This window comes from Delphinapterus leucas, chromosome 7 (genome assembly GCF_059928025.1).
Source record: "Delphinapterus leucas isolate spDelLeu-1000000601 "Yukka" chromosome 7, BTC_Dleu_Yukka2, whole genome shotgun sequence".
Classification (NCBI taxonomy): Eukaryota; Metazoa; Chordata; class Mammalia; order Artiodactyla; family Monodontidae; genus Delphinapterus; species Delphinapterus leucas.
Window position 1 is genome coordinate 90,233,804 of NC_143135.1, and position 69,398 is coordinate 90,303,201.

Genomic DNA, 69,398 nt, shown 5'->3' on the forward strand with positions numbered 1-69,398 from the left:
AGTAGCTAGAATAACCTTAAGCGCCACTGCTCTGTTTCAGATCCTCCAGTGGCTTCCTATTGCAACCAGAATAAAATCCAGACGCCCTGCCATCAACAGAGGCCAGATCTGAGCTAGCCCCTGGCTCCCTTCCTGACCTCATCACGCCTCTGCTGTGCTCTACATTTAAAGCTCTCCAAGCCCGGAAGCCCTCTTCTTCTCCCTCAGACACACTAAGCTTGTTCTCTGTCTCAGGGCTGTTACACTAGATGCTTCTTCTGCTTGGAATGTCATTGCCCCAGATCCCCTGTGAGCTGCCCTCGTGTCATCCCTAATCCAGATGTCAGTGCATCACTCAGATCAGCTTCTCAGTTACTCATTCCCTCCCTGCTCTGGCTAGTGCATCTCCCTTATATTCACCCCACCCATCTCTTCTTCAGTGCCCTTCTCGGTACCTAAACTCATCTCATTTACATACTGGTTTGGGGAGTTATTTCTCCTGCCTCCACTCTTATACGTCACTTTATCCCTGGCATTCCAAACAGCACCAGACTCCGGAATAGGCCCTTGCTAAATATTAGTGACCAAGTGGCTGCCTCTGTCTCCATTTCTTCTTTCCCTGGCCTGTGTGAAGCAGGGTCATAAAAGTCATGAAAAGAACCTCCATAGCTCTACTCACTTCGTCTCTATAAACTCAGTTAACTTCTGTTCATTTAGAGCTGAAATGCACTTTGACCTGACTTTGACAAATTTGTGGCAGAGAGATGTTTAACCTAGTGGCTCTCAGCTCTGTCTGCCCGTCTTTTTTAAAAACACAGATAAGCGAGTCCACCGTAGGTGGTGCTGCCAGAGTACAGACACCGCAGGGGCAGCCCTGGCGCATGCAGCTCCCTGGTGGTTCCAGCACCTGCGCTTTGGGAACCTGCCTGGGACCCACTTGTTTAGCCTGTTAAGGAGAACTCATTGATGTTTGTAAACACAGACCTTTGAAAACCAAGCGTTTATGTGCAATTGGACCCGCTATCACAGATGAATCCCGTTTACTCATTAATGACAATTAATTAATGGGCTTAGAAGCAGGTTATCAGTTTGGTCTAAATTAACTGTACGTACTTGAAAGTGAAGCTAAACTTCTTGGAAAATATTCTTGACAGTCTTTTCTCTGATTCTGACTTATCTACCCCAGTCACTCCGATTTTAAGTTTTTCTAGATGAAAGACAGATGCATTTGTTAATGTATTCCTTAATTTTCACAAATATTTACTAAGCGCCCTTGTTGCTGGACGAGGGGCTACAGAGATGAGTAAGATATGGTCTTTTGACCCTGAGAAGCACAAAAAGGGACATAAACATATAAGCCTATAAGTTATAATAGATGGTGTCAGTTAACAACATTTGAGTACCAGCTGTGGGCCCGGCCATCGCCCAGGTTACGAAGATAAATAACATGCACTCAGTTCTCATCAGTGGGCTCACAGGCTAACGGAGATAATCAGTGCTGAAGTTTTTAATAACCCATTCTAATGACTTCATAATAGCAATACGCACAGTGTTTTATAAGAAAAGATTCGATTTCTGGTCCTGTGTGACAGAAGTTAGAGAAGTGTTCGAAGATGATATGCTTTTCCCAAGTGGGAGTTTCCCAGATGCAGGAGATGTGGACAAGCCTTTTCAGGGCAGGCCACACAGGCATCGAGGCCGGAAGAGCCAACGTTGCGGTGAATGTGAACTTGTGAACGAGGACTGTGTCTGCTCCACTCACAGGCATACCCCCAGGGCCTAGAACATCACCTGGCATATAATAGACACCCGTGTTTGAATAAATGAGGGAATCATAATTAGTTTTATATGAATGAAGCATAATGTATGTGGCAGGGAGATGAACCTGGCAACATGTAATCCCTTGTCTTTAGGGACTTCTTTTAGATATCAGCTCCATAAAGTAATAATAATAATGATACCCAACACAAAGTGAGCACGTAGAATGTGCCTAGCACATTGTATGTGAAGTACTATCCATAAATGACCTCTTTTAACCTCATCACGGTCCTATGAAGTAGATTTAATTTTTATCCCCATATTGCAAGTGAGGAAATTGAGCGCAGAGAGATTAGGTGTCCTACCCAAGGAGCCGGGACTCAAACCCAAGCTTTCACATCCATTCCCTGGGCTAGCAATGGTGGTCACTCCTCCACGAAACCCAGTTTAACACATATTACGTCTGAATTCCATATGGAATGACTAGTGGATTCTGCCTTTACCTCCATGGGTTACGTGGTTTCTCTACGGAAGTACACTCAGTTCTAACTTGGCTGGTCAAGAAGAGATCTTGGCTTCTGTTCCAGGCCTCTCTGGTGGCGATGGCTGCCCCAGGAAGGAGGAATGTGTAGTGTCAAGAGCCATGTGGGGCTGTGCTAAGGTGAAGAGGGTGGGTGAGTCCAGGGAAGGAGGCAGGGAAAGTAGGATGCAGGAACTGTGGGACGGCAGGATTTGTATTTCCACCCTCCTCCCTCTCCACAGATTCCCTCCTGCATCACACACACACTCTATCATGCACACACTCACACACTCTCTCTCTCACACACACACACATTCTCTCTCTCACACACTCTCATACACACACTCTCTCTCTCTCTCTCTCTCACACACACACACACACACACACACACATTCTCTCTCTCTCTCTCTCTCTCTCTCTCTCTCTCTCTCACTCCACTACCACAGTTCTTTCCCAAGACTGCAGCTGGGAGAATGTTCATTAGGCAGCCCAGTAGAGCAAACAAGGAGATGTGGGCCGACTCCTGCAGAGACAGGTAAAAGGATCATAGGCGCCCCATCCTCCAGGCCCCATCCACCTCTAATCTGGGCCCCATCTTCCTCTGTAACATCCTGAGGAGAGTTCACATGGTCTCCTTGGAGCAACCTGGTACCCCATGTATACCCTCCTTTCTCTCTTCATTTCACATTCCTGACCTCCTTTCTCTCCTCCTCCTTCTTGCCTCCCCATGGATTTTGGAGATTGGTACTAAGGCCTGGGAGCCGGGTGGGGAAGGGCTAGCTAGTTGGGACTTCATCTTTCATCAGCCCCTTTTTCCCTCTCCTTTGCCTTCTGCCTTGCCATCGGGAACCAGCATTTGGGGAGAAATGGGGTAGGTTCCCCAGAAGCAGCAGAGTTCAGAGGAGGAAAGAAGCCTGTAGCTTAGATAGTAAAGAAGTTCTCAGAACTGTGGCTTCAAGAAGGGCTCGCAATTAGTGTGTAAGGGACATATCTAAATTAGGGACTATCGTAATTATCCTAAGTAATACCAATTTTTCCTAAGAAAGGGACGTGTTCTAGCATGCAGTGCCCTAGTTATCAGCCAGAAGCTCTTTTTACTAAGCGCATCCTCCCTTCCTTTAAACTTGGCAGTGAATTTCCATTGCTCGCCTCCCCTGGGTCCTGCTGAAGAAGTATTTTTGTCTCCACAGATTCTTATTATGCTCGTACGAATGCTCTTGAGGCCTCATGGTACTGTGGTCTGAGGCAAGTTCACCAGTGGGCAGAAGCTTTGCTTAGCTGACCCCTTAGGACCAAAGCAGCCCTTGTGAGTTACAGCAAAGGACAAACAGACTCCGGAACGAAGGGGTACCCTGTCATGCCCAACACCTCAGTGCAGGGAAGCAGGGGCCCTGGAGCCCTCCTTGGCCTTGCAGGACCCTGGATTGGAGTTAGAGTACACAAGTCTGGCCCTCAGTGGCCGGGTGCAGAGCCATGGATGTGCTGGATGGAGAGAGCAAGCATGCTTAGAAAACTCACAAAGACAGCTGTGCTCACAGGAGGGTCCGTGGGGAGAGGTGCAATGGAACATTCTAAGGCATTAAGTCCCATGGCGGCAGGTAGAGAACAAAACAGGGATCCAAAGTCACAAGGGCCGAGAACGGAGGTTCTTTAAGATGGTGCACATACCATCCACAGATGAAACCTGGAGAGATTCTTCTAGATGCTGGTGTTCAGAAGGAAGGAAGCTTTCTTTAGCAGGATGACCCCACATCTGTCCCTGTCTGCTCAGTGAAGCCCATCGTCCCAGAGTCATTATTCAGAGCATGCCTTTAACTCTCCAGAATGCCCCAGTCTGGACAATAAATGGTATTGCTATCCTATTTCCAAGGCAGCATTCTAAGCCTTCAGTTAGCTCCAACAATAGCATTGCTTCTGAAGTGCAGAAAGGAATAAGTTACCAGCGAGAAGCTTGCCTTCCTTCCAACAGCCTCTGTAGCCCATACAAAATTAGCCATTGTTGATCATGTTTTTAACAAGAATATATTTTGCCTTGTTCAAAGACTTACACAGTGTAGCCTTTATAACCATCTGGGAAATGGAGTCACCAAGACCAGATATTATTAATAGATGTTAACTGGCCCTTGTCTGTCTTCTGCTAACCTTTTGCTGCCAGGACAAAGCACTGTGGAGTGGGACAAGGTCAGCAAACACTGTCTGGATCACAATGTCCATGTAGGTTCCAAGAGGCCAGAAAGTCAGCCTTCCTGTGGCTGCCTCCAGACCCCAGACCAACTGTCAGTTCAGTGAATTCATTTGTTTGGCTGATTTTTTAACTTTTCAATCTGTGATTTTAACAGTAGAGAAATGCAACTTTTATTTTGCCTCTCTAAAACCTTCTGTTCAACACACTTAACACTTACTCCGTCCAATATGAGTTATAACCTCCTTGAAAGTTCTATTCATCAAGACAGACACAGAACCTTCCTGTGGGAAAACCTCACTCATGTGGGCTCCATCAGTTCAAATTTGTAATCATTTGACCACATTGGATTGAGATGTGCCTGGGTGCTAGCCATCAAAAAGGATTTGCTATTCTAGGTACCTCGTGTAAGTGGAATCACATAGAGTCAGAAAGTACGTTGGTAGATGCCAGGGGCTGGGGGGTAGGGGGTATGGAGGGGGAATAGGGAGTTAGTGTTTAATGACAGAGTCTCAGTTTAGAAAAGTGAAAAATCTGGGAGATGGATAACTGAGAGTTGTACAACAATGTGAATGTACTTAGTGCCACTGAACTGTATAGTTAAAATAGTATGCTTTATATTATGTGACTTTTACCACAATAAAATACATTTAAAAAAAAAAAATTTGCGGAGATTTCCCTGGTGGTCCAGTGGTCAATAATCCGCCTTCCAGTGCAGGGTACGCGGGTGCGATCCATGGTTGGGGAACTAAGATCCTACATGCCGCGGGGAAACTAAGCCGCGCACCACAACTACTGAGCCCGCCAGCGCTCTGGAGCCTGAGCACCACCAACTAGAGAAGCCCACGCACCTCAGCGAAGACCCAGCACAGCCCCCCAAAATTAATTAATTAATTATTTATTTTTTAAGAAAGGATTTGCTATCAGCAGGCCATTAGTACAGATTAACTGTAGGAGAATATTTGCGCTAAATGAGTCAACTTATATAGAAGCAAATATTTGCTACAGAAAAGGCACAGCTCCATCATTGGTCTCTGTTTATTAAAACACAATTGAGGCCTCAACTTGGAGGATATATAATAGGCAGTAGTTTTAATAGTCTTCTTGGAGTTACTGTATGAATTTGAATATAAGGAAATGTAATTCTTTCAAAAGTTATCCATAATTCTGATTTATTTATTGTTTGTTTGTTTATCTAGCCTGGCCTTCTTCTCTATTAGTGAAATAAGTTATATTTGTGCAGTGTTATCTTTTCTCTTCGATGGATTTCAGAGTATAGTGATTTCAGAGGATAATTGTTTTAAATTGGGAAAATTCAATTTTCTCTAATGTTTTTACATTTAAACTCAGCTTTCGAATGCTTGTGCTTTCTTGCATTACCCCAAACATTTGGGAAATGAGCTCATCTCAACTCATCTTATTCCCAAGCCCCAGCCCACTCCCCAGCCCCCAGTGAGTCACCCACCACGTTTCCTTGAGTTAATGCTAACACAACCCTCCTAGGTATTAAGAATCTCAGAGTCATTTGGACTTCTAATTTCTTCTTTGGATTCTTCCCATCTCTACTTGCCCTCTGTTCGCTTCCACTTCCTGTAAAGCCCTCCTTCAGCATCTCTCTTGAAGCTGCCTTTTCTCCTCCATTCCCCCCACCCACCCCCGAGAGGACGTTCAGGATTGTATTACGTCACATCTGGGGCAATGCCAGGGCTTCCAGGTTGGTTTTCCCACCTTCAGGTTTTCTCCATCTTCAATTTTGCCTAGATTAACCTTCCTTTAATACAAATGAGCATTTCATTCCTCTGACTAAACACTGTCTGTGGGTCTCCACCAGGCAGGGGATAAAATTCAAGCCAGAGTTGTAACCGGGCCATCAAGATGCTCTCTGCCTGGGTCCAGCACTGTCTCCCACTGCTTTGAGGCACAGACACGCAGACCCTGACGCTCTGCTCTCTTCCCCACCCTCTCTCCACACATTCTTGCTTCTTTGCTTTCATTCACGTGCCTTTCTACACTTGGAATGACTCCGTGTCCACCCAAAGTTCCACGTACTGAAAATCTCACAACCCAGCCCCAAAGACGGCCCCAAAACTCTCTCCTCATGAAGACTCAGCCAGAGGAGAGCTCTTCCTCTGCTCAGGCCTCCTGCACCGCCACCCTCCACACTCTCCCCATACGGGACGTTGTTATTACTGTCACTTTGGTGTCGTCATATGCCTGCTCCATTGTAAGCTTCTGGGGGGGTTCAGCTCGTTAACTCATACAACACCTAGAATAGGGCCTTATGGTTAATAAGTTGATAACCTTTGTTGAATGGTGCCTTTATAATTCAAACCTGGAAAGCTAAAAATATGTCAAACTCATGGAAGTGTTCTGTCTTTTCAGCAAAACCCAAAATCACCTACGTAGAGAACCAGACTGCCATGGAACTAGAGGAACAGGTCACACTTACCTGTGAAGCCTCAGGAGACCCCATTCCCTCAATCACCTGGAGAACATCCACCCGAAACATCAGCAGCGAAGAAAAGGTATAATGTCGCCCAAGAGTTTCAGGGCCATGGAATGCAGACTCTACGTGGATTGAGTCTGCCCCGTGCCCAGTCCTCTTTGGTGAACCAGAAAATGGGATGTGGTCACTGGAGGCTGCAGCCAGGTCCTATGGCCCCCCTCCTCCAGCCTGCCCTGGCTGTGGCCTTCTCAGCATCCCCTTGAGATGGAAGGGGCACAATTCCTTGCATGGATTTGCAGGGGTGTGATGGTAGTGGGTATGGTTAGGTTAGACGTTGCAAGGAGGAAGGGGATAGTGATTTTCAAACCAAGGTTATGGAGCTGGGAGGAACAAGGGAAGTGAAGGTCCCAGTGCACTGGGTGATATTAGCATCATCTCAGGAGCACCCAGGGAAACGTGTCCCGGAACTAATAGGGATCATGATGAGCCCATTAATTCTTCTCCTTGTGATGTGTATGTTCATGCTGTACATGCACTGTATGCACAGAAGCTTGGTTGCCTTTGTGTCTGCCTGTATTCTCGGCCACACTTGCATATCATTTTGTTCTAAAGGCAAAAATAATTAGCAGTTTCTACGTGATGATGACTACACCGGGTTCTACAATATATTCTCTGAGATGAAGAACATTATAGCAACCTTCCTGGCAAGTTTAAATGACGGGGAAGATTTAGCTTTCAGGCACATGGATTTATAGGCCACTGGAAAGCTGTCTTTATTATTAACAGTCTATAAAAATTGAGGTAACCCCACATCAGGCAGCCTTTTGCTACTGAGTGGGCCAAAAGACAGGGGGAGGAAGAAGCTTGGTTTTAAAGCAACCTAAACCTCCTTATGGCACTTCTCCAATATCGTCTCATATATCCTGTAGTAATGGGCTTCATTTTAATTGGCCAGAGCTTTGTCACCTATTCAAGGAGTAATGGCCTTAGCCTTAAAGAACGTTTATAATGGATTGCCGATTGACTAGAATGTCACAAAAGATAGATCTTCACTCTTCTGCCTGCCTAAAGGAAATCCCTAGAGAGGGTAGACTTAAAGCTAAAAAGGGATAGCGTGAAATTTCAGAGCCAAATTTGGGATTTGCATTTGAAGAACTGATTTCTCTCCTACTAATAGAAAACAAAACTAAATCAAGAGGAACAGAAATTGCTGTTCCAAAAAAACCCATTAATTTTTGCAAGTTTTACCTCCAGAGTTCAATTCAACTTAACAAAAACTCAGCCGAGGAACTGCTAAGTATTTTTGAAACTTGCATATGCTGTTTGATATTGTGAAAATCAACTGAATTAAGTAATGTAGAGTTTACTTGGATACTTTATCAACATTGGAATTAAACCCTCAGCTCAGATTTTAGCTCCCATCGTGTGTGTTACGTGGATTGAATGTACATTTCAAGGCTTAAACCACAGGGCTGCCACTTGGCAGATTTTTCTACATCAGGCTTGAGAGTAGATTTGTCCAGAATGACCCAGTGTATATCTTTGATCTAGAGGGAAGGACAGAAATAACATCTACCCCAGATGAATGATGGTTTTAAATTCTATATCTTTCCTAGGAGTAGCTCAACGGTCAAGCTAGACCAGAAGAGTTATTAAGATTTGTGCCTACCTCAGGTCCTTTAATATCTGGCTTGTATCTGTGAATTCATTTTTATAGAATGAGAACAAAAAACCAGGCATTAATACACACTCATACTTCCTAAATATTAAAACCAAAGGTGTCTAGCAGAGACCATCTCAAGCCAAGTAGGCTTTGCATAGTTCAATTATCAGTATAGATCATTAGTCTCAATCTGAGATAATTATTTAAGCCCAGCCACATAGGTTGTGTTGCACTTTCTTTTACTGTGGACCGCCTTCAAGTGACATTACTGCAACAGGAATGAATCAGTGTTAGAACAAGCATTCCAGATTGGCCAGTGATGTGACCCCAGATCAGCATATTTGCCTAAACGAAATGCTGTATAGAAAAATTGCTATTTCTACTCATTACATATTGACATCAAAGAGGCATGATAGTCATATTATACTGGGGGGTGGCTAAAAATTAAGGAAACAGAGATGGCCTATTCGTGAGCCAGGTGGTCTCCAGATAGTAAATTTCACTTTTACTTTGACAGCTGGTCCTCGTTTTCTCCTCCAGCTGAAGTTGCATTATACATATTGATAATTAGGTATCAAGATTATTAGAGTCACAGAATTATAGGAGGGCAAGAAAACGGTTTTCTTTTGAAAGTCAAGATGACGCGCTGAGCAGTAAGAATAGCCAATTGTTTCTCCTGAGAAAGGAAAGAAGCCTCCTGAGAAAGTAGATCACATAACCTGCCAGAATCATAGAAGGTTGGAAGGAAGGGTCCTTTGGAGGTTATCTAGTCTCACTGCCAAAAAGTCACTCAGCCCCTGCTTGAAGGGTGACAATGTCAGTTCTTTGCAGTCAGGTGGCCAACACTGATGGTCAAGAGGCCCTGCTTCGTTGCCCCTGCCACTTCTCAGCCTTCCAGCCCCTACAACTCAGTCCTTTGTGTGAGAGCCATTAACTAGCTCTCCAGTTTTCCTTTAGTCAGCCTTCTGCCCTGTAACACATCCAGTTATTTTCACTGCTGCTCTTATCTTACGGTTTCCACACCCTTCACCTTTCTAGTCGCCCTGTACTAGAGAGCTTCACTTCCCTAGTGTCCCCTATAACTTTGTGGTGCCCAGTATAGCTAATGCAGACTTCCTGGCTCATTGCTCCCTTGATCTGGACACTGAAATGCTGTCAACATCACGTTAACCCTTTAGCAGTTTCCTCGTTCTGTTGTCTCCTGTTGAACTGCATTTAAGCCGCATATCCCCTGTCCTGTCCTGCCCTTATGCAATTGATTGCTTAACCAATAATGTAGAATTTTATATTTATTTCTATTAAAAATTGTTTTGTTTGTTGCAACCCAGTATTTCTCAGTGGGGGTCACAAATGACAGTTTGGGAAGACTCTTTCTTCACTGGGACTGTCCTGTGCATTGCAAGATATTTAACATCCCTAGTCCCTTCCCTTTAAATGTTAGTAACCAACTCTAATCATTGTCATTACCAAAAGCGTCACATACAGAAACACTCCTTGGCTTGAGAACGACTATTTTAGTCCATCTTTCTGACCAGTCAGGATTGGCTTTCATCAGAACTGTCCTTAGAGTTCTTTGGGTCCAGGGCCTTTCAACCAGTGTAGGTCCCCCCTGTTTTATCTATGTTTGTTCAAAGTAATGGGGCATAGCAGTCGATGGTGACCCCAGTTCTAAGCATAAGACCCAAGGGCAGGCAATTCAGCCTTCCCCATGCAACTGCCATCTAGCATCTCTATTAGCTGTTGCTTCCAACCTGGTATGAACGCTTATTTGAAATATCTTTGTCCAAGTCACTGATAAAAATGTTGACTGGAACATGGTCAAGTACAGAGCCCTTAGAATGCCACCGGCGCTTCCCTGGGGTGAGTGGCTCAGAAGGTGGAGCACATAATGCCTTGGTGCTCTCATGATTCTGATGACTTTCATGGAAGGCTCAATGCTCCCTTTAATAAAGTTGGTGACACCAAAAGCTGATTAAAGCAGCTTGGTCTTTTGCTTCACTGCTTAGTTGAATCTAGTGTTAATCCTTTTTAGGAGGAGAGGGGAGAAAAGGCTTTCATTCATAGGCTTGTGGTGACTTTCTAATGGAATACGGGTGTTCTTCATGTAAAAAAGAAGGGAAGAAAAGCAAAAACCAGTACACTGAGCCCAAAAGTCACACTCTGTCTTTAACCATGTCTCTAGATTTAGTCTAGTCACTCATTTAAGATTGATTATAATCAATCCGTTCGGCTTCAGCTAGTTGAGTTGGGTTCACTCAACAAATGATAATAGCTAGCTAAGTTTGGGTCACTAAGATCATTAGAGGAGATCATCTGTCTGAAAGTTAATCCATTTCTCAGTGGTCACTAGTCTGTTGACAAAAAAAATTTGAATATCGTAATGGGTCAGTTTGATCGATGTGTATGGAGGTCATTGTGGTAACTGCTGATACAAAGCAAGTTTGTGCATCCACATCATTTTATTACCCATCCTATCGAGGCTCATGTTTTAAATTGCCACAGTGAGTGGCGCCAAATTCCAGGTACCATTTACATATCGAGTGAGAGCCCTGGATGGTAATTTATATACTCTCTCCCTGGCAGAACAAGTCCAGTGGGTGCTCATTTGAACATACCAGTGCCTTTGAAGAGTCTGGGAAAGAAAGGCTTGTGAAGCCTTAATGTCTAAGGAGAAGGAGAGGAGCAAAGAGTTGAGATCAGAAGGGATAGAAATAAGTGAAAGGCGTTTCATGAACCTTGAATTCTGAGTAAACAGAGTATCCTACAAAACAGAGAAACCTTTTGAAATTCTGAATTCCCTAGAAACCGAAGTTTCTTTTCACCAGAGAGAATTCCTCATTCAGTGTAAAACAGGTGCTCACTCTTAAACGTTGGGAAAGGTGCCTGCATTGAGCAGTTTGGAGTCTAGTTTATCCAGGATGTGGGCAGAAGTATAACAGGGAATACTTAGGATAAGTGTCTATCACTTCACTTCACTTTAATTTGTATACATACTCCTACAGACTTGTGTGTAAGATCATAAAACATGCAAATATTAAAAGAAACTGGAACTAAAAGTTTTGGGAGCACTGCTGATCATATACTAGTTTAGGTTTTAAGTATGTATATTTGCATATCAGCTTGTCTTAAAGTGGGCTACATGCCTTCACCAAATGATCAGGGTCGAGATATATCCTATTATCCTACCAGGCACACAGGTCAGGCTACTATAAGCATTGTGTTACTAGCACCTACTTATTCTAAAAGCCACAAAACCACAGTAAGTTAGGAGAGACACAGGAAGAATCGTATCTGAAAAACAAACAACTCCATATGGTAGGGCCCCTGAAAGTTGTCTTGATTCATGTAGCCCTGGCATGTGACGGACAAGCTTCTAAGTGATGTGGAAACGGCAACCACATTTGACGTGTTGGCCCGCTGTTACTTTGGTGTATGCGTGTTCCTCTGTTCTCACTTTCTTCTTCATGCCAACATCATGTGACATAATTCAACATCTCCATCCTCATGTCTCACAAAAGCTCCTTGCATTTAGTGGACTCTTACTGAATGTTTGCTAACTCATTTGCATTCCCGGGATTGCATTACTGTGTCTCTGGCGTCGTTTCTATCCTTCTTCCATCTGAACATGAGGGATAATCAGGCAGTCATGCCATCTAATAAAAAGAATAATGCATGTATGATAGTTTTGACTCCCAGCGTGAAATCAGAAAAACTTTGAGCATAGTAGATTCCCCAGTGCTGGATAAATAAAAATCTTGATGTGGGTAGGAAAATACCTAAACCCCCTTTGTGAATGCCATCTTTGATGAAGACGGTGAACGCTTAATCCTGCATGTCATCTGGGCGTCCCTCTGCCTTTAAAAACCAACTGGAACGTACCATAGCACTCAGAGTTCAGTATCCTCAAAGCTTCCTGTCTTAAGGGCATACTTCTCATTCCTAATGTACCCTTCTGCTCCTTTCTTTGTTCCTTTTTTTAAATTAACATTTGATTTTTAATAGAATGCATGCAAAGAGTTACAAGATGCATGAGCACAAAATAGTATATTGGTGATAAGCTGTCCAATAAAATCCAAAGGAGGAAACCTACTCTAGAAGTATCTCTAGATTGTGTGGTTAGAACTAGCAGTGTCACCTAATATTACGAGGAATGTTCAAGATGTTTTGGAACAGGAGCAGTCTAATATATCTGCTGGTATCCATATGTACGTCTTCCAAAGATTAGGAAAGCCTTTACCTTTGAATTCTACATCTTAATGTGCGTAAGTGGGGGAAGAAAGCTGAACATAAGCTAAATCCGAAATTAAATTGGGTAGTAAACACACCGTTGAAAGTGGGCCTTGGAAAAAGTTCTGAATTAAAAAGAAGCTGCATGTGCACGGAATGCAGTGTGATACGTCAGTTCTCTAAAGCAACATGTTGTAAAATTTTACTGCTTTCTTGTTGTGTTTTATATCTTGTTCTCTACAGGCTTCGTGGACTCGACCAGAGAAGCAAGAGGTATAGCTTACCTGACCACTAGCCAGTCTGTAGTTTTGAAAGCATTACAGTTCAACTCACCATTGCAGTTTAATAACCAGACATGCTGAAACTAATCAGTAATCTAGTTAGATTAAAGAATAGGTCGATAGTGGTAGACATCACTTAGCAATAGTGTCACTTTAGGATGAGCAAACAAGCTGTGTTGGGAGTGGATGAACAAATCCTTATTATTTCCTAAAACTGGATCTTATTCTCTTGCTGGTGCTGATAAAATCACATCCAGGTAATTATACTTAGAGAAATAAATGGCCCCAACTCCCAGGCCAGGCATTTTGAAATGGTACAATTTTTTTGACTCTTACCTGGTTGATGTGGCTTTGGATCATAAAGTCGCAGAGTTAATGATCTAAAAACCCACTCAAGCCCTTACCTTTCCAGTTCAACTCATCTTGTTGCTCACTTATCTTATCATGACTGGTCTTTTGGTAAATTACCGCATCACATCTCATCTCGGAGCAATGCAAATGACATCTCTCATTGGTTTTCCCAAATTGCTAAACATATCTATGTTACTTTTATAGAGCATTAAGTTTATGAGATTAGAATGATTTGTCACAAATGGTTCTTTTTTTTTTTTTTTTTTTAAGTCAGTAGCATATTTAGCCTTTGAAATTTCTCTGACTGCTTGCTTCAGTTTGGGTAATGTGGGACTTAGTTTGAAAACTGAAGCTAAATATAAATCTTTAGACTGGAATCGCTGTATCCCCAAGACCCTACTGATGATCGTGCCCGTCATTCTTGACCAGATTTGTGTAATTAAGTGACAGATAAATAAAAAACAGTATGTTTTAGATGAAGTTCAGGAATCTCATCTATAAATACTTTTTTTAAAAGTAGCCTTTTCTTCATATGGAACTTTGATATTGTGTAATACTATAAATGTAGAATATGGCAATCCTGTAGACTGTATTTTAATTGGGTAAACCCATCCTCCGGTCTTTCGGAAATGATAATTATTCAGAACACGTAACGCACGTGTTCCTGTCATAGCTATAAATATTTAATGCCGTTTAATATTTAAAAGTTGTCTGCCTGTCCCCAGGCACTGTTGCTGGTTTCTGCACCCTGCCGTCGTCAAATCTAATTCATTATAAGCTCTCTTTGTATCATTCCTTCCTCCACGTCGTAGGGACTGTAGTTAGGTGCATACCCTCGCTAAAACACTTGCCTCCTGTAAACACTCCCCCGGAGCGCTGTCACAGACTGGGTGTTTTTATTGCCCAAAAGTCATGCTCTCGTTGGGATTGGGGAAGCGAGAAAAGAAGGGTTAACTACCAGCCACTCCTGAGCCACTACCCCTCTCGTTCTGCTTGGCCTTGTGCATCTTCCCCGTCACTCAGATTTAGACGGGGCTAGAAGAGGAGCTGAGATTTATCAGGGAGCATTAAGGAGATGTTGAGAGAATTGTTATTATTAGTGGAAGTAATTGATTTACTCCCAGGAAAACAGACACCTCACTCCATTTTGCAGACGTGTCCTTATCTTAAGTTATCTCGCTCTGGACATAATTGACTTTCAAGTGAGTTCTGCCCCCTGGGGCTCAGAAGTTCCGTTCCCTCCTATTTGTCTCAGTCAGGGATGAAGACCATGAATCCAGATGAGCTCAAAAGAAGGCTTGGGTCATGGCTGATTTCATTCTGTAAGCTCTGGAAAGCCTTAGGTCTTTTCCCTGCAAGAAGAGAGACAAAAATGTTTTGACGAGAAGAGCAATTATAACTGCCCTTCGTACGTTTTTGCAAAACCGGGTCTTCTTGCCACAGTGATCTTTTCATTCGTGCCCAGAGTTTATCTGCTTCCTCCTCGAGTCTGGACCATCAGCATGACGTGTGGTCTGGATGGCTTGGAGGTGGCACTCTCTGACTCTGTTCTGGTGCCAGAGTAAATCGTTTCAGAGGGAGATAGTCCAATCACACTGGAGTCTGTCTGCATCCCCTCGGAGGGAGAACTGGGCGCCTGGCAAATTATTCCATCATCAATCCTGTTTTGAGCCACCGCAAAATAAAATTCTCTATGGAAGGCTGCCTACTGCTCTGCTGACATCATTAAATGAGAACATTTTCCAGAGAGAAATTTAGACAAGGAGACCAGAGAGAAGGGGGGGAGAAAGTAAGGCTGTCAATGCAACCATTGCCTGAGCTTCTCTTTGACCATTTTCTAGATTATCCTGAGTAAAAACTGCTCATGCCCCCCTTTGTGGTTACTTGTTAATGTCCTTCTCTTACCTACAGGACTTTCTTTGCATCTTTTGCTGTTGTATCCTTCCTTATGGAAATGTTCTCTTGACTTCCGAAAGATTCTGATCAGTTTTCCGTGTTTGTGGTGTGGCAGCCCCAGGACAAATCCTGGGTGTGTGACAAAAAATTACAGTTCAGTCGCTGGCTGGCATCGCTGTTGGCTGAACCTGTGATCTCGCTGAGATAACCAGAAAAGCCGGGGTGAACCATGAATCCCCTCTGCCTTCATTCTGCTGTCTTGGGAGTATAGGAATGACAAGCAGGTCAGGTCAGCCCTCAGAGATACTTGCAGCGTTGACCTCACACTCCTGTTGCCACGAGTTTAGGGGATGTTTCAAGATTTTGTTTGGCGCATGACTGTAGACTTTGGAGACAAGTGCTCCACGGCTGCCTGTGTCAGCTCCCGTTCATCCCCTGGGGTGCAGCTTCTCAGCCCATCAGCTTCCCAGCTTTCCAGGCCTCGTGGAGGCCGAGAGCCGAGGCATCTGGGCATTCCTGTCAGAGAGGGGTGGCCCTCGCTGCAGTAGGAGTGATGGTTTTGCTCGGCTCTTCTGCCTCTTTGCTGGCAGCTGTGTTTCAGCTTCTGGATATGAATGTGATGGGACTCAAATGACTGAAACAGATTAGCTCTACCAGTGATGGGACTTTTTGCGGTAGATCTGAGGCTTCTGTCAAGGCCAATGGTGTCTTGCTTTTGAGCTCCCCAAACTGGCTGCCATACAATATTTCAATGCTGGGTTTTGGGCTTCCGAACCAGCAGCTAAAAAGAACCTGGAGGCAGGTGTTCTTTAGTTCTTTAAAGACCCAGCCTCATGGGATGACGGGCGATATGCAGAGCACCCACCTGTCTATCTCTATGGAATATCGCTCACTGGACTTAAAGAGTATGGCCCAGCCTACGAGGAGCTAGACTCCTTCTTCAGATTGTCAGCTTTCTTGAGGGTCTGAACTCAGACCACATGCCTAGACTCTTCCTAGGCCAGCAACCAGTTTACTTAAGAGTGTCAAGGGGGGAAACCCCTTGGAAATATTTCAGTGCCCATTGCCCAGGGCTCATATGCTTATTCCCTGTTCGACCAACTCTTGTAATTCCAGAGACGCAGGAAGACAGTTCTAGTGTCAAGGGCCAGAATATGGTGACTATAGTGTCCAGGATCCCAAATCTGCCTGGGATTCTCTGTGTCACTGTTCCGGGAGAGGGGACCCGGTTCCCCTCACTTCCAGCTCAACAGCTCCTGAGCTCCAGATTGTTGGACTTTGTTCGACGAAATTATTTTACTTTTAAGCATCCAGGAAAGTAAGGCGTCTGCAGAAATATGGATTTCTTGTATAATTTCTTTTATTCAGATTTCCCATTATGTGTGCATGCACCAAGGAACAGGCAGATGGACGGGGGGCTAGAAGGAAAGGACGGGAGTGCAGGTTTTCCCGAATCTCATGAGGCAGGACTGTTGCAGCTGCAACGCCTGCTGGCCAGACTTTGGCTTCCGTTTTAGATGTGCCAACCAAATCGTCTTGGGGGCCTGGGTTGTCCTTCACAAGCCAACCTTGGCACATAGGCTAGGCTGCTTGAGTAAACTGAGTCCCACTTTCTGTCTGGGATGCACCCAAGTTCCCATAGTGCTCTCCGGAGCCTCCTCGCAAGTCGGTACCTAAAGCGAGACTCAGACATTGGCCCAGAGAGCAGAGGGCTGTGAGGCTGGTCGCAGACAGTGATGGCCCGGTCTCCTGGCCCCGCCCAGCCCCGGGCCTGACGCTGTCCCTCCCCTCCTGGCAGACCCTGGACGGGCACATGGTGGTGCGCAGCCATGCCCGCGTGTCGTCCCTGACCCTGAAGAGCATCCAGTACACAGACGCTGGGGAGTATATCTGCACCGCCAGCAACACCATCGGCCAGGACTCCCAGTCCGTGTACCTCGAAGTGCAATGTGAGGAAAACGGTGGGAAGACGGGGCAGGGAGGGCCGTGCAGCTGCCAGGACCAGGCCCATGGTGGTTGGCCCCTGGCCATTTCAAAGCTGTGTCCCCAAGGCACCCCTTCACTCCATCCCCCGGCTTCTTACCAGTCTGCGTGTCTCCCTGTGCAGCTCATGGGAGGTGACCCCGATCTCTGCTGTCCCCCGGCACCAGCTCGGCCTCAAGGCGTGACCAGCTTCCCGCGGGGTGCCAGGAGACGGAGTGGGGGGAGGGGTCACGATCGTGGCAGTCTTCCTGAGAGCTGTTGTCCTTCTTTGCAGATGCCCCCAAGCTTCAGGGCCCTGTGGCTGTGTACACTTGGGAGGGCAACCAGGTGAACATCACCTGCGAGGTGTTTGCCTACCCCGGTGCCACAATCTCGTGGTTCCGAGACGGCCAGCTGCTGCCAAGCTCCAACTACAGCAACATCAAGATCTACAACACCCCGTCCGCCAGCTACCTGGAGGTGAGACATGGGGGCGGCGGGCAGGGTGGAGGAGGCACCGTTGGAGGATGGGCAGGCTGCTGGATACAGCTAATATCTTCTCACCTGCTTCCGTGGCACGTCCTGATCAGGGGAGCCACTGGCTGAGGAAGAAAGTGAGCCTCGGCCCTCGTTTTCTCCCCGGAGCTAGACTGGGGCCTGGGAGGCAGAGTGCGCCTCTCCCATGATCCCCTTTTCTGTTCTCTCTGGGTTAAGGCTCGGCTGTAGCTTTACTGATTCTATTCTCTACTAATTTTAGTTCAATAAATAAGGATCTGAGGTGGGGGCCATTCCGTGGGACACTCGTAACTCAAGAGCTCCTTCTTTCTAAAGGTGACCCCGGACTCTGAAAATGATTTTGGAAACTATAACTGTACCGCAGTGAACCGCATCGGACAGGAGTCTTTGGAATTCATCCTTGTCCAAGCAGGTGAGCACCCCTTATGGCTGCACCACCCTCAGCCTTGCCGGCCCTTTTTGTGACCTTCTGTGATGACAGGAGTGTGGGAAGAAGAGGGGGTGAGAGTCAGGAGGCTGGGAGCTCTGGGGGCTTTGAGGATCTGGACATGGGACACGTTGGGAAAGAATTGCATGGTGAGGTGGACCAGGGGGAGTCAGGATATAGACGACAAGATTCCCAAGAGTTGAAAGAAATGAGAGAGATGTGTTTCGTGATTGGGAGTTACGTCCTGGGCCAAATCAGGCTCACCTGAGTCTCCATATATGTCCTTTCCACAGACACCCCATCATCACCATCCATCGACCAGGTGGAGCCATATTCTAGCACAGCACAGGTGCAATTTGATGAGCCAGAGGCCACAGGCGGGGTGCCCATCCTCAAATACAAGGCTGAGTGGAGAGCAATAGACGAGGAAGTGTGGCACTCCAAGTGGTATGATGCCAAAGAAGGTAAGTTGGAGAGTGCCGGTTTACTTTAGAATGATGGCTCTGGGCACACGCTCACCCCTTGTGTTCACCAGATGCTGGCACCCTGACTGCCCATTTGGGTAGGGTGCACACCACTCCCCAATACTGAGAGAGGCCAGATGCCACCACCTGCCGTCCTGTTGATGTTCCTATGCTGCAACACCATCACCGGCCCCCCAGGCTTAGGGTGTGTTCACATCTTATGTAGAGTTGTTGGCCTTCTGCCCCCTGGTACTTCAGAACCTGGTTCTCGTGACGCTGCCAGGACAGATGAGGCCAGCTTAGCCACATGCCAAGCGGAAGCCCTGCTCAGGTGCTGAGCACAACCAGAGGAGTCCAGTCCGCCCCTGCTCTGCATATTTGAGTTCCATGTGCTTCAGGTTCTCTGCTCTCGCCCATCCAGTCCTGCTTGGGTCTATTCAGGGACTGCCCTGTAATTAACCAAATGATCAGAGCCAACAAGACAGGTCTGCTCTTACGTCAATCCTATGATATATTTCCAAACCACAGATTTGAAAAATAACCCTTGGGTGACTGCAATTTGAAGTCTCTGAGCTCGGATCATGTTTCCCTGAGGACTGAATATATTTATGTCTGACTCTCCCTTTGGGGTTTAATTGGAATAACTCAGTGAAGTAGGTTTTGTTTCTGTAGACATTTTTAATCCTGGAAATAAGGGTAGAATTGGGAATAGGCTAGGACACGGTGTCATAGCACTTCAGAGACATCTTCTAACCCAGTTTTACAGAGCATTCATCCTGCCAGGAAGCTCCTGTCACTCCTTCAGCTTTTGGGAGGGCTTGGAGGACTTTCTGGGTAATCAGGATTAGAGCTAGAAGGAAATGATCCTTTACCTCCCTGACTCCCCCCCGAAACCTCGTACCAAATCTGTGGCTTTTTTTTTTTTTTTCTAGTTAACTTTTTTATTGTGGTAAAATATATTTAACATAAAATGTATTATTTTAACCATTTTTAAGTGTACAGTTCGGTGGCATTAAATACATTTACGTTGTTGTGCAACCATCACCACTGTCCATCTCCAGAACTTTTTCATCTTCCTAAACTCAATACCCATTAAAGAATAACTCCCTATTCCCTCCTTCCCCCAGCCCCTGGCAACCACCATCCTACTTTCTATATAGTTGACTAGTAATAGTCTCTGTATAGTTGACCCTTCTAGGTACTTCATATAAGTGGAATAATACAACACGTGTCCTTTTATGTCTGGCTTATTTCACTTAGCATAATGTCCTCAAGGTTCATCCATGTAGTGTGTGTCAGAACGTCATTCCTTTTTAAAGCTAGATAATATTCCATGGTATGTATCGACCACATTCTGTTTATCCATTCATCTGTCAGCAGACACTTGGGTTGTTTCCACATTTTGGCTATTGTGAACAATGCTGCTGTGGACATGAGCGTACAAATATCTATTCCAGTCCCTGCTTTCAGTTCTTTTGCACATATATCCACAAGTGGAATTGCTGGATCAAATGATAATGCTATGTTTCATTTTGAGGAGACCTGCCCTGCTGTTTTCCATAGCAGCTACACCACTTCACCAACAGCCTTTTCCTCCTTTGTGACCCTTTCCATATTTTCATGACAGCCAGCGTGGAGGGCATCGTCACTATCGTGGGCCTAAAGCCCGAGACAATGTATGCGGTCCGGCTGGCGGCCCTCAATGGCAAGGGTCTGGGCGAGATCAGCGCAGCCTCCGAGTTCAAGACGCAGCCAGTCCGTAAGTAAAGCCAGCTGCCCAGCCTCTTCCCCTGGGGGGCAGGGGGGGCCATGAGTGGGCCCATCCACTGTTCAGATGACAGCTTTTTGTCTTTCAGACCCCTCTGCTCACGGTGGTCCCATCTCCTAGTTCTGTCGCCCTCGGTGATGGCTGATACCCAGTCCCTTTGTCCTCACTTTCTTTTTTTTTTTTTTTTTGCGGTACGCGGGCCCCTCACTGTTGTGGCCTCTCCCGTTGTGGAGCACAGGCTCCGGACGCGCAGGCTCAGAGGCCATGGCTCACGGGCCCAGCCGCTCCGCGGCATGTGGGATCCTCCCGGACCGGGGCATGAACCCGCGTCCCCTGCATCGGCAGGCAGACTCTCAACCACTGTGCCACCAGGGAAGCCCCTGTCCTCACTTTCTTGAAGGGCTTGGTGACACCATCATAGCAGCTGGTCCAGCTTGGTAGAATAACAGCCAGGGAGGAAAACCACTAACACGTGTTCTTAAAGACAATAGGAAGGATCACGGCTGCGTGGTAGGGAGGGATTTGGGTAGATTTGCTTTTTGTCACCAGGGCCCTAAGCACCCGGTGACCTGAAGGAAGACAGTAAAGGCAGTGACAGTTGACGTAATTAGTTGTGGGATTTTTGATGCAGCAGAGATACTCAGTTATAGGAAAACGGAGCCTGCTGTAGAGTGAATGAGCAGCAGCAAAACCCCAACAAGGCCAATGGGAAAAACGTGGCCTCTGACGTTCCTGCCTCTCCTCCCTTCCCACACCCAGAGCACAGTCGGGGTCTCCCTGGTCAAGGCCTCTTTCAGGAGTCGCTTCTTCCTGATCCCATTCAGGGTTGCAGCTCTGTTTGTCTCCATCACTCCCTGTTTCCTTAAACCAGGCATGCCGTACTTTTCCCTCCCTTCCCGCACATAGCCAGGCTCTGGGTGAGCCCTGGTCTAGTCCTATCCCTCCACAGACTGGAGTTCCTGCCCTGGGAGAATGGTGAGTCCATCCGGGTGAAGAAGGTGCTGTAGCAGACTCCCTCAGTGGTCACAGAGCTCCCTGGGCCCTCTCTATGACTCCTGGGATTAAAAAGCACGCGGGGGAATCCTTTGCTTTCTTCTCTCTGAAGCCGGGGGCCTGGGAAGTGATCCCCTTACCTCTTCCCAGAAGTAGAAAACCTGTCTCATCTTCCTCATACAGGAATTGCTTCTTTCTGGATTTGAAGTAATTTGATAATTTGAGTTTCCAGCTCCGTGTGTTCTGCGGATCCTATTCATTTCTTTTACATCTTATTTTTTTTTCTTGGGTCTGTCTCTTGTCTTTTCTTTTCGTCTGTGTTCCATCCATGGGATATGCAGATAGCCCTCTTCCACGTAAGTGCCTCTTCATACCTCATTACCTGTTTCTATAGCGTTAACATCTGCTAGTTCTAGTTTTTAATTTAGTTCTGGTCCCTTTTGTCCCCTAGAGGCTGAAGTAGATGATATCGTCCGGGCCCTAACCACACTGACCTTAGTCTAGCTGTGCTCTTGTTAATGTCCGTAGGTTACTCCAAGAGGCTAACACTCGTCCTGTTTTAGAGCATGCAATTTTTGTGTCTTTTGAAATTGTGTTTATTTATTAATTTCTGTGTGTGACGATTACCCTGTGGCAACATTTTGCTGAGCCAAGCTTGGCGGAGGTGTGCAGAGGGTCTCTGAATAACAGGCTATAGCCCCATCTCACCTTTAGCCAGGTTGCCAGAAAAGTGACCGCAGCCTCGCCAGGCCTCTGTTCAAAATCCCTTCATGGGCACAAGAACCCGGAAGGATGTTCACATTTGCTTTTAGGAGGTGAAAGAGCTGAGCTCACTGCCTCTCCCTTTTCTGTCTGGCAGGATGGTAGCTGGAAGGTTCTAGGGAGAAGGGGTAGGGGAACCTCGTGTAGCAGCAGCTGCGGTTGTAAAGTGCAGCATGAACTTGGGTTCAAATCACAGGTACATGCATCCTGCAGGGGAGTTAAACCCCCAGTTCTGGTCAACTCTGTTCTCTAGCAGTAGGTTACTTGCAACGTGGATTTCCATGTTTGGGAAAACTGACCAGCTACTTAGTAGCTCTACTGCCAAGAATGCAGAAAGAGGGTGATTCTCCCCAGGAAGGACACCCTAATCGTGTAAGCTATAAATAGTGGATCTGGGAGCAGGGGTAACAGGAAGCACACCTGCTGCTCCGGGAACAGAACTGTGGTCTGGTCTCAGCCTGCATAGATGCCCCCCAAACTTTGCGTCCACTGAGGCTCAGCTTCTTCCCAGGCTGAGCTCAGAATGGTGGAGGGAAGTCTTAAGCTGCACACTCTTTTCATAAAAAGCTCCTGGCTCCTGAAAGGCACTCAGGGAAGCTTATCTTTTGGAAATTTATTCAGAAATACTGCAGCAACAGCAGAAACTAAGTAGCTCAGTGTAGGCGTTCTGAGATTTCGAGCAAGTGCTAAATCTACTCTCTCAGCAGAGTTGGTTCCTGAATGGACCGGTTCTGGAAGGATTCGGAATCGTGTGTTGGGTGGAGCTGACGGCTAGGACTGACGGCTGTGTGCTCTGGGCTGGCAGCTCAGCTCTGCCCTGAGTGCATTCAGAAGGCACGAGGGCACCTTCCTCCTGGATCTTTACCTGGTCTTCGGGTGTCCTCTCCTCTAGATTTAGCAGTGAACGAAGGCCGGCTTAGTTATATGACGGAGAGGAAGGCTAGGGTCAGGCCTCCTTCTGAGTGTCTAACCAGTAACGGGGTTTTGAGTACTGAATCGGAGGAACTGGGTCTTGAAATTCAAAGGTCATAAGCGGTTTTCATTCACTGCCAGCCCAGCCTTTGTTAGGGTGAGAATTTTTTGTTTGTTTTAAAAGCCAGCATTTAATTTTTTTTAGAAAAGGAGACCTCTAGATTTTATTGTTTGTTGTCTGCCAGTATGAAGATGGATAATTAACCAAGATTCCAAGAAGTCCTTTGGAAAATGGTGGGGTCGGTTCTCTATTCCAAGTCAGTCGTGAGTGATACAGCAGCAGGCATTGCTAGTGTCATGAAAGGTCAGTTTTCTCAATCACCTAATAAGGGTATGGCTTAAAGAACTAAAAGGCAAACTTCTTTTAGATAAAGAGAATGTGGCACAGTTTTAGAGTTGAACGTGCCGTTTTCAAGGGCCTGAGCGGAGTAAGAGAATACTATGCTCTCACTGAAGTTGGTTTTTATGGACTTTCCTTGCACCCTCATGGCCTTCCTAGAGTTGCTGAAGTGAGGATGTTTGCCCAAGGGGTATCCTGTCGTGCCTAGAGCCATCCTGAGAAAAGGTTACAGTTGGAAGGAAGATGCCAACGTTTGCCACTGCCAGCACAAACCCCAGTTATTGCTGCTAGAAAATGAGGATAAGTTTTAGGAAGGACCTTCTCTGGGTTCTCACTCCCATTCCTTGAAAGACACAAAGGCTGTTTGAACTTGAACAAGATCGGCCATCAGTTTAGCTGTGGGCTTACACGGAGCCCAGGGACCAGGGGTGTTGGTTTCTGAATCTGGCTTATCTTGGCCGCGGACAGTGCATTCCCCTGCTGTGATGTCGGGGTGCAGGTGCACAGCCTGCTCCTGTAGCACTGGAGGTAGGCGCTGGGTACACCCCACCTCCAAGGAGGAGACAGTATAGGGTCAGCAGGGGCTGGCACCCGGCACAGAGTCAATGCTGCCAGCCCCTCCGAGTTGGGAGGCGTAGGGGAGAGCCATTCCTCAGCATTTGAAGTTTGTTGAAATGTCTCAATATTAGTGTTGCTCTCATGGTTCCCTAATAGACTACTCCACATTTGGGGGCATGAATATGTCAAAACAGGGATGAGCCGGTGAAACTAGCCAGTATCTCAAGGACACCTGCTTCGGAGCGGCCCGATTTGAAAGCCGGGCTTACCTGTTGGGAGGTCCCTTTGTTTCTGTGAAGGCAAAGGAAGCTGTGGCTCTAATGGGACAAATGGAATTCCAACCTGGGAAAAAGTCCCTGTTTCATGTATTTTTAGGCCAGGTGTCTGCGTGCTGTCAAGAAACTCTTAGGTGGAAAGTTCACAGCCTCTGTTTGCCCTGAGAGGGGCTGCTTCCCTCTCAGAGCTGCTAAAGCCCTAAAGAAAGGATGTGACAATTTATTATGACTCTTTCCTCCACGAATGAACCACGCACCTTCAGAATCTCATTGCCTGAATGTTACCTCTTCATTTGCTTCCGTACCATGAAGAGACACAGACAATTTCTTTCCGGGTATAAAGGTTATAAATGAGTCTCTACTTTTTAAAAGGGGCATCTTGAGACTCTTTTGCTTTCACAGTTTGCCCCCTAGATGGCACATGGCAAGTAGAAGTTAAAGCATTGTAATATATTCTGGTTAAAGCACATAAAACCCTATCCCTTTGCCAGAATGATATGGACAATCACGCGAACAATTCAAGCCAATAAATAAATAAATAAAAAGGAAAAAAAAGGAGAGAGAGATACACTTTTACCAGAATTAACCAGGCTATCAAGTCATGATGAGTTAGTAGCCTGTCTTGCTCTGATTCCAGTGACATTGTACTCGATGGTTTAATGAGGTACCCTCATCTGGAAGGTACGAGAAAGACAGAACCATGAGTGTCAACGCAATGTTGGAGATGCGGTGATGTTTTTCCAAATTTTTGTACAGCTCTCCAAGGGGACTATGTGTTGTGATGGCTGATGGAACAACTTCTGAATGTTTGCCAATGAAAAACTAAAGATCCCTTCGGTGTCCAAAACGTCTCAGATGCACCATTTTAAAGGTTCTCCATGCAGAAAGTTGGTTAGCATTAACTTCGTTAGTCCCGGCCCCTTGAACATTCCCTTTCTCTCGAGGGCAAGAATGACACCCGATGTTAATTTGCTTTGCCCCCTGTGCACACAGCAGCAGCCAGAGCATCACATTTCATAGGGTTTGGAGGGCAGCAGTGGCTGTCATGCCATCCCGATGCCAAACCATCCCTACCTCGCCCAGTCACAAACATTAAGGAGGATAGTTGTTTCTGTTTCATTGGGACCTTGAAATCAGAGAGTGAGACACACAGGTTGTGCTATAAATACGTGCCATCCACGTAGGTATATGCCTATATGTATACACATGAAGAGGTAGGTAATGGCAAAACCAAAGTGCTTTTCCCCTTTTCTGCTGGTTCACCTTAAGCTGGGGTCCAAGTTCCCTTCCCTCCTGACACCTGATCCGATGGAGACAGCTGGTCCTGCGGAACCGGCTCTTTGTTTTCAGGCAGGGTTGGAGGCCTCTGCAGCTGTTCCTGGCCCAGTCCCTTACCTGAACGGCAGGGCCTGGCAGGCGCACAGGCTCAGGGTTTGAAGTCAGAGAGGCCCCGCTCTCTGCTGGGCCGCCGGCCACCTGTTCTCACGCATGGGGTTCTCCTTCCCACTTCTAACTCGCTTCAGCTTCTCTTACTGACACCCCCAGGTTGCCTCTTCCATTCTTCCCTTCAGTATCTGTGTGCCTCGATGATCTTTTTTTTCCCTTTTTTTTCACCTTCATTTTTCTTTCCTCAGCGGCTCCTGCTAGCTCTTCCACCCCTGTTCCATTGTCTCATCCGGATAGTGAGTATCATTTTCTTCATCCATCTCTCTGCAGGTTGCTTGCTCTCTGCCAGCCACAGTGGGCCTGCCTCACGTCACCTCCCTTACCAGGTGATAATTCCACTCTGTTGGTGGAGAGCAGCACGGGGTTTTAGAGAAGCAGATGAGAAGTAGGCACAGGTCCGCTCAGATTCACGGTGGACAGCTCTCCCGGCAAGAGGAGGCGAGTGGGAAGCGTGGCTCTGGACAGAAAACCCCGCAGACAGGCTCCCTGAGGCTGTGGCAGCCCCAGCCCTGTCCTCGGGATTCATAGCAGGCTGATTATTTGGAGAAGCCAAAGGAATTTCCCAAGAAAAATGTCTGTTCTGCAGGGTCTTAAGAAATGTTTGGGTCACTGTGTTTTCACCCTTCATTTTAATTGGCATAGTTGGATTCAGACATTGAAATTAGACAGCGAGGTCTGTAGCTTTTGCTTTCTCCATAAATGCATATATTTCTCGTAAATGCTTGTGGGAAAAGAAGCAGTGTCTGCCTGCAGATGTGCCTAGCCGTAGGCCCTTAGGCACATTATTGAACCCTTTACCAGGGAGCCTTGTTTTTTCTCCTCTATAAAACACGAGAAGTAATCGTATCCCCGCCCCCGGCAAATAACAACAAACCTGGCGTTTATGAAGCTGTTTGCCCACCTAGGAGCAGGGCCAGTAAGCCGGCCGTGGTGTCGCCTGGTCGGTCTCAGGCTTTGTCACCCTCCCTGAGCCTCACTCGTTTACCACCTTATTTTATTCGGCTGCCCTGCCCTTTTGTTCCCCTGAGTCCCCGGGCGTAGGGAGAGCTCCGGGCCTCCCACTGTCCGGAGTTATGAACCCAGCACTCCAAAGGGAAAGAGCAGAGTGAGACAGCTGCTGAGCGAGACCCGGGGGTCACGCCAGCATGTGCGCAGAGCAGCAGGCACTGCAGCCGCTGGGGCTGCCCTGCTGACCCTAACCCCTTGGTGCCTCAGAAGCCCTGCACCTTGGGTGGAGCCTCGGGAGTGATTCAAGCCCCAAGCTCAGAGCCCTTTGTGACATCTACTTGACTTGGAAACAAGCCCGCCTACCCCACGCACTGCTTTCCAGGCAGTGGACTGTAGCAGCAGGAATTCAGGTTTGGGGACCAGGGTCAAATACCAGCTCCACTACTTCTGTATGTAACTCCATGACCTTGAATGAGTCACGCCACCTCTCCTCACACTTCTTATCTCCCAAAGGAAGGATAGATTCTACCTACTCTATAGGTATTTATGATAATTAAAGATTAAGTATGAAAAACACAAAACACAGTGCCCAGCACGTAGTAGCTGGAATTCATAGTAAGAATAAATGAGAGTTATGTTACTTCTTGCTGCGTGAGAATAATTTGTCAGCAAAATCACTGATAATCTCTTTAAAATACCTACATTCATATTGATAAATCAGGGAAGAAGGAAATGAGAGAATACCTGCTTCACCATCTCTTTTTTCTTTATAATAATGCCTTAATATATATACACACACATAGATATGTATTTATAAATTTAATTTATCTCCGTTCCCTCTTTCACCTTTCTGTGCCCTTTCCATCCTTCATGTTTCCATAGCAACCTGGCCTCTTCCTGCCCTTACCACCACCAAACCATCTAGTGAGTACAGAGCTTAGCTGCCCAGGGCCAGACTGCTGCTTGTGGCAGAGCCGACTCCTGGGTCACAGCGCTGTCCCTGGTTCCCTCCCCGAGTGCTGAAAGCAACAGTTGTGCATGCACGGAGGCTCCTTGCCTGCTGTGGGTCCCTAAGCATGCTGTCTGCCTGGCCAAGAGAGCAGACCCAGTGTCACCAAAAGAACTGGGGTGATTCTTGAAGAAAACTCCGTGCACAAGGAGACTTTTCCAAATTTATCCACAAGTTAAAAAACCAGAAAATGATTAGAGAAATGCTGAGGACACAAAAGGAGAGCATCTCGTCCCAGCTTTCATTGTCTCTCCCCCTCTGACTGACACACACACACACACACACACACAGAGAGAGAGAGAGAGGCTAAAATAGAATAGCTAAAAGACTGAGAACAAGGAGGGAAGGAATAGAAGCTGGCTGCCTGGGGAAAGGGAGAGGGTGAGGAAGGAGGGAGCCTCTGCTCCCTGACAGCGCACCCTCCTTTGCCTCCTGCAGAGTGTGGCAGTGTGTGCCCCGAGCACACGGGGAAGGAGAGGGGCTTCTAGCCTCCCTCGTGCTAGAAAAATTATGGCCTCAAAAAGCATAACCAGGCTCTGTCAAGTTTGTGTGCTGAAAGTCTAGATGAAAGTTCTGGAATTCATCTCCTGATGGCCAAACTGTACCATCTTTCCCATCACGGAAAACATTACACTTCATCACAATCTGTAACACGTTCCAAGCTAGTCTTTATAACGCTCTAATGATGTAGGCTTGTGCGTTAGGCCTTAAACTCCCTGACAAGTCAACTGGAACGTGTGTGTGTGTGTCCACAGCTGTGTGCGAGGTTTAGATTTTATAATACTTCTGAGTGCACAGGAAAAATGATGTGCGTCCCATCAAGGGTAGTCAGAGCAGAAGGCAGAAAGCAAGGATGCAAATTACAGCTCCCACTCCACTCCCTGGGCCGGGGTTTCTGATACATAATTGAACAGAGAAGAAAAGAGTTTCTGCGTTTTGCACGGAGTGGTTCTCTTTTCTACTGCAGAACATAGCTGAGAGTCTGCTTTCTTGGTGTTCTCTCCGTGTGCGTGCTGCAGTGAATTTTAATTCCTGATGCTTTTGAGGTTACATTTTGTGAGCAGAGCAGAGCAGGCGACAATGAGCTGTGCTCACATGGGTTTAATTCAGGTGATGGGTTTCTCTGCATTTGGAAAAGGAATGAAATTAACAGCACCCTTTCATCTGCTAACAGCGATGCTGTAGTCCTTTGCAGCTTGACTGCAGTGTGTGCCGTGCAGAGCACAGCGGGAAAGGGCTACACAATGCATTTGCACAACTTGGGTCATATTTAAGGTGTCTCACTGTAGGTTGGTGTTCTCTGGAAGGAAAACAATCTTGGATCCAGATTTTTCCTTAAGGAGGAATTAGGTGTCTCTCCCCTGACATAGGTTTAATTTTTAAACATCAGGCATTTCTTCCCACAGGTAAAACGATTAGCAGTGACATCCAAAGAGAAGAAAGTTTGAGTCTTCTTTGTTTTGAACCACTTGACTACTGACCCAAATTGTAGGTCCCAGTGGATACCGGGATAAAGGAAAGACAGTCACGATTGGGCAGCAGCCTGTATTTAGCATGAACATATTTCTCAACTGTAAGGCAGAATGGAGCACGTGTGAATTGCAGTGAAACTAACAGCAGAGTAGCTGGAAGCATCCACAAGTCCATCAATCATCAATCAGTCAGTAGGGTTGAATGTAAATAACGTCTTTTATTTTTGCTTCTGTGTGTGTGTATTGATTCATTTATAATTATGAATGAATGAAGGTAGCCTAAGTAAAATCAAAGGAGAAACTGCTCAGTTGTCTATAATCCCTGCAGGCACCCTTGGTTGGAATGTGCCAGACCCTGTGCAGTGTCGGACAGTGAGAAACAAACACTCTTATCAGCTCACGGTGGCAAGGGACTGTGTCACTTGGTTGAAGCATTTCTCTCGAATCATTTTTAAACATTGGTGTGCTTTGGGCAGAAAGGTATCTTCACCTTCCTTTTTTGTCCTCCTTCTCTCTTAACGCCAACTGGTAATAGCCAAAATGCCCCTTGGCCTGTGCAAGTTAAGGTGGGAAACCCAAAAGGCCTTTTGTTGAAGCAGAATCACTCAGCAACAAATCAGATGTAAATATAACATAGGACAAAAAGGAGCATAAGCAAATCCAAACAAGAAAGCTGTTTTTTTCATTGTAAAAATCAAACTCGTGTCTTATCCATTCACCACAAGTCTAAAATGCCCGAACATGTGTTTGATGTCAAATTCTTAGCTCGTTGAGCCAGGCGTTCAGTTTCTACTGCTTGGTGTTGACAGAGCTATGGTCTCAGCCTCCGGAAGGAAACCTATTCCCTTTCTGCACTGGCCTCCTTTTTTTATTATTATTTTGTTAGAATCTTTATCATACTACTTCATGGTTCTTAACTGTTTTCTTCATTGAAGTATAGTTGCTGTATAAAATTATATAAGTTACAGGTATACAATATAGTGATTCACAACTTTTAAAGGTTATACTTCATCTATAGTTATTATAAAATATTGGCTATATTCCCTGTGTTGTATAATCTATCCTTGTAGCTTATTTTAAACCAAATAGTTTGTACCTCTTCCCCACTGGTACGCGTTGTGCTAAGTGAAATAAGTCAGACGGAGAAAGATAAATACTGTATGATGTCACTTATATGTGGAGTCTAAAAAATACAACAAACTAGTGAATCTAACAAAAAAGAAGCAGACTCACAGATGTAGAGAACAAAATACTGGCCTCTTCTTTTATATGTGTCTTGATTGGGGTTATCTCATGGTGGCCCCTAGGATAACATGGGTAGACGAATACGGCAGTGAGATGAGATCCCTGGCCACCTTCTCTACCTGCATCCTCCAACCCTCGCTCTTCCCACACCCGCCTCCTCATTGCGCCAAAGGAAACATGAAATGACTTCTTAATGTAATGCAATATTTTGTTCTTCCAGGGCACACGGTCTGCGCCTTAAAAACCATGGGACTCTTCCTTCATGACCATGCTCTGTTTCATTGCCCTTGTTTTCCAAGGATGCCGAGACATTTCTGGAATCTGTGAAGAATAACTTGCCTTGTTCTTCTCCTTCAGCAGTCTCCTGGATTGACTTTGGCATCTGGGTCCTGACAGAGACACCTCCCCATTTCAAAACGAGTTTCCATGCTCCTCCTTGATGTGGTATTAATAGCAGTGTTGCAGCTGTTAGCTAATGCTTGTTGGCGTTGTTAACCAAATGCTCTTTATGATTTGTTAGTCTTCTATTTCTGGGCAGTTTTACTGCCCTTCCAATGTTTCCTATATATGCTGCTAATTTAATTTAATTTCTCCTTTTATTTAGTCTGTGATTTTGTTGTTGATTTTTCTCCCTGCCCATTGTTTACATCAGTTTTTAATTTTTTTGTATTTTCCATGTGATCTCCTCCACTTTCCTTTCAACCAATCATGTGCGTGCGTATCATGTGACTTTGTCATGTGGCTTGCATGGTGCTGGTGATGTCGTCCACGCTGGTGAACAGAAGGTAAAACTCTTTGTTCTGATTAGTGAAATAAATCTGGGACCACAGCCTGGCACGTAGGGCCCACTCATTTCTTCCTGTCTTGGATTTCCTAAGCAAAGCCACTTGAGAGATTTCCTCTTGTTCTCAATCAGTGCAAATCCAGAATTCATCATCCTTCGTAGCCTTTACATGACAATTTGATGCCATGGCAGCCTTTGGTTTAATGGTTTTTGCTTCAAGAAATTTGGCTACAGTAAAATCACTTTAGCCATGGCAGAATTTGCACCTTTGAATTTTTACCAGATAGCTCATAAACATTATTATTTCCCAGAAAGCAGTGTTGCAAGTGAGCTTTATAGCACTGTTGTTTAACTTCCGTAGTTCTACAAACCACAGCTGCTCTAAAATGTCACATTTCCATAAAAACATAACATTGCTACAGAGAGAAACGTATCAATCCCAAAGGTTGTATTTGCTCAAAACCAATGAGACAGTTTCATAAAATTCATGCAGATTGAAGGCTTTCTGAAATGAGAGATTGAAGAATTTGGAATTAGAGCAGTTTGGCTGTGATGGCCGAGGTGTCACTTTTCAAGTGACCCACCTCCCACTCCGGGCAAGAGGGAAGAAAAATCAAAGCAAAAGTCAATTTTTGACAATTACCATGACTGGAGATCCATGTAATCCAGAAGCACACGATTGACCCTTGCAACAAAGGCAAAAAAAATTATAGCCTAATTAAGTGCACAGGAGTGACAAAATAATTAGTTAATATTGTGACTGTCACAACCTTTTAAAAACATTTCTTATTTACCATGAAGAGTAAAGGAAGCCTCTGCTCACCACTTCCCCCAGTAAAATCAAACATCCATTCAAACCTACCCTGGGAGTCACATGCGTGACTAACTGAAAATTTGTACTTCACGTCACAACCTGAGACACACGGGCTAAACTGATCACAAAAGCGAAACTAACACCAGTAACCCCCCCCCACCGCCCAGGGCGCCCGTGCATGCGAGGGGTCCCCGGCGACCTCGCTTCTCTGAGAGCTGATCGGGCGACATCCACACGAACAAAACCATCGGCCGTTCGTCTCGCATGTGCTCTGTCCCTCGTCTGTCCTGTGTCCCGTGCACCCCACGTGTGTGAGCCCTGTGTGTGCCACCCCTCGCCCTCTGCATTGACACCCTCTGAGGACTTCAGCTCTCTGGGCATGGCCACCGTGCCCCGGTTTAGTCCCATTTACAACCAGACTCCTGGACAGGGTCTTGGATGGGAGGCATCCTCGTTTCCAAAAATGGAGATGTTTAACATTTACATCGTATGAAATAAAGGAGGGATGTCCCCAAATCAGGAAACCTCCATAGTGCTAAAACCTTGGACCTAGCTTAAAAAATTATCTTAATCTGTGAGTCTTAGGGCAGAGGAAAGAACATTGGGAACCTATGATTGTATAAACTCCAAGTCCCACACACAAAAAAATGTGGTTTCATTATTTCCCTGAGGGAGGCAAGCTCTTTTCAGACTTGGGGTGACTGCTCAGAGGCTGAACCTTTCTCCTGAAATCTGAACTGTACACAGATATTGGGTTGAAACCCCGTAGTTTCGTCTGTAAAACCAAGTTGGGTCATTTCTGTGCAATGCTGTGATTCAGAATGAAGCGCAAGGTAGAAGCTCATTCACACCTCTGAGGAGAGATCTCTTGCAGACGTTTTAAGCAAGGCTAGAAGTGTTTGAAGGTGTTTCCCACAGTTGCCCTAGAAACACACCTTAGCAGCGGTCTTGGCTGTCAGTAGAAAATTTGGCCAGTACTAAAAAATCACCTCGGGAGCCTGTGGAATTCCAAAGCGTGATCACCCCCTCATCAAACCACCCCTCTCCTGCCATTTGCAAGGGGGCAGGCAGAGGACGGTTGCTCAGATGAGCAACAAGCAGCAGGAAATGGCCTTTAATAATAAACTTGAAGGGAGTGGAGAGGCTGGAGCAAATAAGATTTACAGAGGAGAAAAATCTTAGTTAGGGATGGTTCCTCTGGGCATTAGTAAGGGTTTCAGGTGAGCTAAGCCTAATGAAGAGGGTTTAAGTGAACAGTGGGTTGGTTGTATGCCCACAATAGATTAAATCCAGTGTCCACTACCCTCCGCCCCCCCGCCCCCCCGCAAAATTGCCTACGATGTGATTAACGTATGGCAGGTGTCCGTGCACCTTCTGTATCCATCCAGAAGAAGGGAGATGAACACAGGCATTGAGCACAGCCCAGGGCCACTTGGCCTCTGAGCCCAAAGAGCTCTGCAGGGAGGGGTCCATGGCAGGGAAGCTCAGACACCTGGCCCAAGGGCACAGGCATGGGTTTGTTGGAAGTGTAAATTTGAGCCCCTGATGCCAAAGTTTATTTCTGGTATCATGACATCACATAACAGCGGGTCCCGCTTCCTCCATGCCCCCATCAGCTACCGAGGACTCTGCATAAATGGGACTCCCTTCCCACCAGCATGTATGTGATGAGATGCCCCCTGCACCCCCCTGTTCGTGTGCTGCATGTTTGAGCATGGATCCCTCCCCACCCATTTATAATGATCTTTTTTTCTTTAGCTACTGACACTGACTTGTACTAGGAAATGCTGATTCTGATGAACTAAACTCTTTAACACCCACTCTTCCTTCTTAGATCGAAAACATCACTAACCATCCCTTCCACTGCCCCCTCCTTTATTTTTTACAGCTGTGTGTCTGGATTGCCACGGTCTTTGGCAGGTCGACATAGACTTTTCACCAGGGGTTCTGCTCTAATTGCCTTTATTCCTAAGGATTCCCAGCACTGATGGTTACCAGGATAGAAAGCTAGCATGAAGGGACCAAGGCAGTGATGTATATCAGCCCGGATCCTGTGGGCAGGGACCGCGGGGTTCAGACAGTGCCCGTTTCCCTAGGGTTTACCAGCGTGAGGGCTAAAACCTCCCAGGAGCCTTGTACTTCTTAATAACGGACCTCACGTCCATGAAATAGCGTTGGAGATGTTCACGCACCCACCTTGTGACCTCGGAGGCAGGAGCCAAGTTCATTGTTAGTGACGGCGGTTATTTCTGTCTTAACTTCCTCAGCCTGGACCAGCCCCCAGACCACGAGCCATACCTCTGTGGCCGTATTTTCTTTTTAGGATGATGAAACAAAGATAATTGATCAATGAATCTGTTGGTGTTTTCATGACACCCACGAGAAGGGAATTGGTACTTTTGTGGTTCGGTCTGTCAGAGTTCATTTGTTGCTGTTTAATTCGTCCTCGGTGCTGCCAGGCCTCCCCCCCCCCCCCGCCTCTCCCACCGCGCCCCCCCCCCCCCAGCACACACTCCCATTCACAATTCCCAAGAAAACTCACGCTGGGAAGATTTGTGGGCTGGATGCCTCCATGAGCCTGGCCGCAGAGAGCCAAGCATCCTTTCTCTGTAGAAGTGGGGGACCTGGCCATGCCCATACCCGCTCGTTCTGTACCCCAGCACTCCCCAGAGCCAGGGACTAGGATGGCAAAGAGTCAGGTCATGCTAGCACAGCAAATCCTTAACAATTAAGAGACAAGCGCTCAGGAGAAAAAGAACGCTTTACTCCAAAGGCCTGATTTGGGGGAGCGATGCTCGAGACGAATGGATGTCAGTCCAAGCACTGCGGGCTGCTCTTTGGGAGTATTGGAAAACCACCTTAGTCTAGAATAGCCAGGTAGGCTGCCAAAGCGGCATCAGGGAGATGTTGAGGGTCCAGGAGTGTATGTGGCATAGATCACATTCGTCTGTTTGACATTAGGGCTAAGAGGTTGGTCTGAGGAAGGAGAGTTGATGGTCTAATAACTAAGTCCTGATTCCCTTTGGTAATTTGCTGATCCCATAAGGACCAATCAAACTTCGAACTTCTTGATGTAATTTTAAATGCTCTTGAATTGGAAACATCAAACAAGCGTCATATCAGAACAGTTTAATCATACATTTTGGACTCTTTAAAACAGTTTCAAATTGCTTATAAGAAATAATCAGTAAAGGGGAACAGGCATTAGGAGAAACAGAACGAACAGTATTTTTAATGCCAGACAATCCTTTTTGGTAGTGAAAGATTCTAATGCAGACCCTACAACCATCATTGGGTTCTTCTCAGATGCACCAAACCCTGTGTGGGTCCTGATGGGAGAGGAAACAAAGTGGGTGAAGACAGAACCCAGGTCCAGCCTGTCTCAGCCTATTGGCCCCACAGCATTTCATTCAGAACATACAACTCTTGGTCCTTGGGCTTTTTGAGTGAGAAGTAGAATATTGTTTTCCTTCCAGAATTCATAGTTGCTGTTCAAAGGCCCTGGGTTTGCTAGAATTTTTTTTGTGGAATTCAGATATCCAGCAGTAGTTTTCTGGTCCCAGGGCTTCTGCTGACGAGGAGAAAGACATGAAGCTGACTCTGATTTTAGGGCCAGTAGCACCATAATTACAAAGAAGAACCTGCAATCTACATGGCCAGAAATACACATTTCAATTACGGTTTCTAAGGGGAATTTATAGGACCTGCCAGTAATATTTTTGACTGTATGCGGTCTCTCTGGTACATTCTTTTTTTTTTTTTTTTCTTGCATACACGATTTACATTCTTCTAGAAAATACCAGAATTGCCTGCTATTTCATATTTGTTATTGACAAGGTTTATTTCTACGAATACCACTGTTTTAGTCTTTACATAAAATATTTAGGGAAATAAATTTGACTCATGGCTGAAGCTAAGCTCAGGGTATAATTAACCCCAGGGGTTTTCTTGGCGCCACCTGCCGATTGCTGCTGATTTGCAAACCAGCATTTACAAATAATTACAATATTGGTTTTGCTGAAATTACCCATAATGATTTCAATCAGAGCAGCCATCTCAGAACAGAGTGTACGCTGGGACCCTCTAAATAATTTCCTCTCTTAATGTGTTCAATAAAGCAGCAAGCCTCCTGAATGCCAGGCCCGTTTCTTTGGTGTCAGCCCCCTCCCTCCTCAGGCGTGGCTGGAACATTCTTTTTGCAGAGAGCTTAGGAAATCGTTTCTTTAACCCCATTTCTAATCTTTAAAAAAAATTCGCTGCCAATAAACATTTGAAGATGAGTAAGACAATTGATTAAACAAATATTGCTCTTTCCACATCTGTATGTCCTTAGAACAAGTTGCATGGCCATAACGTTGGTCCAGATCTCTATGATATTAGTTGAATAGGACCATCCTTTAGAAATACTGTCATAGGAAGGGTTAGGTTTCTGTACAAGGGCCCCACCATGCAAAGAATTGAATAATAATTGAATAACTAAGTTTTTTCATTTGGCAAACAAAAACTTGTCTTAATCACCTTTGAAACTCGAAAGCCTAATGGACTACCCGGTACTTAGTATGTACGGAATGTGCATTTGATGAATAAATTACCTTTAAAGCACTCTAAATGATATGATATAAAATACTCTAAGTTCTATGAGAAAGCAATACACACCAGAGTTACGTGGTAGTCACTCAGCTAAAATGGTGGCAAATTATAGTGTTCTAACTTTTATAAATGTTAGAACTATGTTCTAACTGTGGTATAATTTTTAGCGGTTGCTCTGTGATTCCCGCTATATTTTTCTGAAACAAATCCAAAAATAGGACAGCACCTTCATCGGGGCTCTTGGTTTTTGCAGGGATTCCTTGGCTAGATTTTTCTTCATATGTTTTTGAAGACGCTTGGGGTCTTTTTTTCAAAGACAGGAATTTTTGGAGATAACTTTTTTTAAAATTGTAGAAAAAATGGGCATCTCTGTGCCTAAGTGATATGGAATTGTTGATCGTGCGGTGCATCTCCCTAAAATTGACTGAACATCCTAGATTTGGGGTTCTGTGTTTTACAGCATCATGAAAATAGCCAAGGTGTTCTCGATAGCTCACCCTAGCACAGTGACTGTCACAGTGTCACGGTGATATCAGAGTGAGGAGGTGCCCTCGGGAGCATCTGGTATTTTGCAAATGTGGAGACTGAGGCAGTGACCTAGCCAAGGCACTAGACCCCCTGAGCTCCACTGTGGCATCCTTAGCATTCAGTTCTAAAGGGAGCTTCACAACATTGGAGAAAGCCCCTCTTCTAAGTAGACACTCTCCCCAAAGCAGGGTTCAATGTTTTGCGGTATTGATTCAGCCCTGGAGAGGCATACGGCTCAAATCTGAGAGAAGATAGTAAGGAAGGTACAGACAGAGCAGCCCCAGTGGAATAATCTCTATTTCCCTTCCTAGGAGGCCTTGGGGGAAGGACTAGGTCCTTGCTTGGTGAGCGTGTTGGAAGGACAGCCGATGCCACCTCCTTCCCTCCTTCTGAAGGCAAAGAGACCATTAATCCCAGAGTCAGTGTTGCAATTCTGAATACAGAGAGTTATAATGATTAATGTAAGTCTTCATTCAGTCCAGGGTCACCAACATCCTGTTTCACCTGGGACTAAGGGTTTGTCCATGGTAAAGGACTGCAGTGCTAATGCCTGGAAAGTCACAGGCTAACCAGGACGAGGTGGTCACTCTAACTGAGCAAGAGAGTAGAATTTGTAAAGTTCTACTGCATCTCCTATTCCGTTGTTCAGCATCGTTGAATCTACACAGACCTCCTTCCCTACTCTAAAATATACTCCACTTTGAATTTCTTTTTTGGCACTGGATATCTCTAATGGTATAAGACATAATTGAAATATTATCTAAGACTTAGAATGGTCCAAAAGAATTTGAGAAGCGTATGCACCTTGACATTATCTAAACCAAATCTCTAAGTACTTTCCACTGAATAGTTGGTGCTGGTGGCTAGATAGTGGCGTAAAAGCAGGACGGGTCTTCGCCTGAAGCCCTTTTATCTTTTTGCTTTTCTCTTTCCTTAATTACTGATTGAAGAAAACAAATAATAAGCACAAATTTTAAGCAGACATCCCTCACACATTAAGATTACACAACCTCCCTGTTGTTGCTTTTATGTGTCCCCATGACTGGTACGTGTGCACCAAGATCGCCTCGCGATCCTGTTAATTGAGCTTCAAGGTGGTGTGCGTGCTGCCGACCCAGGCCGAGTAGCAGGGCTCTCGTTAGCTTTGTCTCTGGTTCCTCCTTGTCTCAAAGGGAAAAGTAGGACACTCGGCCGCTGTAGGTTCTCAGAGTAGCTGAGTGAGGACAGTGGGCTGGACTGGCCTTACCAGCAGCCTTCTCATTAAATTACCAAAGGTACACTGTGGGTGATGAGGCCCAAAGCCTGGTGACAAGCCTCCCCTGGCTCTCCTATCCCATGTCTGTGATTCTGTCTTCCAGAGAACAAGTGAGGACCACCCACCCAGAAGGTAACTCTTTTATAGGCTCTCCAAATTTTCTGTCTGAGGTCAGGAAATAGATACAGAGATGCTTTCCACAGGAAGTACAGGGTTCCCAAGTGTTGTAAATCTTCATTTTAACTCTTTATAACAGACATTCTCTCATCTCATTGCTTTCAACATATACTAATGAAATAGTTTCTCTTAAAGTCAATCGCCCTCTTCCTGAAGAACCATCCCAGCCCTGGTAGTTTGTCACATACAAGCTCATCTTTCTTCTCGACCTTGGATTCAGAGTTCTACTGCAAGGAAAAGAGAAACATTGACTTTTTTCTGCTGAGAAATGCTAAAGACATATTTCCCTCTCTCTCTTCTCACAAATAAAAAGACTTTAATGATCGTTCCATTAATACAAGGTACCAAGGATTATCACTCAGGCTGTTGAGCCGCAAATGCCGGATACTTACAAGAAACTTGCCTGCAGCAACTCGTGCTTTACTTAATCACAACTGGAAACTCGTTATTTTTTTTAATGAATCTAAGTAATAAAATTTAATTCATACAAAGATGGCCACAAGAATGCAGCATCATTCCACCCCAGTTAGGGATTAGACCGCTGGGATGAATCATATATCCAGGGGGGAAAAAATGGGCTGTTTTGAAAACTTATATGATGGGTATAAGTTTTCTCCTTAAATGCTTACATTTTCCCATATTTCAGGCTGTTCCTCAAAATGTACCAGGTTCATAAAAGTTAAATCTGTAGTTGTAAGAGCAGCTAAAAGAAAATACAGGCACGTGACAGAATAAAAACCAAAACAACAACAAAAAAAAAACCACTTCTCTCTAAAATGGTAAAAGAACTATGCTACTAGGGAGGGCGGTTTCCCAGAACATTCCCAAAAGGCATTCTCACTCTGGGCTAAGTCTGAGGCATCCAACTGGAATTCAGAGTTTTATATGTATTGCTTTTTAACCATTTGAATTGCTGACAAAGCAAGAGGCCAGCCCCAGCCCATCACTACCTCCCATTCTGTTGAATCCGATTTTCACTTTGTGGATGAAAATGTCATGCGAATTACGTGGCTGTTTCAGGGGAACCCAGTGCACCTAAGCTCGAAGGGCAGATGGGAGAGGATGGAAACTCTATTAAGGTGAACCTGATCAAGCAGGATGACGGCGGCTCCCCGATCCGACACTACCTGGTCAAGTACCGAGCGGTGAGTGGCCTCCTTCCCGGGCGTCACACCACCCCGCAACCCTGACACCTGCCTTCTTGGCGCAGCAGCGTGCAAAGCCCAGGGGGGCGGGGGCAGCCTCTGTGCCTGGCAGGTGTCTCCTGGGTCCGGGTTAGGATTTTACATTCCAAGATTGACTTGCAGACTTTAGGTCATGTCTACGCTGAGACCATTTTTTTTTTCAGTCCCCTATTTTATATTTTTTAATTGAAATGCAGTTGATTTACAGCGTTGTGTTAATTACTTCTGTACAGCAAAGTGACTCCATTATACATATATATATACATTCTTTTTCTAATACTCTTTTCCATTATGGTTTATCATAGGATATTGAATATGGTCCTCTGTGCTACGTATAGCATGGATAAACACACTGAGACCATTTTAAAAACCTCTAAAATGATTTTGGTGATGACAAATCCATACCATGATTGATTTTTCTGCTTCCTAAATTTTTCTATGAAGTTATCTTGCCATCACCCAGTACTTTTTGCAAATAACATACTGATATCTGATAATCACACTTGGATAAAGTGTGCATCATAGGCCAGGCGTGCAGGCCCATGATCGCATGCATTTTCTTCTCCCCAAGAACCCTACGAAGTTGGTCTTAATGATTATCCCCACTTTACAGAGGAAGTAAGTGAGGCTTATGCAGTCAGTGACCGCATGACTCATACAGCCAGGAAGCCAGGGTTTGAATCCAGGTCTGTGTGCCTGAAGAGACGGGGTCCTTAGCCCCCGGCCTGGGCTGCCTCAGGTCCTAAACCAGCTCCTTCCCTCACCCCACCCCCAGTGCTCGTGCAGCCCACCTGAGCTGTTGTCACCCTGCTGTCCGGCTACCAGTGAGCCTGGCCATAAGCCTTTTCTTCTGGGTTTGCCCACCACCCATCTAAGATTTCTGACATTCCACCTGTCATCCCCGACCCCCAAACTGAAAATCACCCCATTGTGGCTTTTTGGGTTTTTTTGGTTTTAGAATGACCCTTGGCCATTGCCTTCCACAACCAATTGCTGAGAGGTTTAGAGGCAGCATCTGAGCATTGGAAATAGCCTCTCGCTAGGATTTCTTGCCCGTAGAAAATAATGAACTTGAGAGGAGTTTTCTTTCTTCAGATAGCCCCCAAAATAGGCTTTTCCCGGGAAGTTTGACTTGCTCCTTCTCTGCCTTTTGATCAGCCCTGCTTGAAGTGCCATGGGAGCCCTAACCCGGTTATGTTTACAGAGAGTCCGCGCAGCACAGAGCCCTCCCGGGCACACGTCTCAGCCGCTGGGCAGCCTGTCAGTCCACTCAGCCCTCTCCTCCTTAACTGTGAAGTCAGGCGCGAGCCTGTTGTTGGAGGAGGAGCCTCAGTTGACTTTCCTAAGGCCCAGCCCAGAGGCACCACCATCTGAGAGGTCCCTGTGGTTTCCTTGCTGTGGAGTAGGATTCAGGGACTGGGCAGGTGGTCCCATGGAGCCCACTGGAAGTGGGCAGTGTAAGGGGAGGATGTTATTATGTGTTGTTATGCTGATGTGGCCCAACAGACATGGGACCCAATTCCAGCTTTACCATTTAGCGGCATGGGACCTGAATAGGTCACCCAGTCTTCCATAATCTCCATTTCTCCATCAATAAAATGGAGAGAGCTTATCAAGCTGTTGTAAAGATTAGTTATAACGTAAGCAAAGAACCTGAAATGTGCCTGACACCTGGAAAACTCTGTACGTGGTAACTGTGATAATCACTGCTATGATGCAGGCTGGGGCTGGAAATATCTCCCTTATGAGGCCACATCAGGTGTCAGTGTTCCAGAAGAGCCGTCCCAGCTGTGCCAGGCAGGCCTGCCTTAAAGAGACAACTGGGGCAAAGCACTGCGATATGTTAGACTTCGACAACCGTAACTGTCCTCTCCCTTCCACCTCAAAATCCTAACATTTGCTGAACATTACTATTATTATATATTATTAATATGTATTACGTAACGTAACGTTTGCTTTATATTCTGGCTCTGTCTTCTGTATGATGTTTGCCAAGGAAAGAAGCCTTTCAGAGAAAGAGGACAAAAACAGCTGAATTTCTTCATTTTAAATTAAAATGGGGTACATGCTGACACGCTCAGGAGCCAACTTAGAGCCATAGCCTGGCTTCCAGATAGACTCTGAGGACATAAGCACCCCCTTCCAGCATTTCCCCACACTGGTCATGGCCATGACACGAGTGCTATCCCATTCCTAAAGGTATCCCTTTGGCTGGTACAAAGCATTTTTCTGGGAAGACGGCTGGCTTTCCTATAATGTAACTTTTCCTGCAGCCTCAGCCATGGGCTAGACCACCTTCCAGGTGACACTGCTAGCATGTTCTGCCCTTCCGGGGAGCAGCCCATCATCCAGTAGACATGCGTCGACAGCTCCCACCCAGAACAAACTCACTGGCAAACGTGTAGGATAGAACTGGAAAGAACATTTGAGAAAAGAGGGGCACCTATAACTCCAGCTTCGTGCCTGAAATTATGCCCTGGGCAGTGCTCTGCTGAGCTGAGTGTACCTTGCAGGCACTCTGGGCACCTCAGCCTTGGACCTGACAGAAGAATTCACACCTGTGACACCTCCAGCTCCAGTCTCAGAGAGCAGGTCACACTGCATGGAATAGGACAATCCAGTTCAGTGCAGTAGATGTGTGTTGAGCTCCCTTCTACGAAAGGCTTTGGGCCCAGAGGCTCTTGGCCACAGCTCGACTGCCCATGTGGCTTGGGGAAGTCACCTGACCTCTCCCTCCCTTCCCCGTCATCAGCTTTAGTAAGGGCCAGGCAAAAGCACTGGCAGGCTTGTTGTATGGATGCAGTGAGAAAATGTGCAGAAAGCCTCAGTCCAATGCCTGGCACGTAGTGCGTGCCCCATAAATGATAGTTTTTATTTTTAATAAAAGTGGAATCTGTGCAGTGTTCCCATGTCAGGGAGGTGAGTCACACACCTGAGTGTGACCCACATTCTGAAACAGGACAAGAAACACAGTTGTTGGATTACTCTTCTAGGTCATCCTTAGGCCACGGGCCAGCATTCCAGAGTGTAGCTTGGGTCCCTGCACGCTCTCAAGGTGGTGCACGGGACATTGAAGGGTTGGCCCCATGCCACACTGGCGGTCTGCCGCTGTTTGTATTTGCAGGCAGGCAACGTTGACCTCCTGACCTGCATGATCATTTACCTTTGGGTTTTTCAGGCCGGTTAAGAGTAAAGACCATGTCCTATCTTTGGTTTTTATTTCTGACTCCCTTATGTTCCTCCTGTTAGCTCGTCTTAGCAGCGATTTCACCTAAAGCTTTCTGGTGTCTTGTATCTTTCTTGCCGGTTTCTCCCAGAAGCTCTCCTCCGAATGGAAACCAGAGATCAGGCTCCCATCTGGCAGTGACCACGTCATGCTCAAGTCCCTGGACTGGAATGCCGAGTACGAGGTCTATGTGGTGGCTGAGAACCAGCAGGGAAAGTCCAAAGCAGCTCACTTTGTGTTCAGGACCTCGGCCCAGCCCACAGCCATCCCAGGTATGACGGCTTTGCTTTCTGTGAGTTTCCCGCTTTGGATTAACGCACAAGTGCCGCACCTCCTAATGTGCCTGAACAGCCCCTGACAACTCGCTTGCTTACAGCCATCCTCATGATCGGTTGCCCATGCAAAGCTTAGTTTTGCTTTGTACCTAGCTGTGCAGTAGGTTGAGATGGACTGGACCCCCAGGAAGGCTTGGCCAAGCCTCCTGAGTGAAGGTCCTGTGTCATTCAGCCTTGGAGGACTGATGATAAGCCAGTCCGTGGGATCCCTCAGATGGGAAAGACCCCAGCTCCAGCCGAGCTTTGGATGCTGGTTGAGGAAGGATCCTTTCTCGAGACCTTATCTGCTATCTACCATTTCATACAAGGACCACGTAACTGTTTCGAAGCACTTTCTATCTGATGCTTGCTTACCTGCACAACTGTGGTCCAAATCTCTTCTCTGTGGGAACCCCAAGAGAAGGGACATATGGTGCCCAGTTAGTTAGTTAAAAATCCTCCCCACCAAGGGCCTCTCAATTGAAACAAAGATTAAACCGAGCCACTTGAAACAGAACAAGTGGAGAAAGTAGATGCTGGAAACCCCCATCCATGAAAGGCAGTCCAGTCTGCTAGAGGCTGGGATGGGAGCAGCTCTCCCAGGAGATGCAGATCTGTCTCTAGGGATCCAGGACCAGCTCAAGTGTGGGAATAAAGTGAGAGTTCTGCTTTCTGGCCCAGGTGCCTCGCTTCTGATGGCCAGTCTCCTCAATGACCTAATTCCTCGGAGCAGAAAGAGATCTTCATCGCCCCTCTCTGCTTTTCCAGAGCAGCCATATGCCAACCACAGGCAGGAGAGGTGGGCATAGAATATGCAGCTGCAGCCTAGTGGAGGGGTCCCCATAAACGCTCTGCAGTGTTCAAGTATGGTAGGAAGATGCTGCAACCTCCCGGCGGCCTTCGTCTGGCCTCCATTATGCCTGTCCTGTCTAGAGTGCTTGCCCCCAGCTCTCAGCTCAGTGATCACGATTGCTGTTTCCAGAGGGAGAGAGGCCAGAAAGGACATGGGCTACTATGACACAGGGCTGTGTGTGTGGAAGTGCGTTGGTCGAGCAGCAGCAAAGTAGATCAGTGTGTGCTTCCCGATGGTTGGTTGTGCGTGAGTGTGTGTATCTGATGGGTGTGTGTGGGCCCCCAGGGAGTTGGCGGCCATAGATGAGAGGTGTCCATAGTCCTCCCCTCTGCACTGACAGGGAGGCCCCTTAGCATAGGCTAGGGTGGGTGTCTCTCTGCAGGCACTGGTCATGTGGTCAGTGATGAAGCCAAGGTATCTGGTTGTGACTGTAAACAATGTTCTCCTCACTGCTTCGTAGGCTGTCCAAATAGAGGTGGCCCCTTCTATTCTCTGCCCCTTCTTTCTCTGCATTCTTGGGTCAGTTTTTCCCTGGAATTGACAGTCTGGTGGGAGTGTTCAGATCTGCTCGGCTTTTATGGGGCACTCAGGAGATGGGGGAGTGAGAAGCCTTGAGTGATTCCTTTGCAGTGAGACAGATTTCTACGGGCATCTGTTTCCCCGGGTAAGACTTCGTAGGTGGTGATTCCGACACGCTGCGTTCCCAGGCTGGGTACTGCCAGCGGCATCAGCTTCTGGGGTTGGAGAAGTTGGGGCCACTGGGTGTCAGATACAGAAATTCTGGGAAGACCAGTCCCCCGAGTCCTGCCCACCGGGGTTGTCAGAATCCTTCTGGCTAATCTCTCAGGCTCCCAGTTAAAGGGGAGGGTTGGAGGGGCTACTCACCTCCCCAGGAGGGCTTCGGGCTCTACTGCATAGGTTTTAGAAGGAGGTTGCTTGGTTGGACTTCTCTGGGACCTGCGAATAAAACCTCTGAAATACGAGATGTACGTTCACGGTGGAATTCTCTGGTCAGTGGGTGGTTGGAGGTGAGAGGTGCAGAACTAGATTCTCTTTAAGAGCACTATGGGTGGGGGGATTGTACAATAGGAAGAAGAGTCTGATTTATTGCTGAAAAGGTGGCCCCCATCCTTGCATACAGTTTGCTGCACATACTGCAGTGATCAGATGCATCTCTACCCCAACGTGTAAAAAGCTCTAGAGGCTATAGAAGGCTGTGGGGAGACTCCTGACTGCATCTCAGAGACCTCCCCTTATCAAAGGTAACACTTTCCTAATCAGACTCTTGTATTTGCCTGTGGAGGCTTCTGTTCTCTCACTTTAATTTCATTTGCTCGCTGACCCCTAACCCCTGAATTCACCCCGCTGTGCTGCTTCTGGCCTTGCTGAGCTTAGGAACTGGCCTTATGGTGATAATATGGCACTGAACTCTTCTCTAACCTTTGTCAGTTTAATTTACAAAGTTGAATTAACCTTTGATTCTTGCATTTTCTATATTTGACCTATTTTTTTTTCTTTTTATCTATTTTTTTTCTCTGTTTCTGTCTCTTCCTTCTCTTTCCTCCTTCCCCCTCCCTTTCCTGTGTCTGTCGTCACACATATCACCTTGGACGTCACTGGGACATCCCCACTGCCACATTTGTTTTTAAACAACCACATTCTCTCTGGGGACCCATTGCTTGGCACCTGCAGCGACCTTGGGAGGCTCCACCACGTCCTCCACCTTTGTCTCATTGCTTTTCTCTGCAGTGACTCTTCTCTTGCTCTGTTAGGAACTTGAATGCCAAAAAACTAAATTTGCCTAAGAGCCCGGTTCCTATGAGAATGATCAGTGCCCCCTTTGGAAGGATCTGTCAGGACTGCCATGGCCACACCACCAAGTTGTCTGTGCAAGAGGAAGGTTTGGCAATTGGAGAAAGCTGGACCTCCACACCTATTACCCTTCACAGATACTTTTGTGCCACTTCATAAGGAGTTTGCCCCCTTTTTCATAGCAGTATAAAAATGTTTGGGAGCTCTTCTCTTTACACCCTCTCTCTCTCTCTCTCTATATATATATATATATAAAAAGAACAACAACAAAAAACCATTACATTAGGTTTACAGAAAAGCTTCTGCACATCTGCTACTGGTTGCATTTCTGGTTCTTACCTGAAAATGATGTAGCAGAGAAGGATCTCTAAGTACTCTCTAAAGCTTGCATCAGATTGTTAAAATCACCCCGTGTCCCCATTGTAACCCTGTGCTCCTCTGCTGCCCTTCAATAAGTAGTTGGCTTCGCTTGCATTTAAGTGCCCCTGGTAAGCCCGCTGCGATTCACCGGAGCATTTTGCTGGCATGATGGGCAAAGTAAGTCCCCCTGTTGCCCATGCAGCGGAAGAACTCAGATTTGTTGAGTATTTTCTGGGGCTGATCCAACATTCTGGGAGGCGCTTTGGTCCTGGTAGTATAACCAACACCTGATGCTGGCTCTGTGAACAGGGCCAACCTAGGACGTGCTCGGCACCTATGGGCTCTGGAAGGTGCGTGTCTCCCAGTCAGGGTGATACCTGCTGCATGGCTACAGATCAGTCACTGACCTCATGTCTTGGCGGATGTGGCCCAACTGTGACCCACATTATCACGTAAGCATCAGTCCCCCAGGTTGGAAGCATCTGCTGTGAGCCTGGTGCGAGTCACACCCCCTCCCCACACGTGCTCTGTAGAGCGCGAGGCAGGGCCAGCCCAGAGTGCCCATAAATTGGAACCCAGCCAGCCTGTCATACTGCCCGAGTGCCCCGACCCCCTGTCGGTCAGTGGTTTCAATGACATTTTGAAAATTCTGGTGGAAGCCAGCTGCCCCTCTGCTGTTGAGGGTAGCCCCCGCCATGCCCAGGAGAGGAGGTGAGGTGTGTTTGTTAAAGTTCCCCGTAGAGACTCGAGTGAATCCTGCTCAGTGGCGTCCGTGTCTGAGCTCAGGGGTACCTTCTCCTGAATAAAAACTCCCCCCTCCGTTGTGGTCACATATCATTCCACATATCTCATCTCTGAGCATCTCCACAGAAGTTTGATTTCTGTTCATTTTGGTTTCTTTACTTTTTGGTTCTGTTGTCATTTTTTAATGTTCAAAGACGAGTCTTTCTCTTTGGGAATCCAAATGATCCTGTGGTCTGCGGGGCAGAGCTGCCCGTGGCAGTGGGCACAGGCCCGTGTCCCCAGCGCTGGTAGTTTAGAGGGTCAGGTACACACACCGGAGGCCACAGGCCACCCAACAGCTCAGCCAGGCAGCGCCTCTCGCCCTGGCCCCGTTGGCCTCCAGCCCCGCCGTGAACCTCTCCCCCGGGATCCCCGATCTCCCGTCCCACCATGGCAGCGGGAGCAGACACGGTTCTTAGGCACAAGGCAGAGTATCAAGGAGAGGCCCATGGTGCCTCCGGGCCCGGCGTAGAATCCCAGGGCCATTAGGAAGGCAAAGGAGGGAGACATGGTCCTCACGCAGGCCACCCATCACTGTCCCCTGACTCCCGGCAGGCTCTTGGTATCATCTTTGGCACAAGTTGCATATTCACCCAGGAGGGCCCATCTCAGCGGTCTGCCCCACCCTGGGCCCAGTCCCATAAGCAAGGGCCTATGTCTGTGTTTCTGAAGATCTGGCCCAAAGTGTGGGGAGGTCTGACACCCATGACCCTGTCCCCTCAGCTCATTCTGGGCCAGGCAGGCCTCAGCTGAAGCAACGTGGGGGTCATTGCATTGGCCCCATTCGGATAGGCCCGTGGTTTGTAAGGGACGCCCTTTCGGGAGACAGCATTCAGGCACGCCCGCCCCCACCGGACACTGAGCCACCCTCATGGTGGCTGCAGTCCTCAGCCCTGCCGGGAGCCCCTGAGACAGGCCCTGAAGGAGGGAACGCTCGCTGCCCCGCTCAGCCGCCCTGCCCCCGCGCCCTGTCTCAGTGCTGCCCGATCTCGACACGCCACAGGGCTTCTCTGCTCGTGTTTTGCAATATTTATACGGCAGGTTTGGATCACGTTTTTCTACTAATAAGAATGCTAACATTGTTGTGTAGATAATCAGCGAGGCCTTGATGAAGTTTACACCTTTGCATTATTAAAGGAAATAACAGTTCATGTGAACTCACCAGCGTGTTTGGATTTTATTTGATAGTTGTGTATCCTACAAAGTGCCAAAATCCCTTTGCCTCCACCTCACAGGTACCTGGATTACTTTGATTGCCCCAGAGAGCCCTTTAAATTGGACCCCAAACTCGTAGCTTGCTGAGTGGAGTTCTAGTCAAAGGAATCACTTTCCCTTCCTCATGAGGAGTGATGCAGTTTTCTCAGCTCTCCTAAGAGCTGCTGTGGGTCACCGCCTCCTTGGACTTTCCCCAGCAGACAGGGCGAGGGGAAAGTGCCTTTGCGGAGCCAGAAGGTGGTCACCTTGGGATCAGGGGCACACTCTGGGCCACCAGAACCACAACTGTGTTGCAAGTTCTCGCGATTGCACGGCTCCCGTAACGACTTCATATCCGAGGCTTCACAGAGTGACGTGGTGACAGAGAGAATCTAAGAGAAAGGTCTCATTGGCAAGCCCTATTCTGTTTATAATCACACTTAGTTGGATGCCTCCTGAAAGCCCCGAGACCAGCCGTCTATTCAGCAGATTCCAGGAAGGAACAAGCAGACGAGTGAACCAGAACCTCAGCTTAATTTTTCCGAGAGTCGGAGGCGGGAGGGGGCACTTCTGCACTGATGTCCCGTGACACAGTGACTTGGGCCCCCTCAACTGCAAGATGGGAGATGTCTTCCCATTTTGAGGCATTTATGAGCATAGGCACTTGTAGGTCTCAGTCTTGGGCAAGCCAGGTGTTCAGTGCCGACACCTCCCAGACCAGGAACCACAGAGGATGTGCAGCCCCAGCTTCATAGCCCTACCGTTCAGCGCAGCTCTAAGCCCAGAGGTTGTGGAGGAACTGCTCCCCAGAAGCACTCTATGTATGCAGGTGTGCAGATGGGGTAGCCAGGAGAGGTCAGGGGAGGGTCATGCAAAGATAGACCCCAAAGTTGTTTTCTTTTCCTTTTGTCAAATGTTAAGCAGGATGCAGGAGATAACCTTTGTCCTTCTGGTTTCCTGGACTAAACAATTCTATAGCAGCCACCAAGAGGTAATGAATGTTGGCTTGACTTGGGTACCCTTTCATTTGCATTCTCTGTTTCCTTTATTTACAGTTTTTTGTAAAAGCTCCACACATCCTTTCTCCAGCTTGAGGGGTACCTCACTTCCTCTGGAAGTCTAGACTCTTAATGGTGAACTGGGTGGTCCCTTGGGGATAAGTCTTTTTTCTCTCCATCCATCAAGTACATCAGTTAGGTCAGGGCCACCAGGTAAGACTGCACAGCTCATCCTTGGGTGGGGAGTCATAGGAACAGCTGTTATTCATTGTAATGCAGGCAGAAAACTTAGAAACAGTGGTCCTCAAAGTCTGGGGTGCATAAGAATCGCTGGGGTGCTCCATCAAATCCTGAGCCTGAGCCTCAGCCCCAGAGATTCTGACTTGGTAGAATGGGGGAACCCCAGAATCTGAATTCTTAACAAAGCACCCCAGGAATTCTGCTGCAGGTGGAGAAACATTATGCTGAAAGGTATTTATTTTTCAACTAAAGATAAAATCATAAGACTCAATGAATAAAGATGGGACCTACCAATTGTCTTGCAGGAAAAAGTCCTGCTCGGTACACCCTGTGGAGGACATGGACATTAGGGAATCTGTACCCTGTGCTGGGGACTGTAGGACATCTAACATGCAATGACAGGCCCTTAGAGTTGAAGAGGACCTGAAGACATCCTCTATCCTAGGCTCTGCCCAGTGCAGGAACCTCATCCAGAGCATTATGGTATCCCGGCCAAGGGATTTTCCAGCCTCTTCTTGAATGCCTCTGGCAACAGGGAGCTCTTCCAAGGCAGCTCACACCACACTTAAATAGCTCTTGTGTGTTAGTTCTGTCTCGCGTGAGCTCAAGTTTGCCTCCTACCCCCATAGTTGCCATCCACTAGGGACACTGAATAAGGCTGCTTCCTTCTCATGACACACCTTTAAATATTTGGAGACAGTGTTCTCATCTCCAAGGCTGAACACTGTTCCTTTGTTCAACAAATATTCTTTGAACATTTCTTATAAGTTGGGTTGTCCTAGATGCTGGGGAGACAAGAGACAGGGTACCTGCCAGGATATTCTAGAGGGCGGGGCAGCCAGATAAAAGCATGTCAATGAACAGAAAATGACAGATAGGGGTAAGAGGAGCATAAAACAGGGTAATGTGGTAGGTACTGGGTAGAGGTGCCTGAGTAGATAAGAGGTCGGGGCAGGGGAGGGGGGAACCTCTGCAAGAAGGTGACATTTGAGCTGAACCTGCAAGAAAGCAAAGAGCCACCACAGGGTGCCGGGGCTGGAGGGTTCCAGGCACTATGACAGGAACGGGCTGGGCGTGGTGAGCAGATAGAATGGAGCTGCTCCCGGCTAGAGCACAGGGATTGGAGGCAGGGCTCAGTGCCCTGAGTTATGATGGTCAGAGGAGTGGGAGAGTCCACAGCACGTGTAATACCTTTTAGACCAAGGGAAAGAATTTGAATTTTATATCAAATGAGAGAGAAGACCATTGCCCTACCTTCTGTTTTATATCAGTCTCGTTGCCCTCCTGGCCCTTGGAGGTGTTGGCCTTGGCCTTCAGAGCAGTGCAGCCCTCTGATGGGTCTGCTGAGCCCAGAGCACAGGTGGATAACAGCTGCTTCTCCCACACGGAGAAGCTTTGCAGTGGTTTGCTTTTCTTCCTTAGAGACCTGACTAGTTCCCTAAAACCATATTTATGTATAAACCTCAGAACATGGTGTTAGTGCCTTTGAGTCCAAAAATACAGACATTCTTTCCCCACAAAAATACCTTAGGCTCCTTCTGCAGGAAGTAGACACTATTGGGTATGGGTGTCAGGTGGCCTCCAGCCCTGAGTCATGGGATGGGGAGGAAGCCCAAGGCCGTATTTCTTCCCTGTTCAGGGAAGCAGCTTTGGTATTCTGAAGACCAGGAAGGCCTTAGTGGCTTTCTTTGCTTTTGTGTGTGGATGTGTGAGCGCCATGGGGGAGCAGAGTGGACGGTGTGCTACTGGGGAGAAGACCGGCTCTAGCTGACCGCAGGGACCCGTGGCCAGTTTCCTGCTGCCAAAGCCCAGAGACAGAGTGGTCAGAGCTGGGTCCTCTGAGCATGGAGCCCGTTGCCAGACTCGGGCCTTCCTGGGGAACAGGCTGTGTCTTCAGTGTGGGGTTGAAAGGGACCAGTGGGGGAGCCTGAGGAGGGGCTGGGAAGCAAGAGCAAGGTCCCAAGGAGGCAAAAATATTCAAGATCCTAGGAGGTTCCTCCAGCGCAGGCCCAGCTGAGCCCTGGGTGCCAGGAATTAGGTTGTGAGTGGTCGTCTCTTATGTGCTGGCCAGTGGCCTATACACTGAATTGAAGTTAGAAATAAGGGCCATCAGAATAGGACAGCAGTTGAAGGAGCCCCGCCACGCCTGAGCAGGGCCCCTGGGACACACAGAGGGCCTCCCAGGAGCACAAACCACATGGAGACAGAGTGTGTGGCCCATCTCTGTCACCTTGGGTTACCTATTCTTTCCATTATTTGGCACGTGATGTGGCCAGAGGCCCCTGGGCCTGGCCCAGATTCAGCAAAGGCCCAGTGAGACCCAGGTTGTGTTGGCCACAGTTCCTGCCTCCAGTCAACACACCTGGGTGACCCAAGTGGGTCCGGAGGACACAGGAAGCTTCAGACAAGGTCTGGTGGTACGATGGGGCTGCCCCTCTGGAACCCTGTCCCCCCAGAAGAAAAATGAAGCAGGGTACCCACTTTTCAGCCTGGGGTCATGTTTTCCACACTGGCTTCCACAGAGCTCTGCATGGGTCCTTGCTTCCCCCAGCACAGCCTTCCGCCTGCCAGATGCTGGTGGGAATCACCAAGCGGTCAGGGGTCCACCGCAGGCGCCTAGCACCAATCACGAGGGGGCCCTATGGAGCCGAGCCTGGGGTCCTTCTGTGATACCATCAATAGCCCAGGGCCCCCAGGGGATTCTAGATGGACACCAGGGAGTAAGACACAGAGGTTGAGTCATTCCAGTGAGTCCAGCTAGAGCGGGGATGCTGGGCGCTGCTCAAAGGTGAGAATGTGTGTCCGTCTGTGGTAGGCACGTGTCCTGTGTGAGTGAGCCTGTCGTGCGTGGGTGCATCTCTGGGTGAGTCGGCTGGGTTTCTTGAAATCTGATCCAAGCGTGCCTGGCTCCCAGATGGTGAGTATTCCCTGACCTTCCACCTTGCCCTCTGGGCCTAGCGAGGCCCCCATATCTCCAGAGTAAGTGAGCTTCATTCGTCTTCCTGGTGCAATGAAGAAGGATATGGTCCAAAGTCGGGATCCTCTGGAGCGGCTCCTAAAGAGGGGGAAGGAAGCGCGGAGGTGCACGGGGCGTCTTGATGTGCCTGACGTCACCACAAGCCCAAAGGAAGCCCTGGGAACCCTCTGTCGCCCCATCTGGGACCCTGTCCCTGGCAGCTCCCAGGGCTCACGGGGAGACCAACTGAGTGTGGGTTGAGAGCAGGGATGGGGACACATTGCCCAGTCTCCTCCTGACGTGTGGGTGCCTTGTGCCCTTGTCCCCTGGTCTATGAGAGGAGGCTGCCATCCCTCCCTCTTGAAGAAAGAGACGCTGTTGTCTCAACACCTGGGGGTAGAGAGGCCCCAGGGAAAGTGTCACTCTGAGCACAGATGCCACAGCCGTCCTGTGGGCTCTACCCCACCGCCAGGGCTGTTGCTCAGCAGGTCCAGGTCTGCATCTCATTGTACTAACCAGCACCATCCCTCTCTCCCTCCCCCTCAAGCCAACGGCAGCCCCACCTCAGGCCTGAGCACGGGCGCCATCGTGGGCATCCTCGTCGTCACCTTCGTCCTGCTGCTGGTGGCCGTGGATGTCACCTGCTACTTCCTGAACAAGTGTGGCCTGCTCATGTGCATCGCCGTCAACCTGTGCGGGAAAGCCGGGCCTGGAGCCAAGGGCAAGGACATGGAGGAGGGCAAAGCCGCCTTCTCGTGAGTGCAGACCTGCCCTCTGCTGCGGAGCGCTACACTCTGCCCCGGCCTGGGGCCCAGCGAGGGAACCACCTTAGCTTCCCCACTGGAAACCCCGAGGGGAGCAGAGCATTAGAGAACTGTCTCTCAAAGCATGGTCTTCAGGGGTACCCGTTTAAAAAGCAGACAGCTGGACCCAACCCCACATCTAGAATCACAGAGATGTTTGAAATCCCTCCATAGGTCAAAATGAGGGGAATTGTCAGAGCTAAGCCTGGAGGGGAGCTACCATGGAGGGGTCAGCATTTGAGAGACACACTTGCCTTGCTGCCGTTCATGCATCCATCGTTCAACAAATACTTACGGTGCAGCCGCTACAGGCACGGCACCATCCCCAGGCATTAGGGGACAGCAGCGAACAAAGCAGGTGAAAGTACCTGTCCTCCTGGAGGACGATCCAGCGTCCTCCTGCAGGATGTGCTCCAGCATCTCTGGAGAAACAGATCCTGAGCCAAATAGCAGGAACCTTCACAGACTGTCACTGGGTGGGGCTGAGGTGGAGCGAGGCAAGAAGGGACGGAGCAAGGAAATCAGTTGTTAGCACCACCCCATGCCAGGCACTGTATACACACACACACACGTCATGTACTTATACATGTATGTACATGCACACACACACATGTACACATGTTTTACTTACATATACGTGTCGCTATACTTATACATGTGTGTACTTACATATACTTATACGTATACACATACATACATCATATACTTTCACGTATACATGCTTACATATACGTGCACGTATACTTATATATACATCATATACTTACCCGTGCTCGTACTTAACGCATACGTGTGCGCATATGCGTACATACTTACGTGTACACAAATCTAGATGACTTGAGCACTGGACTGTACCAGGCAGTGTGCTAAGCACCTTATATCCATTATCTCAGTTAATGTTCATAACGTCCAGGCAAGGTAGAGACTGTTATCTGCCCCATTCTCCAGGTGAGGAAACGGAGGTATGAGTGAGCAGGTCACACGGCTAGCAAGAGCGGAGGCTGAGATGCCGCACTTGACTCTGGTTCTGGATCCCACCGCCCCCCCACCCCAGCCTCGAGCGAGGCACAGGTGCCTGAGCCGTAGCTGGCTTCCCTGGGAGCCCCCTGCATCCCCCAGCTCCCTGGGATGGAACCAGCAGAGCTGTCTCCACAGGAAAGATGAGTCCAAGGAACCCATCGTGGAGGTGCGAACTGAGGAGGAACGGACCCCAAACCACGACGGAGGGAAACACACAGAGCCCAACGAGACCACGCCGCTGACGGAGCCCGAGTACGTGGGCGGGGCGGGCTGCCACCTCCTCGGCAGAGCCTCACAGCCACCACGTCACCCTGCGCACAGCTCCATGCTTCCCACCTACGGCTCCCCAGCCGAGCATGGCAGGCTAGAATTCTGGAGTGCTGGGCCAGGAACGCGTGACCCCACCCTCTCCCTAGAGAGGAGGCATTCCTGATTCTACCTGGGTGGCTGTGGATGCCTTAAAGGCTCCGTGCATACACGGGATCCCTAGACGCTGTGCCCAGGTCACACACACATTCTGGAAATGGCTTAAGGAGGCAAAACTTCATTGAGAGAGGCTGAGCTTAGCAGATTCTGTTTAGGATTTCCAAGAATTCTAGGGTTTTCTGCCTTCTTCTTAAAAGGGCGAGGGAAGCTGGGGCCCTGGTAAAAGCTCCCTGGTTCTCCTGGTCTCGGAAGCCTTGGGGACGCCCAGTCAGAGCCACATCCAGCTGTGATGGTAATGACCACGTGGGTATCGTGGGTCCTGTGGGTTTGAAGGAAATGGAGCTTAATGGAAGCACAAAATCTCTGGCTGGACCACCCACAGCCCTGAGGGACCACGTGGAGCCCTCTTCGTCTCCGGGGCAGGTGGGCCCAATTCCCCAGGGACCTAGGTATGACGCCTGCGGTGGTGGACACTGAGCTCCAGCTGGCCTCTCCCTGAGTCAAGACGCAGGCAGAGGTCCGAAAGGGCCGCCAGGGCTGTAGGGAAGGGAGCCCGTGCAGATCGGGCGGGGGAGTCAGCAGGGAGGAAGGTGACAGGCCCTGTTAGACTGCCGAGTTCTCTGTTGTCTCCTGTGTCCTCTTCTGCCCGCCTGGGCGTGTGCTTCCTCTGGCGTCCTCCTCTCTCTGTGGGCCTGTGTCCATGCCTGTGCGTCCCCGCATGCCAGCCCCCGGCCCCCGCCTTGGCCTCCGCCCTTCCTGGCTTCTCTGTCCGTCTCAGCTTCATCGTCTATCTCTTCTACTTCCTGTCCTCCCCACAGGCTGCCTGCTGACACCACAGCCACTGTTGAGGACATGCTGCCTTCTGTCACCACCGTCACCGCTAACTCTGACACTATCACCGAAACCTTTGCCACTGCTCAGAACAGCCCCACCAGTGAGGCCACCACCCTCACCTCCAGTATCGCCCCCCTGGCCACGGCCGCCCCTGATTCAAACTCTGTGCCCGCCGGCCAGGCCACCCCTTCCAAGGGGCCCGGCGTCGCCGCCACCTCCCCGCCCCCAGCCTCAGCCCCCAAGGTCGCCCCCCTCGTTGACCTGAGCGACCCCCCGACCTCAGCCCCCGCCGCCAGCAGCCTGTCCTCTAGCGTCCTGGCAAACCAGGGGGGCGTGCTCAGCCCCAGCGCCCCTGCCAGTGCGGGCGAGGCCCCCAAGGCCCCTCCGGCCAGCAAGCCGGTCCCCCCCCCGGCCGGGGCAGCCGGTCCCCTAGCAGTGGCACCGACGACCCCCACCCCAGAAGTCCCCCAGGCCAAGCAGGAGGCTCCCGGCACCAAAGGTCCGGACCCTGAGCCCACCCAGCCCGGCGCCGCGAAGAGCCCGGCCGAGGCAGCCAGGGCCCTCGCCAGCCCGAAGAGCGAGGCGGCCTCCATCAGCACCACAAACCCTGCCCAGGGCGAGGACTTTAAAATGGACGAAGGGAACTTCAAGACCCCAGATATTGACCTTGCAAAGGATGTTTTTGCAGCCCTGGGCTCTCCTGCTCCCGCCGCTGGGGCCAGTGGACAAGCCCCTGAGCTTGCTCCTTCCACTGCCGACGGCTCTGTTCCTCCTGCACCAGCCAAGACCGAGTACGGCCTCTCTCTGTCCATTGTCGTTGGGTGGTGTCCCGTGGTGGTGGTGTGCGTTTGTGCTGTGTCCTCCCTGTTAGACGTGTCTTCAGCCTACTCCAGAGCTTCTCGGAGGCGACTGTCAGCCAGGGGCTGGGCCGAGGCAGAGGGTGGAGACAGGCAGCAGGCCCGGCAGGCAGCCGCCTGCTGACTAATTAGGCCACGTTAATTAGGTTTTATCCTTATCGTCCTCGCAGTGGCGTCTGTTGCCCCTGGAGGAGCCTTTGCATTCGGGCCACTGTTGAGCGTAGCTTGGGAAGTGAGCTAAGGAGGTCAAGGTGCCCTGATCGGCGACGCTGGGGCCCACAGACAGTGTGTCATCCAGGGCAAGACCGAGTCCCCACCAGAATGGCACGGGTATTCGGGAAGTAAAGAGGCAGACCCTGAGGCTCGTGTGGGGAGAGGATCTGTGTGGTCTAGAAGGCCCTGTCACACTCCAACCGACACACCTACCCACCCACCCTTGCTTCTCCTGCCCTTGAGGGACTGGGAAGACGCAGAGCTCCCAAGCACTGCATGACTGCTGGGTCTTCCAAGTTCGAGGCCAGGTCCTTCAGCTTACAGGTTTCTTCAGTGTGAGGCCAAAATGCAGGGGCACCAGCTGGGGCTGGGGTCTGAGTCTGCTCTGGTGTGTCCTTAAGCCAGATTCTCACTCTTGGGACTGATAGAGGCAGAGTCAGACAGAGGTTTTTATAGAGGCTCCTGTGGCTGCTCCCAGATAAGCGGAGGTGCTGCCCCCAAGAGCAGCAAGGGGACCCTCCCCAGGAGCCCCGAATCTGTCAGAAAATAAAAGGACAGCCCTGCCCACCCAGCTCCCCTGCAGCCCGGCAGCCCACTCTGGCCTCTCACCAGACTCCCATGGAAAGCTGCCTCAGTAACAAAGAGCATTTTCTTACCCTGCCCTGGCAAGCCATAGAGGCATCACCAGGAAAGGCAGAGCACAGAGGGGTGGGGGTGAGGACAGGCAAGCGCAGGTGGTTTGCAGAGGGCCCCCTGGGATCAGTACCAGGGAGCCCAACATACATGATTTATACCAAGCTGGGCTGCTGCAGCCATGCAGCGTGAGGAAAAGCCTGCACCTGCTGCACTTGCACCACCCCAGGTAAAGCTGGAGCCCCTGGCATCAGATTAGGGCCGGAAGGGCTCCTTCCGCTGATTCAGTGGCTCTCTACTTTGGCTGCAAGTTAGAACCACTTGGGTGCTTTTAAAAGTCACCACATTCATACCACTTAAATCAGGATTTCTGGGGACACGGCCCAGGCATCAGTGATTTTTAGAGACTCCAGGTGATCCTGACGTGCAGCTGAGTTTGGAGACCAGTGCTCTAACTGGAGCCCCCTTTGAGGAACTGGCCAGAGGGTGCGTTACTGCAGGCCGTGGTCTCAGTGCTGTTTTCCTGATTCTCCACAGGAAGGGTCCTGTAGAAGCAAAGCCGGAGTGCCAGGAGACAGAAACGAAGCCAGCGCCAGCCGAAGTCAAGACGGTCCCCAACGATGCCACACAAACAAAGGAGAACGAGAGCAAAGCATGACGGGTGACGAGACACCAGCAAAGATCAAAATTAAAAGTGACACAACAGCTTCACCAGAGCATCTCCAATATCTCATACACACACACACACACACACACACACACACACACACAAACACACACACACATCTCATTCCTCTAGTGTCTTTTGCCTTTAAAAAAAAACTAAGCAGATCAACGTGGGATCTCCTTTTTGTAGGTTTATAGAAAGGGTTCCTTTGCTGCGCACTCACTTGTAAGAAAATGAGACAAAAAGGTGAAACCCACAGCCAAACTAGGACTCTCCGTTCCCTGAAACCATTTAAAAATCAAACAAAAGGACCCCAAATTAAGAATCTAGGAAGCTCAGAAAAATAAAATATCTAGGTTCAGGAAGACCGCACTTGGTGTTGCCCAACTGGCACAGACCAGGTTCAGAGAAATACTTCCAGACACTAAGACTAACCGAATGAACAAAGTCCAAGTTTATTTTTATACTTTCAGTCGAGTTTGAACTCTGTAAAACCTCATAAATAAGTTATAATTTCTGTTCACTTTGTATTTGTTCAGTATGCAAAGTGTGTCACCCTTTCTAGCTGAATTCAATTCCCACATAGACTCTTGTTTTGTAGGAAGAATGCCAAATTGCAGCTTCTGGGGGTAGATCTCAATTTGCAGTATTCGGATTTCTTTTCCTTTCCTTTTCTTTTTCCTTCTTTTTTTTTTACCTTTCTGCCAACTTTGCTTTCCAGTGTTTACAAGTTGACAAATGTTTGACTTCAGTTGTGTTTCAATGTCCGTGTAAAATGGCTGCCTTTTTTTTAAGTTACAAGTACTGCCTATGGGTGTAGGATCATCACAGGACAGCGTTACGAAATCTGATTGTTTACAGTGGCTCTTCCCCCCTTTCTGATTTGAAATTTTTGCCTGTGTGCGACTCAGGTGAAAATTCATCTCGTTCTGGAATGGTTTTGCTTTCGGGTTTTCAGTTCTTTTTTGTTTCCTAGGGGGTTAGACCACTTCTGATTAGCTACCACCTGCCTGTTATCTGTGAAAAGGATCTGTTCCCCAGGCATCCCTGTCCTTCCTTTTGAAGGACTCTTAGGCTTTGTTGAATGAAGCAGAGAAGATTGTATAGTTGGGGCTGGTCTTGGTGAACACACATTTTTACCCCAAACATCCCCTTTTTTTGTAGAAAGCCAAATAAAATATATACGTACAATTTCCTTTTGAGCCCAGAATCTAGATTTGAGCGGAAGAGCATGTGTGCTTCAGGGAATTAGTGTCTTTTTTTGGAAGTGTGTTGAAGTAAAATAACATCGGCCTTCTGTTCACTTAGGCAGCGTTTGTAGAAACAAAAGAGAGAAAAAAAAAAAAACCCAACCTGCTGTCTGGAGTCATAACACAACTTTCCTGGGTTGGAAACCAAGTGGGGGAAAGAAAAATACAGAAACTTTAAGGGGGATGGGAGGGGGGAGAAGGGAAAAGCCAGCCCTTTGTATAGAAATTTTGCTTTTTTTTCCTCATTCTACTTTAGAACTGCAAGCTTGTGCACTGTGGATGCGTGAATATTTTAGTGTGAAACGTGTTTTTGTCATAGTATTGAAATAAAACTTCAACATAGTTTGGTTGTGGAAGGTATAGCAGATAGCTCAGAAAAAAAATATTCAGGAAACAAAAATAAATCTTCAAAGGAATTGAAGCCTTTAAACAAAGAAAATGAAGTCAAAGCGATTGTGTTAATGAAGATGATGCTAAGTCAACAGAAATCAGCACCCTGCAGGTCACCTTTCACAAGGTACAAAACAGCAAGAGGTTAGGGTAGCAAGACTTCCCCTGAGTCTGTTCTGTGGGCCACACTCCCCAGTGTTCTGACACTTCCGCAGACTCATCAATGGCGCTATGCTAGATAATCACATCAAACTGTGAAAAATAATGGTCCTGTCATTTGCTCAGTGTGGGGTTATTTTGCATTTTCTCAGCTCATGGGGATGGAAATGGAGGATCCCAGTCTGCACGGCTCTGGCCCTTGGCTGTTAGGGCTTGCACAAATCTATGGTTCGAATGCACAGGCCCTCAGGAACAAGTCAGGTGAAGAAAGTTGTTAGGGCACACAGAGCACACAGCAGGTGGGAGCTCCTGGGCGTCTGAGACAGACGGGGGAGGACCCAGCGGGGAGTGGTAGGCTCTTCCGGTTCCCCGGGTGGTCAGTGGAATCAATTCCTCATCTTGTGACGTTAATGGCTTTGACTACCTAGGCCAAGCCCAGGCTATACCTCGTCAAGACTGTGCATCTCACTCCAAGGGGTTGTGGTCAAATAAACTGATTTTGGGTTCCGGTGGTTAGGAAGAGAAAGAGGTATGGTCAACCCTCAGATAACCTGGCCCAGGGCAGCTGACTCCCCTGCCCCCTCCCTAAACCCTGGCTCTGCCATTGGCTGGAACCCAAAACTCTGCCAACCTTTTGTTTTGCCTCTCTCCCATCATACATAGATTTGTCTCTGCCTGCGTGAGCTTTCTTTCCTTTAAAAAAAAAAAAAGAAAGAAACAGAGCAATGCTTTCTTTAAAATCAAAGAGGGAGTCACTTTATTTTCAAGACGTTCTATCTTTTACGTTAAAGGATAAAAGCTTATAGTTTTCCTTTTTTTAATTTTTTGAAGGAGAGATCACTCTACCGGTTTCCAGTGGCTATGTGTCTATATGTGTATGTGCCATACATATGTATTCACATAAATACCGGCGTGGCCAGATTCTGCTTGGAGGGGCGCTCAAGTGCCATGCACAGGGCCTCGGAACCCTGAAGGGCCGTAGTATATATAGTGCAGCTTTGAAGTGGAACGCTATTTTCACACTTTTCTATGGAGCCTTCCGTCCCAGGTTTTCACTGTAGGCTGTCTGTCTGGATGGTGGTTCTCAGATCTCCATTAACATCTCTACCCAGCATTCCCGACTTCGGGGGCCTTCTCTCTTGTTACAAACTTTTTACCAAGTGAAACATCGATACCACCTTTGTTTCCATTCTCACTGGTGTAAATACTGAGTACTAACTGAGAATTTTGACTTTGCATTCTGTCAGAATACTTGTGTTCAATAAAAATTGAAAGAAAAAAAAAAGCTCTTATGGTCCAACTGGGATTTATTTCAGATCCGTGGAAGTCTGGCATGTGAATCAAATGTGGAAATGCCTCTGGTATTTTTCTTTTTTTTTTTTACCTCATTTAAATCCAGGGTCTTGAGTTCATGTTGCCTGAATGATAGTTTTTAGTCTTTTCTCTCAGGTTGTTAGAGGAGTCCTCGTCGAGAAGGGCCAGACATCAGATTCAGAAAGACTGCATTCAAATCCTGGTTCTGCCACTTTCCTGTTGACCTTGGAAGAGTTACCTAATCTCCTCCAGACTCAGTTTCCTCTTTTGACAAACAGGAAATACCAAGCTGTTAGAGTTGGGGTGCTGGGTAATGAACGAAGCAGCATATAGGAAAGCCTTGGCACATAGTAGGTGCTCAACGAATGGGAGTAGAGCTGTTGCCTCCCTGGTGTGTGATAACATCAAACCCACCTGGAATAACAGTGTACACCTGAGCTCCAAGGTGCCAACGCCGAGGTAGATGCATGAGGCTATTCTAGAATACGTGATGCCTCTCCGTATTACTTTGTCATCCCGGTCATCACGTGGAGCCTTAATTCAACCCCTGGGATTTACTGAAACCTCTGATCTAGACAGAGAGGGAAGAAAACTTTGCCTCAGCTCAGAATTCTCTTGCATACGCAGCTGTCTGGCTGTGTTGGGAAGCAGCAGCCAGTAGAGTTGGGATCATCTATTAGACTATGGAATCAGGAGTTCCTGGGGAAGAGGCCAGGACGAGGGTGAGGCAAGGAAGGAGCCCAGGGAGCAAAACGTAACTCCTTCTCAGGGCCAACCCCGCACCTGCGCGAATCTGAGTGACACCATCTTTCGGGTCTATGGCCCTCACGCTGGTTTCAGCCTGGGTCAGTGGAGCCTTCTCCTGGGGTGGTATCTGCAGCCACTCCCAGAGTTTGTCCCTTCCCTGGCCCTAGGGCCTGTTTAAATGGCACAGAACGACATGCATCTATGTGACTTCCTGTGCCACGGATTTCCAGCTGCATGTGGGGTGAGGGGCTCTAAGAGCACATTGCTTTTCAGGATTTGGGTAACCCTCTCCATTGATCCATGAGGGCTTGCTTCCAGAGCCTTCCTCCTTCAGGCTAGTCTCCTCTCTGATTCACTAAGTATTTCTTGAGTGTCTCAAGGTGCTCCAAGAGACAGCAGTGAACAAAACACTCTCCGGTGGAATGTGTGTTCAGTGTGGGGCTGAGGATTCTAGACAAAAACCTAGTACATTGTGGAGTCATTGGGCCGTCCACCTGCATTCCAGTTCTCCCCCCCTCTTTCCCAGCACGTGACGGGATCACACTTCTCTCTTCACTTCCAGTAGATGTGGCCACGTGGCTTGCTTCCCACAATGATACAGGAGCAGGGGAGTGCATGTCCCTTCCAGGTGGAGCCTTTGAAAGCCAGTGGATCTCTTCCCCTGCCACAGCAGTCAGCAGCACTGCACGTGGTAGAAATGCCATCACCTGGGCCCAGAGTGAGGCGTGTGAACAGAGGACCCCTGATGGGCGTGGCGTGTGCATGTGGCGTGTGCATGTGATCAACCCAGTGAACGTTTTAACAACCAGCTCTTCAAAGAAGGAGGGGAGAGGTGGGTATATAAGTACGGGGTGTGTGTGTGGTGTGTGTGTATGTTTATTAGAAACTTTGCCGATATAAAGAATGCAATTTACAAATAGTAAAACAAAGTACCCTACGCTGAAATGCCATGTACCCAATCAATACAGATGCTTTGGTTCATTTTTGCTGAAGTCTTGGATCCATAATCAACCTACGGCTGCAACTGATGGATGAGCGAACTTCCAACGTGAATGTCGCCTGGTATATTCACTTATGTTAATAAGTAAGACGAAAGCGACACGATGAAGACCGATGGGTCCGGGCTTCACTCATTTATCAGTGGTGAGCAACCTCTTTGCCGAATCAGGTGTAAGTGTTTGAATACTGCTTCAGTTTCTGCTCTTCCCGGTGTAATGGCTGCAGACGTGACACACTTTGAAGTGTAACCTGCATCATAAGTATTTGCCCCATCACTTTTTTAAGTCTAGACAAACACACACAGAGAGACACAAAAACAGTCAAACCCTGATTTGTAGCCTTACTGATTTCAGGGCTGTGTAAATATTCCCAATATGGCTGATTTCTACATGTCATCACTGCATGAGGAGTTAGGTAGAAATGCACAGTAGCACATACTATATATTAGTATTTCCACAATACAAATAAAAAAGACATAGATAACCTCGAGCACAGAGGTCATAATAATATGGAGTAATAATAATAAACTTCATATACATTAATAATAATAGTAAAATGTTGTAAAACAATGGAGATCTGATGTGTTTTGAGTAGGTACTCGCCTCATATTTAATGTTCGTTAATTGGAAGTGTATGTAATTTAACTTTTAATAATGACCGTGCTTAACACTGACTTAAATTTCCTGAAAATTTAACAATTGGCTCTTCTGATCCAGTACAAGCTGGCTTCAGCGTACCACTGCATAACCCTTTATGTTATAAGCCACTTCACCTTGGGATCTGTTACCATAACGTTATTTAGCCTATCACGGCTGAATCAGGGAGTGGTCAGTCCTATGGACAACAATAAGTCTAGGTGAGGGGGGAGGTCAGAGTAGTCTTCTCTGAAATGATGACATGGGGCAGTGACCTGAAAGAAGTGAGCTACTGAACTGTGCAAGTATCTGAACGAAGATATCTCAGGCAGTGAGAACAGCAAGTGCAAAGGTCCTGAGGTAAGGACTTGCCTGGTGCGTTTGATAAAGAGCAAGGAGGGCAGTGTGGCCGGAGCAGAGAGCAAGGGATGGTGTAGGACAGAGGCTGAAGAGGTAGGAGATAAGTCAGTGGTATCCACAGCTAGACCACATAGGGTCTGTAGACTATGTTTAGAATTTTGGCTTTTTCTTCAACTAAGATGGAAAGCCAAAGGAAAACTTTTAGCAGAAGACTGACATGACTTTTAAGTTTTAAAATTGTCACTCTGGCTGCTGGGTAGAGAATAGACCACAGCAGGGGAAGAGAGGAAGTAAGGGTACCAGTTAGGAGGCAATGATGTAGATGAGACAAGATGGAGTGTGTGGGGCAAGCTGGATCCAGCGGAAGTGGACAGTGGCCAGATTCTGGCTCTGCTGAAGGTCAAACTGTCAAAAATGGATAATAGATTGGATGTGAATTTGAGCGTGGCGTCAAGGGTGACTTCCAAATCTGGGGGCCGAAACCATTGAAAAGATGGGTTTGCCATCTACTCTCTAAAAGGAGTAAAGAAGAAGCAGAGTTTGGGGATGCAGACTCTGGTTCTGGACACTTTAAGTCCGAGATCCACGCGAACACCCTAGTGAAGATTTTGAATAGACTGAAGCTCGAGTGTCTGGAGACACAGGTAGGAGCTGTCAGCACAGAGCTTGGGTTTAAAACCCTGGCACTTGGTGAGGTCACCCAGGAACGAATATAGATGAAGAAGAGGAGAGAACCAAGCATGGAACCTGGAAAAGAAAATTCACAGGCAGCTCTATGTCAGGGAAGAAACTGAATGACTCTTTATCTGGCACTTAGAACAACGGCATTTACACAGGGGGTCGGCGGAGGAACAAGCTCGCACCGACAAGGTGAAAGACCACCTGATTCCATCTGATTCCAGGCTGTCCCTGCCGTGTGCAGTCTCCGGACTATGCCTCTCACATGTCGAAGGCTTGACGTGTGCTCAGGATCTTCCTCTCCCCTGAAGCTCCTCCGTCGCCCTGGCTGACTTCAGCGCTTTATGCACACAGCCCTTCCAACACGCAGCTTGACCTCCTCGTCTCCGTTCCCTGGTCCAGCACGTCAGCCACTCGTTCCCAAAATGCCAACACTCCTTTGCCTCGATGTTCTCACTTTGCTTCTCTCTTGAAAAACTCCAGCCCCGGAAAATCGTCTGGCTGCCGGCTCTTTGCTCACCCCCGGACAGCTGGCCGCCTTTGGAGAGAATCCAGGTAATCAGTCACAATAGTACGAATAGGTAAGTCCCTCTCAACTAGACTCTGGCACTAGCACTGCTGGACAATCTTACGGATATTTCTCAGCAACTCGTTGATAGGTTACAAAACGTATTTCTCAGCAACTCGTTGATAGGTTACAAAACGTCTTCACTTTCCCCAAACCAACCCCTCCCTCAGCCACGCCTTCCATCTCAGCTTATGGTCTTGCTTCCTTCTCCTAAAGGAAAAGTACAGTTGGCAGGAAGGAGCAACCTCAAGCACCCACACAAAACCTACAACCCCTCTGTCCCCTTCCCCTCCCCCCGCCACCATCTCTTGGCTCCCGTATGAGGAAGCAGCATTTCCCCTTCCTAAAGGCTATCTCCATCCCTGGGTGCTGGCCCTTCTCTCTGCCTTTCATGGGGTCTTTCTTCATCCATTCAAGATCCATTCCACAAACATCACTGAGCACTGGCCCCAAGGCCATGACTGTTGTAGATGCTGGGGAAACAATGACCCCCCTCTCATGGAGCTTACACCTAAATAAATATATGATTCCAGGCTGAGTGCGGTAAGAAATATGCAGTGAGGAAAGGATGCTAGCAGGTCACGAAGGAGGAAGGGCTGTTTGACATGGATATCCTCAGGTCTCTGAGGATCTGGCATTAAGCAGAGACCTCAAAACATGAAGCAGCACGTGTTCCATGCACTCAGAGCCTTTCTCGGCTGGCAGGCTTGCGTGGTGGGTCAGACTCTCGAATGAATATGAAATGAAAATTTTTTTCCAACGTTGAACTTAATTTCTCCTTCAATGTGCCATGCCATGGGGTGGTAGAGATGTAATCTCCATCAAACTAAGACCTCAGCCCTCTCAGTGTTGCTGCCACGACCCCTAATCGTGTTAATCTCCAAGCCCATCACAGTGATTTTCCCTTCATACTCCATGTGCCAGAGTTAGTGGAAAAAATTGTATTTCCTTAATTATGCCAGGCTGTTTCTCACTTACGGGTCCTGGCATGTCCAAGCGTTTCTTACTTTCTCTGGAATCCTCTCCAGCACCCGCAATGCCCACTAATCCTTTACTTTTACTTCATCCTCAGGTCTCGGCTTAAATATCTCCTGATCAGGTAAGCCTCTCCTGACACCTGATCCAGGTTGCCTACTCCCCTGTTCGATGTTCTCTCCAGGGCCAGTATACAGCTGGCACTCGCAAGTACGGTTGTATCAGGTGGTTAAAATATTGAAATGCTTCTTCGCTGTTGTAAGCAACTGCTGTCGCCCAGCCCCTCACACAGGATCTTTCAGATGCCCCCAAGATCTCACAGCCCACGGGGCTGCACCTGACCCTGAAGAGGGTCTTCAGGGTTCTGTTCTCGTGCTCTAGCTGGTGTCCATAGCTAACATAACCCCACACTTTTTTTAATTTCTAATTTAATGCTTCTCTTTCCCTCTGATTCTAAACTTCTCCAGGGCAGGTTCTGTGACTATCTTACTTGCTTGGCGCCTCATAAAGCACCTGCCACAAAGTAGGAGGTTGGTATTGGTCTGCTTCATGAATCATGGAGTGAATGAATGCATGAATGAAGTGAACATATCTATATGGACACGAGCCATGGTTCCCTGCCCATGTTCATGTGTATGTGTGTATGTGAGCGTGTGTGTGTGTGTGTGTGTAAGTGCAAACAGGTTCTGTACCTGGCCAGGGAAGATGCCTTTGAACTTGAACCACACAGCAGTGCCACTCAGTCTTGAAGAAGTCCACCCTAGGGACCAGGGAAGTGTCTGGTCATAGGGCTCACATGTGGCCGGAAAGGGTCTGCTCTGCCTGTCCCAGTCCCTGATCACCTTCCTCCAGGCTGGTAACCAAGTCCAGCCAGTGAGCAGCCCCTCCACGATGGAGCCAGGCTGGGAAGACTCGGGTTAGGGGATCATGAAAGGGAAGAACATCGCAGCTGGGTCAACCCCATCCTGTTACTCAAACCCACGGTTATCTGACAGGCAGGACTGACCAAGCTAGCCCGGGAACCTCCTTCTGTGGAGTTTCCTCTGAGGGGAGAATCTCTGGGCTGGGAGGCTGGGAAGAGCAAACAGAAGGCGAGAGAACAGGCTGGTGTGGTCTGTGAAGGCCTCCCGGTCCCCAGGTCCGGGTGTCGGTGTGTTGGCCTGCCGGGGACAGCACCGTGCAGTTGCGTCTTCCTGAGCAGGTGAGCCCAGGCGCTTGGCTGTCAAGCCTAGCCCAGAACAAGGAAAGCCACAGGGTCTGTCTGCTTAGAGCACTTCTTGTCACGATGGCCATCAGCAGCCTGCTGGAAATGCGACAGTGAACATGAGGAAGAAGCTTTGACGAGCTCTTGGGCTGAGAGGGGGTGAAATTTCTCAGAGGTCCAGACTTTGGAGCCCAGGGATCCAGCCCACAGGTCCTGCCATACTCTGTGTCTTCATGCTGAAGGAGGAAAGAAAGTGGGTCCGTAGAGACAAGGAGAGGGTCTCCCACGGGCAGCCACCCCCGCCCCACCCCGCCCAGGCTGGGAGGTCAGTGGCGGCACTCGTCCGCAGCCACACTTGGCCGAGCTCCTCCATCATCCCCTTGGCCAGCCTTCTGGGTTTCCTGAGACACCGTATAAACTGCACATTACTGGATCCCAGATCCTGAGGCTGCAGGTCTGCGGTGGCGGGATTCCGTTGTAGCTGGCCCTGAGACCGCAGGTGGAGAAAGACTGGAAGGCGGGTGTCTGGGGACCATCTAGCTTCAACATCCCCGCCGTGGGCACCTGGCCTGAGGGCCCAGCCCGTTCCGCTAAGGGCAGGGAGGAGCTTCTTCAGGAGGCTCTGCGGTACCGCAGGGACAGACAGGAAGGGCTGCAGACACAGTCGGGTGTCTGGAGTCAGCAAGACACTGCCCGCGGCTCAGCACACTTCATGCTGGAAGGCAGAGTTAGCATCCCAGCAAGCCAGCCGTTTGAGACAAGGAGCAACCAACATGATGTTGTGTCCAAGGAATAGATGTGAACTCCTGCACACTCCCTGAAATCCAACTGCTGACGCATGTGCTGACAGGATGGGGCTTAGCAGCAGAGCCTGTGTTTTGAGAAAGAAAGAAAAAGACAATGGATTTTTAATTGGCTATAAAGTCAGTATGAGAGGTGATGCAGTGTAGACATTCAACAATACTTGTGATATTGACACTGACTGTTGTATTTATTTTTACTTCACACTTCTCGAATACTATGTCAGCTGCTGTTCTAATTAACTTAAATATTTACTCTGTTAGTCTTTATAATAATTCTATGAAGTAGATATTATTGTTATAAACCCATTTTACAAATGGAGAAACTGAGGCACAGAGAGGTTTCCTAACTTGCCCAAAGTCACACAGCCAGTAAAAAGCAGAGTCAGAATCTGAACCCAGCCATAAGGTACCCATAGCGAGGAACACGTGAGCCAATACTCCACCCGGCCCTGGGCAGACCACACTTGTGGTACAGCTTTCATACCACAAGGTCCCTCATCACATCCGAGAAGAAGCACAGGCCAGTGGGGTGTGTCTAGGGCAGAACCACTGGAGGGGGAAGGAACGCAAATCCACGTCTGAGGAGGCGCATGCGGAGGAGATGTATGTGTTTCACTTGAGGAAGAAAACCTGGGAGCAAGTGGGAGGGCGTGGGACTGAATACAGGAGACTTCAAGTGGCTGCCTTCACATATCTGAAGGCTTATCAATTTCAAAAAAGAATGGGGGCTTCCCTGGTGGCGCAGTGGTTGAGAGTCCACTTGCCGATGCAGGGGACGTGGGTTCGTGCCCCGGTCCGGGAAGATCCCACATGCCACGGAGCGGCTGGGCCTGTGAACCACGGCCGCTGAGCCTGCGCGTCCGGAGCCTGTGCTCCGCAACGGGAGAGGCCACAACAGTGAGAGGCCCACATACCACAAAAAAAAAGAGAATGGGTCCTGGGCCTATATCCAGAGAAAACTCTACTTTGAAAAGATACGTGCACCCCAATGTTCACTGCAGCACTATTTACAATAGCCAGGACATGGAAGCAACCTATATGCCCATCAATAGATGAATGGATAAAGAAGATGTGGTATATATATATATATATATATATATATTTATATTTATAGTTATAAAATGGAATATTACTAAGCCATAAAAAAGAATGGAATAATGCCATTTGTAACAAAATGGATGGATCTAGAGATGATCATACTGAGTGAAGTAAGTCAGAGAAAGACAGATACCATATGATATTTCTTACATGTGGAATCTAACAAAGTGATACAAATGAACTTATTTACAAAACAGAAATAGGCTCAGAGATATAGAAAACAAACTTATGGTTACC

At 48.0% G+C, this 69,398-nt stretch overlaps 1 protein-coding gene across 4 annotated transcripts; it reads left to right on the forward strand.

The window, feature by feature from the left end:
* The first annotated feature begins 6,489 nt into the window (after positions 1 to 6,489).
* Positions 6,490 to 59,397, forward strand: NCAM1 (neural cell adhesion molecule 1). Of its 4 annotated transcripts, none has more exons than XM_022559049.2 (12): positions 6,490 to 6,964; positions 17,102 to 17,252; positions 17,561 to 17,745; positions 18,097 to 18,193; positions 18,502 to 18,672; positions 20,300 to 20,431; positions 39,629 to 39,753; positions 43,113 to 43,290; positions 53,076 to 53,283; positions 54,487 to 54,603; positions 55,596 to 56,402; positions 57,852 to 59,397. In XM_022559049.2, exons 1-12 carry the CDS (start codon positions 6,788 to 6,790, stop codon positions 57,970 to 57,972), a joined length of 2,469 nt encoding a protein of 822 aa, XP_022414757.2. In that variant the 5' UTR covers positions 6,490 to 6,787; the 3' UTR covers positions 57,973 to 59,397. The 4 variants fall into 4 exon arrangements, with proteins under 4 accessions (XP_022414757.2, XP_089771667.1, XP_022414750.2 ...); XM_089915541.1 differs by lacking the exons at positions 53,076 to 53,283; positions 54,487 to 54,603; positions 55,596 to 56,402; positions 57,852 to 59,397 and adding exons at positions 21,775 to 21,789; positions 25,975 to 26,022; positions 27,617 to 27,658; positions 45,878 to 45,957; XM_022559042.2 differs by lacking the exon at positions 55,596 to 56,402.
* Positions 59,398 to 69,398: the final 10,001 nt, after the last annotated feature.

Bases quoted from the DNA above. Each gene is read 5' to 3' on its own strand.
- NCAM1 (XM_022559049.2), top strand. From the start codon at position 6,788: ATGTCAAACTCATGGAAGTGTTCTGTCTTTTCAGCAAAACCCAAAATC. The intron at 20,432-39,628 runs GTAAGTAAAGCC...TGGCTGTTTCAG, and splicing joins GTTCAAGACGCAGCCAGTCC to GGGAACCCAGTGCACCTAAG. The intron at 53,284-54,486 runs GTGAGTGCAGAC...CTGTCTCCACAG, and splicing joins GAGGGCAAAGCCGCCTTCTC to GAAAGATGAGTCCAAGGAAC.